The following is a 72089-nucleotide window of genomic DNA, read 5'->3' on the forward strand; positions in this document are numbered from 1 at the left end:
GAGGAACCACAGCACAAGAGAAAAATGTTAGCCAATTCTTAGGACAAACCTAATTACATTTTCACTCATATCCTGAAAAAAATATCTCCTGTCTTACACCGCACCATATAGCTGATTGGCAGAAAGAGTTTCCCTTCGGCTTATTTTAATATATCTTTATTACTTGGATTTCTGCAGTTTAGTGTTTAGATGCAGGGACACATGATCTTTCATTGTTGTGTCTTCTATTGTCTGGAGACCCATAAAACCAGAGGGTTGACAGGTTCAGCATTTTGTTCTTATTATCTGCTCAAGCCATTCGATAGTGTGATTGGTGCTGGTGCACTACAGACGTTCATAAAGGATAATGTCTTTAATCTTAGGATGCAGATTTTCAAATAAGAAGAATCTAAGTTTTTTGGATAAAAAAGGTCAACCACGGCAGACTCAATTTGAAATAAGCTGCAAAACAATATCGCTGTCAAAGTGGAGTGACTAGATTGGACATCTTTAATTTCAGCCTCTTTGACAATTTATGAAAATTAACATTAAAGTTTTTAAAACCAGATGGAGATTAGCCATTCATGTAGTAAGCATAATAATAAACATACTCTATTGGTATTCAGAGAACAAAAGATACATTCTAATTTAGAGGAAGAATATTGTTTTCCCCTTTTAATGTATCTGAAGTTCATATGATCTGGTATTTCTTTTTTTTTTTTTTAATTTTAACGTTTATTTATTTTTGAGAGACAGAGATAGAACACGAGTTGTGGGGGCGGTGGGGGGGTGGTTGCGCAGAGCAGAGAGAGAGGGAGACACAGAATCCGAAGCAGGCTCCAGGCTCCGAGCTGTCAGCACAGAGCCCAATGTGGGACTCGAACTCACGAACTGTGAGATCATGACCTGAGCCAAAGTCAGACGCATAACAGGCTGAGCCTCCCAGGAGCCCCCATCTGGTATTTCTTAAGTAGCAAAAATATACTGTCTTTTTAGGGGCTGACATCAAATAAAGGACAAGTCAAATATTTTTTGGTTTTACTCTAAATGGGTTGTATCAGACAGACTATAATTTCTTACTTTTCCCCCTTAGAATAATCCAGCGCAATTGTATTGAAGCCCTTGGGGCTTTCTGATAATTAGAGAGAAGAAAAGAGCTCCTAATTGGCATGGTGAGGTAAGGGACACTTTGAATAAATGATTTTGGTTTTCTTTTTTGTTAAACTTTGCTTTCATCTTAGTGCGAGTTGTCCCGCTCCTGGCTATTCCTGGTTTCTTTTTGTTTTGGCTATCTTGGAGGGTGACCAGCTTCCTGAAGCGGTAACTCTTTAGGATTTGGCAGGGATCGGCAGTGACTGACTGCCAGGGCCCCTCCGTCTGTTGTCGGCGGTGGATGAGTCTGCCTGACAGAAATCTGGTCACAACTGAACCCCCACAGGGTGACTGGGACGGCACTGGGAACAGAAGACCGAAGAATGAAGTGTTTTGAAAGAATTTGAGAGTTTGCCAGTGTGCATTTAATGAAAACATTTTCATCAAAAATGTTTAATTAAAAAAAAAACAATCAAGTAGACTTAACAATATGAATTCATTCTTCAAAGAGACGATGAATTAGAAAATTAGGAAAATGCATGGGGTGCCTGGGTGGCCCAGTCGGTTGAGCGTCTGACTTCGGCTCAGGTCATGATCTCGCGGCCCGTGAGTTCGAGCCCCGCGTCGGGCTCTGTGCTGACCGCTCAGAGCCTGGAGCCTGTTTCAGATTCTGTGCCTCCCTCTTTCTCTGACCCTCCCCCGTTCATGCTCTGTCTCTCTCTGTCTCAAACATAAATAAACGTTAAAAAAAAATTTTAAAAAAAGAAAATTAGGAAAATGCAAAGGAAACCACCCATCGGACTGCCCACATATCTAGGCAAAGAGGTGGGTGCATGTGAAGTTCTACCAAATGACACGGTTTAATAGGGTCCCAGATGCTGGTTAACCACAACAGTGTCCTTCTGGTGTGAACTTGACTCTGCTGAGGTTGTGGGCACTTGTACAGAAGCAGCAGCATTGCAAGATCAGTGAGCAGAATACCCGAGCTAGACAGAAACAGACATCGACTCTCTTTGATATGTGATCTTTCGTGTATTTGTGGAAAACCCACTTTGGCAGCTGAGGTCCTGAACATATCACTTAGATTTCATTGTAAAAAGGGAACTCGTTTCTTCTTTCTTACCTCCTCTTCTCAAATGCTTTAGAATTGCATCCACACCCTCCCTTCCTCCTTCTCTTCCTCTCTGTCACTCACACACATGCACACACACAGTCTTTTGATTTGTGTATTTATTTTGTTCCTTTTCGGCTTTCTGTCTGGGAGGGTCACATAATCACAGTGCCCTCCATCCACCAAGTGCGGCTGAGACCCCTTTCTTCCCGTAGAGCCTGTCTGTTGCCTCAGCCCTCACCCTGAAGGTATCCTGCAGCCCGGAGCAAGGTCCTCACAGCAGAAGAGTTTCTGAACAGTTCCTGCTGCACATGTCCTTCCTGTCCCACAGAGTTCTCAACAGCTGTCCAGAGTCTGGATGTGCAGGGAGGGTGTGCAGGAAGCTCAGGGGCTGCAGGGCTTGGAGGGGCCAGCCCTGCTTTGCAGGCGATGCAGTCTCTTTGCTTGTCCTCCTCTGGTGTCTCCCCTGGTTCTCTGGCATTTCACGTGTGTTTGGGGAGCCCTCTGGCACACAATCTGCCTGATAAGAACACGGGGATTAAGGCGACTGTAGTCCCCCCGCCCCAGGCACTACTGTCGATAGTAGAAATGTATTTATACGTGTCAAATAAGTTACGGTCTGGAAGGTGCATAATGAAAGGCTTCTGAGTGAGAACAGTCTCGAATGTAAGTGGAGACAACTATGGAGTCCATTGCTGATAAGGAAGCAACAGGTTTGGGCAGCCTGGAGGTGAACTGGTTTCACTGCGTGTGGGCTTCCTGGGGCCACTGTAATAAAGCACCTAAGACAACTGAAGCCTCTTGTCTTGCAGTTCTGGAGGCCAGACGTCCGAAACCCAAGCTGCAGTCTCGGCAGGGCTGTTTCTTTCTGGAGGCTCTGAGGGGGAGTCTGTCCCACGCCTCTCTCTAGCTTCTGCTGGCGGCCGGCAGTCCTTGGCTTGTGGACACATCACTCCCATTTCTTCTTTATTTTACTTTATTTGCTTACTTATTTTTTAAAGATTTTATTTTTAAGTAGTCCCCACACCCATCGTGGGCCTCAAACTCACAACCGCGAGATCAAGAGTTGTGTGCTCCGCTGACTGAGCCAGCCGAGCTGCCCAGCATCACCCCCGTCTCCACATCCCGTTGTCACACAGTGTTCTCTTCCTTCTGTGTCGGTGTCCAAATTTCCCTCTTCTTGTGAGGACACCAGGTATGGACACCTCTAGACTCCAGTACATCGTTGTAACTTGGTTATACCTGCGATGACCCTATTTCCAAATGAGGTCGCATTCAGTGGAGTTAGGACGTGAACATAACTTTTGGGGGCACAGTTCCACCCGGAGCATGGCATTCTCCACATTCTCCACCCCCGTCTGTATTTGCAGCTGCACTTGTCTTGCCCCTTCCTCAGCACCTGCACTCTTTGGAACTATCGACATTTTGCCCAGACGACTCTGTGGCGGACCGTCCCGGGCCTTGAGCGTGTTAGCAGCCTCCCCGGCCTCTACCCCCTGGTTCGCACCAGAGTAGCCTTCCTCAGCATAGCTGTCATGGCCCCAGATGTCTCCAGACATCACCATACGTCCCAGGGACAAAATCGCTCATGGTCGACAGCCACTGCTTCACGGTGATTTCCGTTTTATCACATTCCCTTGTCTATTTTAAGAGTTATTCTCATACGTATCTACTACTATGTTATTTTTATCAAAGTTTACTTATGTATTTTGAGAGAGACAGAGAGAGCACGAGCAAGGAGGGGCAGAGAGAGCAGGAGAGAAAGAATCCCAAGCAGGCTCTGCAGTGCCAGCACAGAGCCCGATGCGGGGCTCCCACTCACGAGACGGTGAGATCGCGACCTGGGCCAAAATCAAGAGCTGGCCGCCCAATCGACTGAGCCACCCAGGCACCCTGTACTACTACGTTATTTAGTACGTAGAGATCCATGACTACAATACCTTTTTCTACCATTGCCAAATTACCCTCTGACTTTTTAAAATTAAATTTCCTATAATCGTTTATTAGTATTGGTATTCCTGCATCTTTTGTTTTTAATTTCCTGACAAATGACTGTCCATCATTTCCTTTTCAACTCATTTATAGAGTGCCTGTTTCTTTTTTATTTATTTATTTTTTTTATTAAAAAATTTTTTTAACGTTTATTTATTTCTGAGACAGAGAGAGACAGAGCATGACCAGGGGAGGGGCAGAGAGAGAGGGAGACACAGAATCCAAAGCAGTTCCAGGCTCTGAGCTGTCAGCACCGAGCCCGATGTGGGGCTTGAGCCCGATGTGGGGCGTGACCTGAGCCGAAGTCGGCCGCTTAACCAACTGAGGCACCCAGGCGCCCCATATTTGTTATGTTTTTTTTTTAATGTTTATTTATTTTTAAGACAGAGAGAGACAGAGCAGGAACGGGGGAGGGTCAGAGAGAGAGGGAGACACAGAATCCGAAACAGGCTCCAGGCTCTGAGCTGTCACCACAGAGCCTGACGCGGGGCTCGAACTCACAAGCTGTGAGATCTTGACCTGAGCCAAAGTAGGTCGCTTAACCGACTGAGCCACCCAGGCACCCCTAGAGTGCCTGTTTCAACCACCACTCCCCCAGAGCGCTGCTCATCTAGTAAGCCTGGGTCTGCTCTGATCGCACGTCTCTCCAAAGCAAAGGGGGTGTTGTGCTGTCAGGAGAGACAGAAACTCTCTTAGCCTCACCTTGTCTGTGTACGAAGATTAAGCTGAGAATCCTGTATCCCACGATTTTCTGTGCTTAAGCGACACATCTGTTGGGCTGTACGAAGAAGTAAGTGTCATGTTCTTTCCATTTGAATCCTTTGCCAAGTTTGAGGTTGCCAAAGAGAAGGAAGATTCTTTCTTTCTAAGCCTGTGAGTTGGACACGGTTTCTGAGTCAGTGTGTGAGGGGGACCAGGGTGGGTACGGATGTGCTCCACCTTGGTACAGCCCACGCTGGTCCTCCTCGCTCCCGATTTTGTGATGATGCCGCAAAGCTTTGGAGCAGGAACATAGCCTCTAGAAATCTCTAGAAATGAGCACATTTTCCCGGTTCTGCAAGTACTTCTGAAAAGCTCCTTTTGCTTCTGGAAATGCACCAGATACAATGTCCTCTGCAAAGAAACCTTCAGAATGCTTGAGAAGAGAGCAGTAAGTTACACTTTAACATTTGCTATCTCTAACAGGAGGGGACAAATTCCTGAGGCTTGAAGTTTCAAGAGAATAGCAGATGTTTGGTTCACTTCATATCGGGTAATGAATTAGAGGTGCTTTCCTGGTCCCACCCAGAGGTCCACCCCCGCGGTGCGGACTTCTTGCCACCCACTCATCTGTCATCTTGCTCGACTGTCACCTACACAAAGCCTTTCTTTCCCCTCCCAGGCAGTGCTCATGGCTTCCTATTCTGGGTCCACCAGCCCTTTGTGTGTCCTATATTTAGAACTGAATGAATTGTTGGGTAATGATTTGTTTATGTGTCTGTCTCTCGCAGTGGGTGATGAGCTCCTTGCAGCCAGGAACGATGTCCTCTTCATTTCCATACACCCATCTCCTTTTGGTGAATGAACCTCTGATCTATTTTCGCATCTTCCTGGACACCTTTCTGATTCCTGTTGCCATCCGCATAAACTCCAGACTTGTGCCTCGAGTGCCTCAAGCCTGTCAGAGTGAAGAAACTCGGCCCTCCTGTGTGGGTTGGGCTCTCTCTCTCTCCGGGCATCCACCCTTCTGTTGGCAACGTATCTTCCCAAATACCAAACCACCCCTCCCTTGCTCTGGGTGAGCCCTTCCTCATTCTCAAGGTCGGTAGCAGCACCCCTGGGTGTTGCTGTAGCATTGTGTGCTTTACCTAACACATGATTTCACACACACTCTTGTGATGGCCTGCACGTCTGCTCTATCCCCTGGACTGAAAGACCCTGAGCCCCCTGTGTCAGTTTCCTGCCTCCTAGCAGGGAGCCTGGTGCTCAGTAAATATTGGTTGAATCACATCGCTCACAAAATCTGCGGGACGTATCACAAAAGTCTGTAGTAAAGTAGGGAGAGAATGTAATCAGAAGTTAGAAAACTTGAGCTCTTGTCCAGGTTACACACAAGGATGAAAATAAGACATAAAAGTTTGCCCAAGTGTAAGAGCACTTTAGGAAAGAGGGGACTTAGGCCAAGAGAAAGAGGTCCCCACCAGGAAGTGGGACCCAAAGTGCAAGGACAGTGAAAAACCAGACAAGTCAGCTTAGCAGGGACGGGGGTCCACAAGATCCAGTGGGAACACGGCCTCTTCATGTCACAGTGGCTCAACAGTGCAAGCACCAGGGCAGAACTACTCCCAGGCAGCTGGGCTGACACTAAGATTGCCCCAGGGAAGAAACCAACAACAGAAAGAATCATTGTTTGGTTTGGGATAAGGACAGGACATCACACCTGAAGTTGACTTATTTCTGCCTGTCTGCCATTTATTCCCCTGCTGACTCGACGGGAAGGAATCTGTGTCCACTGTGTGGCCTTGCGACATGGAAGGGACGGGGTGGAACTCAGGCTTTGGCAACCCTTGTGACGTGATTGGCATTTGATGGCTGCCCAGGTGGCTCACCTGGCTGTTGTCCACACTATCAACCGCGTGAAAGGAGGCAGGCCATTCTGTCTTTGAGTCTCAGCGTCCATCTCTAGAAAAATGAGGACACGTGTTTACATTACGAACCTTAGACAAAACAGCTTTGACGTTTTTATGACTATATGAACTTGTTTATGCCATCCATCCATAACCTTGAACATAGCTCTAGGAGGACGGGATTCATCTTGTGTCTTCTGTGCCACCGCTGAGCTGTCCAATTGGCTGTCGCACACAGTGGATATTTTAAAATGGAGTTTATTCTCTGACAAATGTTAAGCCATTTCTCTTTAAATCTCTCTCTCTCTCTCTCTCTCTCTCTCTGTCTTTCATTGGGTTAGATACCTCAAACCTGTATTTGTCTACCTTCCTTCCTTATCTGGGACCTTGGCTGGGCATTGGTTGGAAAACCTAGATGTGGCCTTTCCATATCGTCTGAGCTTCCTCATAGTGTGGGAGCTGGGTTCCCAGGGCGAGTGCTTCAAGAGAACAGAGTAAAAGAGCATGGCATTTTTTTTTCCTATGGCCTAACGATGGAGCTCATAGAGGCTTACTTTTGCCATACTTTATTGGTAAGGCAGACATAAAGGTCCACCCAGGCCCGAGGAGAAGAACACAGACTCTATCACTCAATGAGAGGAGAGTTAAGGTCACATCGTAGCATGCAGAATGGGATACAATTTGGTGGCCTTCTTTGGAAGATACAATCTACCGCAATGAGTAAATTTTCACCAATTCATGGTGGAATGAAAAAAAATGAAACCAAATTGTTTCGAGTTAGAGGACAGTCCTTGATTCTGAGCTGGAGTTTTCAGGTTGAAATGTCCTGCATTGAATGAAGTGACAATTATTGTACTTGGCAATTCTTTTTCTTAAGATACTTACTGTGCAAAATAAAAAGCTGGTGACTTTAGGCCAGGCTCCAAGGTTTTGTGAAATTCAGAATCTGGCAGTTTTATTGTATCTAGGTTTTCTGTTCAGTGTCACAAGGTCTTTTGCAGCATGCCCAATAAATGATCATTCATTCTTTGAACACTCCGGGTGACCTTGGGCTCTCCTCATGGAAAGTTTAGCTACTCTCATTGTGAACAGTCCTTATTGGTATAAGTTCTGAGTTACCTTCCTGCTGTAACTCGGACCCTTGATCTTGAATCTTCCTTCTATTCACTTGACAGCTTTTGTATTAGGTAATGACCTTGTTCACCACCGCACCATTATGTTTTCCTTTTTCTAGGATAGACAATCTTAATTGCTGTAAATGTTCTTTTTTTTTTTTAATGTTTATTTATTTTTGAGAGACAGAGACAGACAGTGTCAGTGGGGGAGGGACAGAGTAAGAGAGAAAGACACAGAATCTGAAGATGCTCCAGGCTCTGAGCTGTCAGCACAGAGCCCGACGCGGGGCTCGAACTCACAAACTGCGAGATCATGACCTGAGCCGAAGTTGGACACTCAACCGACTGAGCCACCCAGGCTCCCCACTTGCTGTAAGTGTTCTTAAAGTGATCTGTCCATAGATTGGGTTCTAGGTAAGCTTTAATAAAATGGTGGTATTATCTATCTTCTAGGATCCTGATACCCTCAATTTGTTCTTGTTGGGATTATGGCCATCAAGGTTCATGCTGGCTATACATTTCTGTATTCTACAATCCTGTTTATATACTTCTAGAATTATTACAGTTTGGCAATGTTCTTTTTCCAAAGGTGATTACAACAAGAAAATTGTTCTGAGCAGTACAGAAGACAATGAGACTACTAAAGCTCTTAGAACTTAAAAAAAAAACACAAAAAACAGGTACAGCACAGAGATGGTATATATGAAATATATAGTTAATTAAATTTTTTTAAAACATTTATTTATTTTTGGAGACAGAGCATGAGCAGGGGTGGGGCAGAGAGAGAGGGAGACAAAGAATCTGAAGCAGGCTCCAGGCTCTGAGCTGTCAGTGCAGAGCCCAACACAGGGCTCGAACCCACAAACAGTGAGATCATGACCTGAGCCGAAGTCGGATGCTCAACTGACTGAGCCACCCAGGCACCCCCTATAGTTAGTAGTAAATCCAAATTTAAGAAAGTATAAACTTCCAATTTTCTTCAAGTCCTATCCTTATGCAATTATTTTTACACTCAAATTGGCTCCTTAATTTTATTCCAGTATTTTATTATCAATATTTTACTATTGTTATTACTACTATTGCTGCTAAACACATTTCAACTGCTGGGTTTTGTCTCTCACTTTAGTCTCTCCAGAAGTTGTTTGTTCTGGTGCTTTCCTCTCTAATTGGTCTTTACAGTTTCTTTGCAAATTTGGTATAAACATCTTCTGAACCTTCATCTAAGTCATTAACTGAAACGGTGAACAGGATGGGCTGGAGTAGAGAACTCTGGATCACTTCTCCAGCTGATTGACCCTAAGTCTGGGTGACTCTGTCTACACACCTTACTGCACTACTGTGCAAAATGCCTTTCTGAAATTCACGCTTCTTAGGCTGGACATCCTTCTGCCTGTTTACCTTCTCAATCTCTGGGAGTAATTACATAAGAATGGGTAGATTTTTTTTTTTTTAATGAGTTTGGATAGGCTCCCCATGACCTCTGCTCTCCCTTTTGTCACAAAGCATCTGTTTTACAACCTGTTTTAGTATTTTTCTAGGAGTTCATTTCAAGCTTAGTCCTCTGTAGCTCCTGAGATCCATGTTTATTACTTAATCCAAATGGGACCAAAAGTTGTCATCAGTATCTTTTGGGCCCGTTTCCTTCCAGGTTCCAAATTTCTCTTAGGGTTCCAAACTGTGGTTTCAAGTTGCATCTTTTGGGTCCTGGGAATGAATTGTTCTGAACCTAGAAGCCAGGGTGATTAGTTTCTATGCGTCAAGCAGGAGTCAAACATTGCCCATCTAATTTTAGAGTCTGGACAGCTTGAAACTATCAACAAATATTTAGCAACAAAATTGACCAACCAAAATGAAACTGCGATCATAGATGTTTGAGTGTACAAGTGGAGTGCTCGCCTGAACGCCTTGAAGGGGCAAAGGGCCCGTTAATGTCAAGGGTGTTGGGATAGAATGAGGCGCCAAGTGGAATTTTATTATTCCTGTGACTCCATGAATGCCCAGGCTGATGTGGTCTGAGAAGACATACGTTAGACTTAAATAACTCTAGTTTAGATGATGATAAATACTCCCAGATGACTTAGTTTTCCATCACATTCATAGCTCCAACCAAGTCTGAGTCAGTCATAACTAATTCCACATTGATAATGGCTTTCCTGTGTTTTCAAACATTCAGTTGATGAATTATCCTCAAGGAGTTTCTTAAGGCATGTCAAGAATTTATCAGAGGTTTGCTCTGAGAAAAATGAGTTTGGACTCTGGTTAAATCCTTTTTTCCCATGGATTGTGACTTGGCACCTGAGCCAGTTTTATTATTTGTGGGAAAAATGTTGTCACGTATCCGTAACAATGGGCAGTCTGTCCTACATTGCTACCTCAGTACCACTCCTGTCTCTCTTTGGCCCGATTCTGCTGTGCCACATGAGTTTTGCATTCTCATGTTAGAATCCTATTTTCTATGTACTTTTTCTTTTTAATGTTCATTTAGTTTTGAGAGAGAGAGAGAGACACACACACACACACAGAGTGGGGAAGGGGCCGGGAGAGAGGAAGACATAGAATCTGAAGCAGGCTCCAGGCTCGGAGCTGTCAGCACAGAGCCCGATGCGGGGCTCGAACTCCCAGGCCGCGAGATCATGACCTGAGCCGAAGTCGGACGCTTAACCGACTGAGCCACCCAGGCGCCCCTCTGTGTACTTTCTTAACACACAGTGTTCTATCTAAATTTTTTCTTTACTTTTTTTTTTTTTTTTTAAGGCCTGTACTCTTGCAGTTTTCTATTCCAGACATAAGTAGCAGAGCAATCTTACATGACGGTACTCCTGGGGACCTCGCTGTCTTTTCCCTTGCAACTCTGACGTGGATCGGGGGGCCGTCCCCTCCTCCTCTGCCCCCACCTTCTTTGGCGCAGTCTTCCGTACGGACTCGCTGCCGTTGCGGTTCTATTGCTCCAGAAGATGGTCCTTCTGGAAGGATTTGAAGGCTCGGGTAGGCCCTTCTTCCATGTGACCCACATCTGGTCCATACAAGATGCTCATGTATCCTGTGCTTGGTCGTCTCTGTGAGGATAGACCACTTCCGTCACTGCTTTAGTCCATTTGGGCTGGGGCCCCTTTTTTGAAATTGTTCTGCACCCCCAGGCCCTTGTGCTCCAGGCCTGCAAGGGGAGGAGAAGCCCCAAGGATCCCCGGAATGTCTCAGGTATTCTCTGAGAAGACGGAGGCTTTCTCTGCAGCTCTCCTCGTTTCTGTCTGAGTCTCACCCAGAATCGCCCTCCACTGTCCGTTCATGGCAGTCCAGGCTTCTCCCGGCACGTGCCTTACGACTCCTCCAGCCTCTCCCCTCTGCCAAGTCTCACGGCGCTTCCACGGTTTTAAGTATTTGTTATAACCGCACCCCCACTTTTCGGTACCAGTTTCTGTCTTAGTCTGCCTGGGCTGTTACTATAAAAATTCCGTAAACCAGGTGGTTTATAAAGCACACTTATTCCTCCCAGTTCTGGAGGCTAGGAAGTTCAAGATCAAGGCACCAACAGATTCAGTGTCTAGTGAGGCTCTGCTTCCTCCTTGAAGGCTGTGTTCCTCCTGTAACGTCACAGGGCAGAAGGGACGAAAGAGCTCTCTGGGGTCTCTTGTATAAGGGCACTGATCCCATTTATGATTACCCTGCCCCATGGCTTAATCACCTCCCAAAGTCCCACCTCCTAATACCATCACCTTGGGGGTTAGATTTTAGCATAAGGATTTGGGGGAAGTATACACATTCAGTGTGTTACAATCCCCAAAGCAGCTTAGCTAGCCTGTTGGGTGTTCTGTACCTAACAGATTGGAGTTGACACTGTGCACTCGGACCCCTCTAGACGCGGGGTGTCGAGCTCTCCGGGCAGTCTTTTGGAGTTCCTTTTGCTAGTGAGGTCCTCGGATCTCTGCAGAGAAGCCTCTTGCAAACTCGTCCTCCAACCTCTACCCCTTTCACCCTTTCATACTCCTGAACTTTATTTTAACTGTCTTCCTTTGAAAAGTTGCAAGTCCTGCTAAGTGGTTTGTTCCACAACTTACTTTAACGTCTGATATGTAGAGGTACTATTTTCCTAAGGCCGCCTTAACCAAGTGCCATAACTTTGGTGGCTTAAGGCAGACATTTATTCTCTCACTGTTCTGGGGTCCAGAAATCTGAAACCAAGTTGTTAACAAACTCACGCTCCCTCCGAAGGCTCGAGGGAAGAATCCTTCCTGGCCTCGTCCGGCTTCTGGTGGCTCCTGTTCATCCTTGGAGTTCCTTGGCCTGTAATGACATCACCCGGATCTCTGCCCCCATCTTCACACCGACCTCTTCCCTGTGCCTCCTCTGGGTCTCTGTATCCAGATCTCCCTCCCCTTTCTCTTGTAATGACAACAGCCATTGGCTCTAAGACCCACCCTAATCAAGTATGACCTCATTCTTAACTTGATCACATCTGCAAAGACTCTATTTCCAAATAGGGTCACATTCACTGGTATCAGGGTTAGGATTTAGGCACAGCTTTTGAGGCGGGGCGCAGTTGAACCCACCACGCTAGGTTACTCGATGCCCTAGGTGAAACCTTCAAGAAAAATGTGTTTACATAAATTTTTAATGAGCTTAATGGGTCAAGCTTGATGATGGGACTATGTTAAAAAAACAAAAAATAAAAAACAAAACAAAATGAAAAAGCATTGTTTAGTTGGTCGTATCTCCATATGGAGTTGCCACTGCAATTAGGTCCTTAATTGTGTATCGTCTCACCATTCGGTTATATGGTGTATGGTTGTATGGGTTTTGAGAGTAGAGGCCCCATCTTTCACGTCCTTCCAAGGTTCGTAGCTCACTGCTTAGTACGGAGTAAGTGCTGAGGAAAACCAGATGATGACCATTCTCTTCACAGCAGCATGAAAGCTTCAGTTGTAGCGTGAGGGATTTCACTGCAACGTGACATGTTTCCTGATATTGAAAATAATTGACATTGGCATGTATTCCTGAGGAAGGGTGGGGAATTGCTGTCTCTGGGACTCACAGCCCGGTGCGGAGCTTAGGGAAGCCTGCTGTCCCAACGCGCTGACCCTAAGGAACCCCCATGCTAAGACACACCATTCATTCCTTTACGTATCACTGAGGGAGAAACAATGCTGCCGAATGTGATTGTAAGGCATTGCGAATATAAGCTGCATCGTAACCGCAGGCGGTAAAAGTGGAAGAAAAAGGGGTGAATCTTAGAATCGATGAAATACAGTACTGAAACAGAACACGGTGTCTTTTCATCTGTGCAAAGGAAAGAGTGAGCAGGCGTTGTGGGCGGGACGCTGGGCTTCCCCAGCCCGGAGCCCCCAGGGTGGTGGAATCTGGGATTTTATTTGCAAGAGTGTGGGTTTTGCAGTCTGACAGACAGGCAGTAGCATTTTACCTTTTCTTCTCGGAGTCTCGTTTCCTTATCTGTAAAGGTGCAATAGCAACAACATCCTTATAGGGCTTTTTGTGAGAATCCAGTGACATAAGTGAACACGCCCATCTCGGAGCCTGGCCCTTGGGAGTTTCTTCTTCCCTTTCCTGTGCTCCTCCCCTTTGCCTCCCTCGGATGCTCACAATGGAGAAGTAGAAAATAACTTAGACTATATCATGACCTCAGACAATTTAAATTCTGAACACTTGATTCGTTAGATTCCAAATAGAATGCTCATGTCTCATTATTACACTTGCATATTTTATTAGTTTCCGGCTGCAATAAGGTACCAATTTTGTGTGTTACTCCAGTGCGGATTTGTTCTCTTGTAGTTCTGGAGGACAGAAGTCTGATGCAGGGTCTCTGGGCCAACATCCCGACGTGGGCGTGTTTGTATCTGGGGGCCCTAACAGGGTCTGGCTCACACCCGTTCTGGTGCCTGCAGGCTGCCTGCCCTCCTTGGCGGCCCCTTGCCCCCCACCGCCAAAGGGGTGCCAAAGACAGCATCTATCTCCTTGTGCCTTTCTTCTGTGGTCACATCTCCTTTTGACCAACTCTCTGATCCCTTCTTCCATCTCCCACTTCCATTTTCAAGGGTTTTAGGATGATTACCTTGGGCCTGGCAGGATAATCCAGGATAGCCTCCCTGTTTTAAGGTCAGCGATGAACTTTTTTTTTTTTTTTAGTTTATTTATTTATACTGAGAGAGAGAGAGAGAGAGAGAGAGAGATTATGTGCGTGCATGTGTGAGTGCATGTGTGAGAGGGGCAGAGGAAGAGAGGGAGAGAGAATCCCAAACAGGCGCCTCCCTGTCAGGCAGAGACCGACGTGAGGTTCTATCTCATGAACCACGAGATCGTGATCGTGACCCGAGCCAAAATCGAGAGTCAGACGCTTAACCAGCTGAGCCACCCAGGCACCCTGGCCAATGAACATCTTTAATTCATCTGCTACTGTGGTTCCCCTTTGCCATATAATCTAACGTATCTGCAGGTTCTAGGTTAGGACGTAGATCTCTTTGGGGGCCACGATTCTGCCTACCATACATATTGTAAAATATCTATTCATCTCCCTTGTTTCTTAATTGATTATATCTGTGTGGCTTAAAAAAAATCTCATGTTTGAACACCTGCAATTCAATCGATACCTCTATGATGTCACTTGAGCATTATATCAAAATGATCTATTTGTATGTATCTGTCCACCGTACTAATACATATGCTTCTTGGGGATGCTTCTTATCCATCTTTGAATTCCCTGAACACAGGACAGTGATTAATGTAAAATAGATTCTTGATAAATGATTATGGAATGGAACAGGATGAACTTTATTTATTTTCGAAAAATGTCTAATAGTCTTTTTTTACACTCTTATAAATATCTTCCAAAACCCAAGTGCCTTTGGTTTCGAAACTTTTGTCTTTCTGTATAACAATTTTTCATCTCATATACTTTGAGAAATACATGATTTGTTTCATTCTATTAAGTGGAAATTCACATAGGAAATGTAGAAAAATGAAAATAATAATAAAAATTATTTTCAGGTTGTTTTAAAAGGAGAATGAAGGCCTGTGAAGTTTCCTAATATACACAACCAGGATTTCACTTCAAATGTGAAAGGAAATTGGACATTATTTTCCCGAGAGACTTTGGTTCTATTAACAAGGAACCATTTGTATTCTGCATGAACCGTGAAAGTCAATCATTTATCCTTAGTTATGTGACTTTCCAGTGTCTTACATCAATGTCTGCATCAGCAGGTATAATCCATCCAGTTTTGGTTGAAGCCAAACATATTTATTGCATTTTTCTGTGAATTTGACAGAATATGCAATATTCTGAATATACAAACGAGATTCTGGGGAAATCCCTGTTGCTGTTGTCATTGTTGTTGTTGTTGTTGTTGCTGTTGCTGTCTCCTTTGTCATTAATATCTCTTCGGTTTTCTCATCTGCGCACAAAAGAGTGAAATAAAATCAACCTTTGACTCATTCTCAGATCGTCCATTAAAACTGATCGGCTAACAAGATGATCCATTTACTATATACTTTTAGTCTTGATACTTTTCCCTAGTAACGTTTTCTTTAGTATATTCTCTTACCTCTCCTGTATTGTTCTTTTCATTGGTTTTTATGCTCCTAATAGGCAACATTCTTTACTTCCATAGTCCTTGCTAAAATAGCATTCCCTGTCTCTTAGGAAAAGCAGGCATAGACCTGCTTCTAAATCAAAGGCCTCCAGCACTGAAGGTAGCCTCATGGCTTTTCATGGGCCCAGTAAAAATACACAGTCATTACTGCAAATTGACTTCTGTTCCTCAGAAGAAAGATTTACCTGTTCCCTGGGCTCTGCTTCTAGTTCTGCCAGTCTGCATGCAGTGACTTTGTAGGAGTTAAAACTGGGCAATAGGGTCGGTGCTTAACATATGTGAGCTTCACAGGCCAAAAATAATTCTGTCATTTCTAGTGGTCCCACAATTTTGAGATATGGTTGGAGTAAGTATTAGGACTGTGGTTTCCTCTGATGTAAAAAAAGGGGATTTAAATATAACTATTTCTCCTTTTTAAAAGCATTATTTCAGGGGTGCCTGGGTGGCTTAATTGGTTGGGCCTCCAGCTTCAGCTCAGTTTCAGCTGAGATCCAGCTCAGATCTGGCAGTTCATGGGTTCGAGCCCCGCATCGGGCTCTGTGCTAACAGCTCAGAGCCTGGAGCCTGCTTCCAATTCTGTGTCTCCCTCTCTCTCTGCACCTCTCCCACTCACCACTCTGTCTCTCCCTCTCTCAAAAATAAATAAACATTAAAAAAAATTTTTTTAAAGCATTATTTCCTTCTCCATCATTTATTTCAAAAGAAATCCATGAAAATACAGATTTTAAAAAAGAAAAATTATCGGGGTGCCTGGGTGGCTCAGTCAGTAAAGCTTCTGATTTAGGTCATGATCTCACAGTTCGTGAGTTCGAGCCCCACGTTGGGCTCTGTGCTGACAGTTCAGAGCCTGGAACCTGCTTCAGATTCCATGTCTCCCTCTCTCCCTTCTCCTCCCCCACTCACGCTCTCTCTGTCTCAAAAATAAATAAACATTAAAAAAAATTTTAAACAGAAAAAAAAGAAAAATTATCTATAATCTCACCAATTGGGGTGACAGCATTTTAATGGTTCTTCTTTCCAATTTTTATATAAATTATAACTATGATATGACTGTGTGTATATATCATATATAAGCTTTTCTATGTGTATATCCTTTTATTTTAAAATAACAAAAACGGGGGCACCTGGGTGGCTCAGTTGGTTCAGTGTCTGACTCTTGATTTCAGCCCAGGTCATGATCTCAGGGTTGGTGGGTTCCGGCCATGAGTTGGGCTCTGACAACAAGGAGCCTGATTGGGATTCTCTGTCTCTCCCTCTCTCTCTGCCCCTCCCTCACTCACACATGCACACTCTCTGTCTCCCAAAGTAGATAAATAAACATTAGAAAAAAAAACAAAAATGTCATCATGTGCATGCTCTGCCCCCTCACCAGAATGAAATCTCCTTCAGGTGACTGTCTTCCTTATCTTATTATCTGTTCTAATTCCTAGAATAGCATCTGGCATACAGTAGGTCCTCAATAAGTAGACAGTTGTTGATTCACTGTTTTTATCACTGCACCCTGTGCTGTAAACCTTTCCCACAGTAATTAATACAGAAAATGAATTTAGCCGAATCTTACTGAGGAATGTTGAAAAATGTGACTTAACCGCTTTCAGTTATAAAATGAGGAAGTTTTGGGGATCTAATGGACAGCCTGGTGACTTTAGTTAATAGCACTGTATTGTATACTTGAAATTGGTTAAGGGAGTAGATCTTGAGTGTTCTTACCACACATGCACACAAACAGTGGTAACTGTGTGAGGTGATGGGTGTGTTAATGACCTTGACTGTGGTAATCCTTGCACTCTCAGTATGTATCTTAAACCATTATGTTGCACATCTTAAATATGTACAACTTCCATCTGTCAATTATACCCCAAGAATGCTGGGAAAAAAAGAGAGGTGTGATTTACCCTAGGAATTGTCAATAGACGTACTGCTGGGGCAACCACAGGAGGTAACGATAAAGAACAGAAGATCTTTGCCTGCTGAAAGCTCACAGCAGAGTCCTGGGATTGCCTTTCCTTAGCCAGACAGCCACCTAGCCCACAGGACACCTCCATCTGGGAACAGCCACACTCAGTGACTGGTAGATAAGGGGACACCAAGTCTCAGCCCCGTGTCTCAATTCAGTTCAATGCTGAAGGGCCATCCCTGCTGAGAACTCATGGTGTACTGGCTCATATTGGATATTCCCGGCCAGTGCAACACAACACAACCTCTCTTTTCACTCATCCTGCTCCCAGCATTTCTTCCCAGTTGCTCCTGAGAGCAGACCGCCGACAGCAGACCCCCAGTAACCACCCAAAAGCTCTGTCTCAGAGTCTCTTTCCCAGGAAACCCAATGCATTCAATGTTTGGGCTGTTTCCACATGTTTTGCAGCTATAAACATGGCTGCAATGGATAGCCTTGTTCAAATGTTCTTCTTCCCCACTTAGTGATTTAGGGTAAATTGCCAGAAGAAAAATTTTGTTGATTAGAAAGGATAAATGTTTTTAAGGCTTTTGCTACCAGATGGCAAACCGACTCTAGAAGGGTTGCAGAATTTACAGTTTTATTGACAATGTATGATGATACCCATCCCCCCACTTTCTTGTCACCACTGGGGCTTCCTTTGTGGGTTGGTTTGATTTTAATTTTGACGTGTTTAATGGGGAGAAAAAGCTTTGTCATTGCTTTGTATTTGCAGTGCATTGATAACTAGAAATGTTCAACATGTTTCCCTATATCTACAGAACGTTTGTGTTTCCTCTTTTGTTAATTTTCTGTTATGGTCCTATGCCAATTTTTCTTCTGAGGGTTATAAATGAATAAGAAGAAATCCTAATTGTATTTATACAGACTGTTTTCAATCTTCTATAACATAGTTATTCCTGATCTATATTTTTACTATGTTAATTTTTTTAAATGTAGAGAGACATTTATATTTTTGTAGTTAAATCTGTCAACTTTTTCAGTCCTTTTTCTGTATAAATTTTGCACTTGGTTATGCTTACAAAGTCTTTCTCTACCTCTTAAGTGTGCAAACATTTGCTTCAACACTTTTCTGATGCTTTTTTATTTTACAAATATTTTTAACTATCTAGAATTCATTTTGCCAGCAAACGGATAATATAAACTGGTGGCCGGGGCTGTATTGGGCTTGCTTGGGTCATGGGTTTATCATGTCCCCCCAAAGAATATGTTCAAGCCTTTAATCCCCGTATCTGTGCATATGAACTACTTTGGGGATAAGGTCTTTGCAGATGCAGTCAAGCTAAATGAAGTCCTACTGGGTGAGGGTAGACCCCAATCCAGTGATTAGTGTCCATATAGAACACGGGAAATTTGGAAACCACAGACAGGAGATGCAATGCAGGAACAGAGACTGGAGTGATGTGTCTATAATCCAAGGAATACCAGGTCCCTCTGGACCCAGAGGCCAGGAGAAAGGCAGCTAACAACACATTCTCCCTCAGAGCCTCCAGAAGGAGCCAACCCCGCTGACACCTTGATTTTGGACTCCTTGCCTGCAGAAGTGGGAGGGAGAAAGTTTCAGTGGTTCTAGCTACCCAGCTTGTGGTAGTTTGTTAAGGCAGCTCACTGTTTTAAAGATGTTTGAAATGGTTGCCATCAGTGAAAAATTGGGGCATTTTATCTAAAAATAGCAGGTGAACTCTGAGCCCTCATGGTAGTGTGGTCTTGGCCGGACCTCCTACTCTCTTTCTCTGAATGAGGAGGAGCTCATGGGTGGGGGAAGCTACCTTTCTCAGCTCTAACGATTTTTTCTTTTCCTTTCTTAATGCTAAACTTGTCCCAACATCATTTCCTAAGTAATGCAACAAACCATATGAAATGCTGCTTGCATCCTTGGCCATATGCTCATGTAGCATGTGAGTCTATTTGGGGGCTTTGTATTCCTTTATTTTTTTTTTAAGGTTTTTACATTGATTTTTATTTATTTATTTTAATATTTATTTATTTTTGAGAGAGACACAGAGTGCGAGCAGGGGAGGGGTAGAGAGAGAGGGAGACACAGAAACCGAAGCAGGCTCCAGGCTCCTAGCTGGCCTCAGCACACAGCCCCATGTGGGGCTGGAACTCACCAACTGTGAGATCATGACCTGAGCCAAAGTCGGATGCTTAACTGACTGAGCCACCCAAGCACCACAGGGTTTTTTCTTTCTGAGAGAGAGCATCAGCGAGAGAGGGGCAGAGAGACAGGGAGACAGAGGATCCCAACGGGCTCAGCACTGACAGCAGAGATCCCGATGCGGGGCTGGAACCCACAAACCGCAAGATCATGACCTCAGTCCAAGTCAGTTGCTTAACTGACTGAGCCATCCAGGTGCCCCTTGTGGGCGGTGGGTGGGAGGGGCTTTCTATTCTCATCCTCTAATGTGCCTAAATAGCCATTCAACTTCATTGCACAGTTGGGCTTATGACACTTTAAATATATCATGTTCAATCTCATTGGGCAAGCAGGGGACACTGCCTTCCTTCAGTACTACAATTCTATCCATTAAGATAAGTGAATTTAATAGAAATAAATGCAGATTCTGCCAAGTAGACTTAAGATGACTGCAGCCCCTTACACAGGTCTCCCCATTGGAAATGTAAGCCATTAGCTTCCTGGCTACGGGTTGGTTTCCCACTGCCAATTTCTTTTCTATGAAAAACAGTAATTTGAGTAAAGAGTCATCTCATTATCATTGCAGTTGTAAACATCATTTGTTGTCTGAAAAAATATGTGGCATTAGAATATGTAAGATATTTGTCAGTTTTGTAAACTTCATTAAAATGTATGCGAATGTCCTTTTTCCTGTAGCCAAGTGTCACCTTCTTGAATTTTGTATGCACAAAATTTGAATTAGTAGGAAAAGGATTACCTAAGGGAATTTTGTCTGTAGAATACTTAAAGGGGTGCTTGAAATGATTAGTTAGTGATCATGTTCAGAAGGTCCTTTTATTTAATTTTTAAAATTTTTATAACTTTTTAATTTGAAATAATTATAAATTCATAGGCAGTTGCAAAGAAATGTCTAGGGAGGTCCTGTGCACCTTCCCCTCATGTTAACATTTTATGGAACAATAGCATAATATCTACACTAAGACACTGCTGTGGGTACAACCCACAGACGTCTCCCAAGTTCACCATTTGTCATGTGTATCCCCATGCAGTGTGCCTTTACATAACCACCACCACGATCATGATACTAAACTGTGTGGTCACCGCAGGCTCGGTCGTGTTATCCCTTCATAGCCACACCATCCTCTCTCCCATCCTAACCCCTGGCAGCAACCAATCTGTTCTTCATTTCCACAATCCTGTAATTTCAAGAATGTTACATACACGGCATCATGGAATAAATAACCTTTTGGAATTGGCTCTTTCATCCAGCATAATTCCCTGGAGATCCATCGAGGGACCACTCGTGCCTTTTCATTCCTGAGTGGTTTTCTGTGGCATGGATGCTTCATCGGGTATAATCACTCACCCGATTGCAAGACATTTGGGTGGCCTCCAGTGTTGCCTATTATGAACGAAGCAGCTATGAACATTCCCATGCAAGTTCTCATGTGGAAATGTCTTCCTTTCTCTGGGTTCAATGTCTGAGATTGCGGTTGTGGGGTGGTGTGGTAAGACCACATTTACTTTGGGAAGAGCTGCGGGGCTACTCTCCAGAGGGGCTTACGGAAAAGCCATTTATTTAAAATAATCCTGTTCTTCTGTTTTCATCCCTTTAAAACATCTTTATTTGTTTCCTGCTTAAAAAATAATTCCTGTCTGAGAGGTATCATAAATACAACTTGGATGATATTCTGTTATTTGCAACTTTGCAATTCGGTCTTCATTTGTTATTGCTCTGTTTATAGTTTCTAGCATTCATTTTCCCAGTTGTTCACCTATTCGTTAGGTCTGTTCGTCACCTGGAAAACAAGGTGCCTTAGGACAGAACCCGACGTGGGTTCCCGTGTAAATGACGTTTAGGGCTTGGCGGGTACAAAGAGAGCTGCTCTGAGCATGTGCACACAGTCGTGGGATGGGCATCTGCTCTCCTCTCTCCTGGGCAAGTACCTGGAAGCAGGATTGCTGGGTCACGTGTTCAGTGGATGGTTAACTTTCTAAGAAATATGAAATAGCTTCCCAGAGTGGCTGCCCCATTTTGCCTTCTCGCCAGGGACCAGGAGCATCCGCACCGCTCTGCCTCCACACCTGCGCTGGGAACAATCAGCTTCCGCACCCCTCTGTTCCAATGGATATGTAGAGGCATCTCAGTGTGGGGGGGTTATTTTTAATATTTTTTAAGGTTTATTTTGTTTTTAAGAGAAAGAGAGACAGAGCGTGAGTGGGGGGAGGGACAGACAGGGGGGAGCCACAGAATCTGAAGCAGGCTCCAGGCTCTGAGCTGTCAGCACAGAGCCTGATGGGGGGCTCGAACTCAGGAACCGTGAGATCATGACCTGGGCTGAAGTGGATGAGTAACCGACTGGTGGTTACTGTGGTTTTAACTGGCATTTCTGTAATGGCTAATGACATGAGCACTTTTATTTTTTTAAGAGAGAGAGAGAGAGAGAGAGAGAGAGAGAGCGCACGTGCTTGCATGGAGGGGCAGAGAGATATTGAGAGAGCAAATCCCAGGCAGGCTCTATGCCCACAGCAGAGCCTGATTCTGGGCTGGATCTCAAGACTCTGAGATCATGATCTGAGCCAAAATCAACAGTTGGACGCTCAACTGACTGAGCCACCCAGGCGTCCAATGACGTGTGCATTAAAAAAATGTTTTTTCATTTATTCATTTTGAGAGAGACAGAGAGAGTGAATGGGGGAGGGGCAGAGAGACAGGGAGAGAGAGAACCCCAAGTAGGCTCTGCACTGTCCACACAGAGCCCCATGAGGGGCTCAAACTCATGAAACAAAAGGCGATACCATGACCTGAGCCAAACCGAGAGTCCCACACTTAACCAACTGAGCCCCTCAGGCGCCCCAACGTGTGCATTTTCAGATGTACTTACTATCATCTGCATAACCTCTTTGATGAAGTGTCTCAGTTTCTGCTTATTTCTGAGTTATATTTTTGCTATTGAGTTTTGGGGGTTCATTATGTATTTCTTTGCATACGTGATTTATAAACATTTTCTCCAAGTTTTGTGCCTTGTGTTTTCATTCTCTGGACAGTATTTTCATAGAGCAAGTTTGTAATTTTGATGAAGTCCAATTTATCAGTTGTTTTTTTTTTCTTTTCTGAATTGTGTTTTTTGGTGTCTTATCTAAGAACTCTTGGCTAACCCCAGTCACAAAGATTTTCTATGTTTTCTTCTGAAACTTTTATAGCTTTGTACTTTGAATTGAAATCTTTGTTTCAGTTTGCACCCTTCATACAAGACATAAGGTTGAGGTTGTGGTTTATTATTTTTTTTCTTTTTGGTATATGGAAGGCCAGTTGTACCATCATTAGTTCCAAAGACTTCCCTCAATCCATCGCATTGCCTTGTATCTTTACCACAAATTAATTGACTGTAACTATGTGGGTCTATTTCTGGACTCTTTATTCTGTTAATATTTTACAATGTAGCTACTGGAAAATTTTAAATGACATGTATGGCCCTCATTTTATCTCTATTGGACAGCATTGCTGGAAGCATGAGTGACAGCCAGAGGGCTGGCCTTCAGGATGTTCCAGCCAGTCCCTGGGGGAGGGCATGACCTCCTGGCCATTTCCGGGGGGGTGTGGTTCTCGATGTTCAGGGCCAGCCCACAGGCTAGTGAGGGGGAGGGGTATGAGCAGAGTCTACTCTGATCTTCCGGCCTTTACCCATTGTATCCCTTTTCTTCCTCTCTCCTTTCCTTTGTGGTGATGTGTTGCACTTCTTCCTTCCCATTCTATCTCCCTCTCTCTTTCTCTCTCTTCCCCTTCCTCACATTCAGTGTAAAGGTTTGTTGATGGTCCTAATTTGTTTTCTCTTCTTTATGCACCTTAAATTATTCCTTTCTCCTTCCTTTGCCCTTGTCACATTTTCCCCTTTATCTATCCATAACTTTTGCCCACTCAATTCTGCTCCTTTTAATACTTAATCCATATGTACATGTTCCATTTTTTATCTTCTTTTGACACATCTTCCATCAGAGATAGTCATCAAAATCCTATGACCATATATAAATACACAATAATAGCATGACCACAAATAGGTATAAGGGCCATGTCTATCCTAGCAAGCAGGGTTTCAACAGTGGTAGTATGACCATATTATTAAAACTCCCAGAATATTAATTTTGAGCAGCACTCAATATACAGTTACAGTATACATTGAAAATTATTTAAAAATTAGTTGGCAATTTACATTCTTCCTGCCATAAATTTACCTTCTTCCTCACATATGTTCAGGACAACTAGCTCCTCCCCTAATCAGTTCAGTGGACAATAGTGAAGTAAGCATTTCTTTAATGTCCTTGTCTACCTCCTGCTGTACAATTTGATAATCATGATAGTAAAGTTATGCATTTGATGTAATTGGTGTACCTAGTGAAATCCGGGTTAGTTCAATTTGCCTGACTTCATTTGTAAACAAAGGATGGTGGCCTGAGGGAAAATTCTGTTTGGAAGAAAAATTGAAAGAATGAGTAATTAGTTCTGATTTTTATTCCTCAACCAAAGGTATATGGAAAACCTAAGCATCCTACTGGCATCCCCTGGTGAACAGCCGTGTGGTCTTAAGACGTCTTCTTAGCAGCTATGTAGAATTAAAGTTCATTACCTGGCCACACCTACAGAGTTACATATAAAGAGGAGACAGTGTTTTATTACATAAAACTACATGCAATTTCAGGACTAACTTCGTTCGTGAAGATTATTTGACTGTATCCAATATGTAAAGTGTGCCTTTATCTTTTGAAGCATGTTGTGATTAACTGCTTGTTGCCTATCAAAATATTCCTTCACAGTCTTGAGGGTACTTTTTTCAGCGATACTTCTAGAAAATCATTTTGCTTTCCTTACTTTATTGCTGCCTTAGTGTGCAGAAGTGTGGCCTTACAGGAGCCGGCCAGAAAATGCACGTGCTATGCCTGCAGAGTCTAAGGAGAGCCCGGGTCTTCAAGAGCGTTCCCATGTTATGGGGAAAAGTCTTTTTAGGACCTGGCTCTCTCCACTTTCTGTCCCAGAGATTTCTCTTGTTCTCTTAGTCTTTCTCACCTTTCCCATTTACTTTTCAGAAAGCTTAGAGGTGAGTTGTGATGTACAACTACTCCAGAGAACTTAACACTGTGGGGTCTTTGGTGGGGGTGGGGTGGGGATAAAGAGAAGCTTGGCTGAACTCGGGTCAAAGGTTCACTTGGCCTGGGTCTGGAACAAAAGATTCCTTATGGGGTAATTCATGGGTGGTTTGGTAAAATCTAGGAGACTGTTGAACTCACTGAATGCTTCCTGAGGGCTGACACTGTTGATGATGATTCTGTTTGAGATGAAAGGCTAGTGTTCTCCAGCATTTAAGTTAGCATTAAATTAGGTTCACGGTGGGCTTGAGGCATTTATGAAACCATGTCCACATACGGTTTGCAAAATATGCGTTTTTCTGAAGTAAGGGGTATAGGACTCCTAAGGGAATAATAAATAACTCTGCTCCTCAAATTGGCATCCACAGGCATGTTTTTAAGGATGTGCAATGTATGTGAACAAATTTAAAAATTGTATATATGGACAATTGGATATGCAATTATTATCCAAATACTTGGATAATTTGTATGGCTAATAATTTTTAAAAACCCATAAATTTATTTCTTATTATCTGAATGACCTCATCATGTCCCAGGGCTACTGTTCAATCCCAGTGTCTGTGTTGTGTCTTTGTTTTTTGTTTGTTTCTTATTTATTTATTTTTGTTGTGTTTTTAATTGAATCAATATTCACTGACCATCTAAAGTGACCTTTCTCAAACTGGGCGCAGAGGCAGTATTCTAGACTGACCTGTGAATTCTCAGGGTTTGAGAAACACTGCCTTTGAGGTTGACTGATTAGTTCAGCCATTGCTTTAAGAGTGTGTGATGTCACTCAAATGGTTTCTGTTTGGTTTTGTTCTGGTGAAGGCAGAAGGAAGAGAAACGAATGTTTACAATGTTTCGAGGTTATATCAGGGTGTCAGGGAAACCCTGAAAAGGATCACAAAAGAGGAGAGCCTGCTTGGTTTAGGGGGACAGAGAAGAAGTCTAAGGGGAGTCTGGGGGGGCATTACTAACATGAGCTGAGAAGGGTGGAGAGGTGAGCAGACCAGCGCAGACATCGGGCATTCCCGGCAGAGAAGAGACAGTGTGTGAAGCCACAGGGGCAGGACAGCCAGGTGCGCTGGGAGAACCGTCTGGGATTCTGTAATTGGTTGGTGGGGTGGTTGTGGGTACATTGGGAGGGAAGCGGAAGACAGAGCCAGGGGCCAGTGATGAAGGATTTGAGGGGTTTGTAAGTGGTGTAATACTGACTCTTAAACACAAGACTGGCAGAATCGTGTTTGTTATCTAGGGAGCCAGTGCGGAGCCTGGATGGTGGGTTCTTAGGTCACACTGGGGTCATGAAGAAAGGGGTTAGTAAAACCTTGGTTTGCGAGCATAATTCATTCCGGAAACATGCTTGTAATCCAAAGCACTTGTATATCAAAGCGAATTTCCCCATAAGAAATAATGGAAACTCAGATGATTCGTTCCACAACCCCAAGATATTAATATAAAAATGATTACAATATACTGTAATATAATACAAAATAATAAAGAAAATACAAATATAAAGAAAAATAAGCAAATTAACTTGAACTTACCTTTGAGGTAAGACAAAGAGGGTGGATGAGAGAGGAGACAAGAGAGAGGAGAGTTATTGTGTAAGAAGACTTTCTCTGTCACTAACAGAATCACTGCTATCTATTGGTTCAATAGAATCTTTTTCTTTTCATGAAAGTTTAACAAGGAATCTATCCAATGATGCTTGATTTTGCCTCCTTTTGAGGATTTCATGGAAATGTGACACTGCATTGTTGTTAAACAGATTCGTGGCTCGCACTGCTATGGCCTTATTTGGGTGGTAGTTTTTGTTGAAAACTACAAAATTTTGCACTGTTTCCCACATTTTACACATCTCCCTAATCTCATTGGAAGTGAGGGATTCCTCTGCCTTTTTCTCCTCCTCTGCAGGTGGTATCTCCTCCATAAGTTCTTGCTGTTCCTCATGATGGCAACCGTTGGATGCCAGTTGTGGGCACCTTCCAATGTTCTGAAAAATCACTGATTTCTGACAAACACCATGGCCTGAGACTGAGATCCGGGCATGGGAGATGATCACCCACAATCGAGAGAGAGCGAGAAAGAGACAGGAGAGAAGAACCATTGGCTCAGTTGTGATCATGTGATGTTCAGTGTCACATACTACTCGTATTGCAAGACATCGCTTGTTTATCAAGTTAAAATTTATTAGAAATGCTTGCTCGTCTTGGAGAACATTTGAAGAACAAGTTACTTACAATCCAAGGTTTTACTGTATTTGCAAACATAAAAACACAATAAAACAGACATAAATATTCCTGTGGGGAACTGGGAGATGAGGAAAGGGAGGCTGGTAATTGATGTGAAATCAACAAACATAGAAAGGAGTTCTGTAGGAAGAGATGTGCTTCATCTGTCTTGCTTCCCAGTCTTCTTTTTGGTCCAGCTGTGACTGATTGCAAACAGAAAACCACAGTTTCTTGAATGAGAACCCTTGCTCATGAACACAGATGGGTTTGTCCAGGCCTCTGTCATTGGAGACCCGGCCTCCTGCTTTGTCACTTTCCTGTCCTCAGCATGGCCTCTGTCTCATGGACAGGATGGCTGCTCCAGCCCCCCCCCCCCCCCCCCCCCCCGCTGCACCTGCTTGGGAGGACAGAGGGAGCCAGACAGGCTGTGTCCTCTCTAGGGACCTCCTCACCCCAAATTAGCCCCACGTACATTTACCCACATGGACTTCGCCTAGCCAAATGGTCATACTTACTGCAGGCAAGGTTGCAAAATGGCTTTGTTCTGGATGATCGTGGGTTCAGCTAAAATCTGAGGAGAAAGTGGGGAATGGGACAAATAGCCTTCATCACAGTCCCTTGGTAACATTTGCCTGAAACACAACTAGACTGCCTAGACACCTTGGTATGCTCATCACTAGGGATTTCATCATTTTTGTTGGAATCACAGAATTGGGTCCCCCTTCCATCACATTTTCTAACTTGATGTTCTTTACTTATTTGGTAATCAGCTTTTGTTTACTAATTCTATGTATTTTCTTATTGCTTCTAAAATTTTTTAGTCCATTCCTTTGGGTTTTCTCTGTCTACAAGTCTGTCATCAGAAATTAATTCCATCGGGCACCTCTTGAGTTCGCCTCTTGTGAGTTCGAGTCCCATGTTGGGTGTAGAGGTTACTTAAAAATAAAATCTTTAAAAAAGAAAGAAAGAAAGTAATCCAAATATATGTTATTTTAATTTTTTTATATTTTGTATTCCTTTATTAGCCTACTTTCATTGGCTGATAATACAGAACAATTTTAATAATGATTGTGCTACTGATATCTTTTTCATTTTAATAGGAATGCATCTAATATTTCTTCACTAAGCATAATGTATTTGTGCACTGACATGTGTTTAGTTTTGTATTTAAGACTTACATATTGAGATTTTTTAAATTTAAGAAAGTTGAATTTTATTAAATGTCATTAGCATCTATAGAGATAATTATAGGATTTTTCTCTTAACACAGTAAGTTGCATTAATATCCGAATAATAAACCATTTATTCATTTTAGCTATGAAATTTACTTGATCAAAATTGTATTTTTTTTAAGTTTATTTATTTTGAGAGAGAGAGATAGAGAGTGCACATATGGGGGGGAGGGGCAGAAAAACAGGGCCAGAGAGAATCCCAGGCAGGCTCTGCACTGTCAGCATAGAGCCTGATGTGGAACTTGAACTCATGAATCCTGAGATCATGACCTGAGCTGAAATCAAGACTCAGATGCTTACCCAGCTGAGCCACCCAGGTGCCCCACCCCCTGTTATTCTTTTAATATGTTGCTATATTCTGTCTGATAATGATATCAGCTTCATTATTATAATGAATCACATACTGATCTGTATGTGAATCTTAATTTTACTTTTGTTTCTGGTGATCTACATTTACATTTCCTTTTTCCTGGATGACTGCATCCCTTAAATGTTTATATCTACTACAGATGCCTACCATACTTAGTTAATGTTTACCTAATTTAAACCTATTTAATTCTTTAATCTAATTTAGCCTTTGGTCTTGGTTATGTAATCATTTTGATATTTCTCTTTATTTTTTCTGGACTTTTAGTCACTGGAGAAAATTGTAGTTAAAAAATAGTTTTCTCTTGGGGCGCCTGGGTGGCTCAGTCAGTTGGGCATCCGACTTTGGCTCAGGTCATGATCTCACGGTTTGTGAGTTCGAGCCCCACGTCAGGCTCTGTGCTGACAGCTTGGAGCCTGGATCCTGCTTCGGATTCTGTGTCTCCCTCTCTCTCTGACCCTCCCTGGCTCGTGCTCTGTCTCTCTCTTTCTCTCTCAAAAATAAATAAACATTAAAAAAATTTTTTTTTTTTTTAAATTTTTTTTCAACGTTTTTTATTTATTTTTGGGACAGAGAGAGACAGAGCATGAACGGGGGAGGGGCAGAGAGAGAGGGAGACACAGAATCGGAAACAGGCTCCAGGCTCCGAGCCATCAGCCCAGAGCCTGACGCGGGGCTCGAACTCACGGACCGCGAGATCGTGACCTGGCTGAAGTCGGACGCTTAACCGACTGCGCCACCCAGGCGCCCCTAAAAAAATTTTTTTTAAATAGTTTTTTCTAAAAGTAATAAAAGCTATTAGTGAAAAACTACTGGTAGATTTAGCTGCCAAGTCCCTGTGAGAGAAGGGTCCCAACCCAGGCTCTGAAAGGTCCCCATTTCTTAGGAAAAGATGGAAAGTCTGGATGAGGAAGTAACCCAAAGCAACTTACTCAATGTCATTGAATTCCATAAAAATTAACAGAACAGATTAGGTCTATTGATCATTTAAAATGTACTTAAAATGTAATTAATTATGCTTTATACCATCAGTCTCTGGAGAGAAATACCTGAAACATCCCTGTTGATTAACTGTGCACGAGGATGCTTTCAAAGGTTAGCGGAGTAGCAAGGCTCTGATAGGACTTGTGCAGGGCAGGCATCTGTGTAGGCAAAGGACACCCCAGACTTCCAGAACTTTCCTTGTCTCCTGACCTGTTTAGAAACAGAATACCTCTGGTTGGGTTGGGCCTGGGAATAATTTTCTTATAACATTAGAAAGTTATCATGAGATGGATCCTGCTGCTGAAATACTATGCAGAAGTGTAAATATTAAACAAATCATACCAATGTAATTAAATAATCTTTAAAATGTTGAACCAATGTCCATGTGGTAACATTCTAAATTGCCCCATCATGTGTGGTTGTTAGGCATACACCAGAAGGACTCCTCTTAGTGACGGCAGGGGTCTGGATGTGGTCAGAGAAGCCATTGAACTGACCTGTGCTCCTTCATATTTAAGTTCTTAGGATGTGCCAGGATCTGACCTATGCCTTGGGGATAACGGAGATTAAAAATGACCAGTTACAGCATAATATAGTATCAATGGTCTGGAGTATCTACTTCGTAAGAAGGCGTTAGTTGATTTTAAGTTCAGAGGAAGAATGTACTAGATAACTAGACACAAAAGTACATGAGGACAGGGGCATATATTAACTCATTTAATCCTTAGAAACTGTCAAGGACACTGAGGTGCAGAGAGGTTAAGAATTTTCAAGGTCACAGAGCTAGTGAGGGGGAGCTAAGACCTGAATGCACGCTCCTAACTGCATTAATTCGAACTCCCCTTGCCTTGTTACAAAGATGAAGATTGTAAAGACATATGGTAAATATTAATTTTAACCACCATTATTATAATCTTGATCTTAAGAAGTGTCTCTTGATGGGCCATAGACCACCCTCATACAATGGAATCGAGCCAATTAGGAATGGACAACCCAGCACCTAGAGCTATCCAGCCAATAAGGCTGGAATAAGGGGGACGAGGAGGGCGGGGGGTGGTGGTGACCAGAACCTTAAAAAACAAAGACCCTTGCCTATGGTCATGGGCATTCACTTTTGAATGTCCCCTCCCTGTAAGGAGAGCCTCTGACCAGGATTACTGTCGTGGCCCCTGACTCTTCCTGCTTCCAACCTTGCCCCTTCCCATCCCTTTTCCATGGGGCAGCTGGTCATCTTGCTAAAATGCCAACTTTATTTCATCTGTCAAACTCATCAAGCACCAACAGGCAACCAGTCAATAATTATGGGCTGAATGGATGAGTGAATTAGATATGAGACCTCATTGGCCATAGTCCCCTCTCTTACACAGTGCTTAGATGAAGCCTACCCCAGCTTCTTTTGCTAACACTTCCTCTTCCAAGCAACTAATTCTTTCAATAGTTCGTTCCATTCATCAAGTGACGTTGTGGGATATAAAGAGTAAAATGAGGGGCACTTAGGTGGCTCTGTTGGTTAAGCCGACTTAACCAGATCAGCTCAGGTCATGATCTCACGGTTTGTGAGTTCGAGTCCTGTGTCGGGCTCTATGCTGACAGCGCAGAGCCTGCTTGGTATTCTCTGTCTCCCTCTCTCTCTGCCCTTCCCCTGCGTGTGCAAGCTCTCCCTCCCTCTCTCTCTCTCTCTCTCTGTCTCTCAAAATATATTAATAGACTTCAAATTGCTCACAAATTTTAAGTAAAGTATTACAATTAATACTGGTCTTAGTCTCATATACCTCGATCAAAGCTATATTTTCTCTTAGTTTTGCTTCTCGTCTAATATCTGTAAACTTTTACCATATAGCCATTGCTCTCCTTGTCACCCTTATCAAGCAGCTGTTACGTATTAAAGGCAAAGGTTTTTTGACTTTTGAATTCTTGCAACTTTACCAGTTCACTCACTGTGATGGACTGAATTGTGTTCCCCATGCCCCCCCCCCCCATCTAAATTGATATGTTGAAGCCCTAACCCCCCATATGACTCTGTTTGGAGCCTTTAAGGGAGGGTAAACAAGGTCATAGGGAGGGGCCCTTATCTGATAGGACTGGTGTCCTCATAAGGAGAAGAGGCCACACAGGGCTCTCTCTCCATGGGAGCACAGAGGAAAGGCCATGCGAGGACATGGAGAAGGGGCCATCTAGCAGCCGGGAAGAGAGCCCTCGTCCGAGGCAATCCCGCACCTTGATCTGGGACTTCTAGCCCCAGAACTGTGAAAACGATGTCTGTGTTTAAGCCACCCAGTCTGTAATGCTAGGGCAGCCTAAGCAGACTAAGACCCTCCCACTGGTGGGAGGATCGGGAACGTAGCTCTTCCTCTTCTCTCAGTCCTAGAACCCCAGGTCAGGGCTGTGTTCTACCTGGAGCCCGGGTCTCATCACCGGGCTTGAAGGGAGCTGGCGAGAGGGGCTGACAATGCAGGACAGGAGACAATGGCGCTTGGGTTTCTGGTGCCTGGAAGACTTGGGAGTTCCAAGAGTGAAGAGGGAATGAACATACATTAGTGCACGAATGTGAAGGAAGTAAGAAAATAGTTGTTTAGTCCAGACACCTGGGCAAGGTGTCCCCCATCCACAGACATTCCGCTCTGACACGGATTTCCCCAGACAGTGGGCTCCAGCATCCCGTGGTTGGGGGCAGTTCTCATGAGTAAAGCACTCATCTTCTTTCTGGATATTTCCTTGGATTACCTTAAAGCACACATGGATTTACCTTTGGAACCAGACTTCCACATTTTGTTTTAAAAAATTAAGTTTATTTATTTTGAGAGAGACAGAGATAGCATGAGTGGGGAAGAGAGAGAGAGAGAGAGAGAGAGAGAGAGAGAGAGAGTCCCAAGCAGGCTCTGCACTGTCAATGCAGCACCTGATGCAGGGCTCAAACTCACGAACCATGAGATCATGACCTGAGCCGAAATTAGGAGTTGGAGGCTTAACCGACTGAGCCACCCAGGTGCCCCCCTTTTGATTTTTAAATTAATTTATTTTTTTAATTTATATCCGAGTTAGTTAGCATATAGGGCAACAATGATTTCAGGAGTAGATTCCTTAATGCCCCTTACCCATTTAGCCCACCCCCCTCCCCACAACCCCTCCAGCAACCCTCTGTTTGATCTCCATATTTAAAAGTCTCTTTTCTTGCCAATAATTGCCTTATAATATTACAACTCGAGGCAACAGGAAAGTTTATTTCCTACAAAAACGTTTCTTTCAAGAATATAAACTATATCTGTTCCTATGTAGGGAGGGACTGGGGACACAGGAAGTCTGTGGTGAGGTGGGAGTTGATGCAGTAAAATGGAAATAGGAATGGAAAGTGAAGGCCAGCGGGGGGAGATGAGGAGGGTCAGGGTGCACACTTTTCTGCTTAGACTCTGTCCCAGCCTGTGCACTTAAACTCACGGCAACGCAAACAAACAAAAATGGCGTAATAAGTATTTCCTATCCTTCTCGGTCACCCACGAACCTTAGCAAGTGCTATAGTAACGCGGTGGGAGAGAAAAAAAGAAATGGACACATTTCATTCATCCTGCACATTCTCCCTGATTTGGTCAGTGGTTTCCTCAGACCTGCACCCCCAGGACCTCGACACAAGACTGTCAGACGTCCGAGACCATCTACCGACCAGGGGCGCCGTCTGGTTGGAACAGCTTGGGTGCCGATTCAGGGCTGTCCTCACTACCACCCTCAGTCCCCTGTAAGCTCCCTCGACCTTAGGTGGCCTGTGAGCTCAGACTGAAAAACCTTAAACCGCCATCTGCAAAGATACAGACATGGTCCAAGTCCTAAATACGTGGTTTAAGATAAAGGCAGGCGGTGAGATCTTGTCATTGAAAGGCTGGGTAAGGAGGACCTGTGGATACTGTGAAAGTTCACTGCTAAAGAATTCATTATACCTCTTTCTCCAGATCTCTGGGCACTTAGGGTTTGTTTCTGTGGTTTCATACCCAAACTCACCACGGGCTCCCGTTGTCCTGGATTGGGCCGCAGATTGACTCAGTGATGTGGGAGCCAAGGAACATTCTGGAGCTGCCTGATGGTGATGTGAGTCGTCCCCCGCCCTCTGCTTTGGATCCTCTGCAGCGTGCCGAGGCTAAGCCCCCAGCACGGGGGCAGCACGGAGCGCACGCATCCCGTGGCTGACTTTTCCCACAAACGTACCAAAATAGGCTCCACTGATGGAACTGTTCGGTGGTGCCCTCCCGGACCACAGCCGGGCTGCAACAGCTCTTTATCTCAGAGCCACCAGAAAGCCAATTCAGCATTTCTTCCCTTGACATAATCTCCCGATCGGGTTTAGCTGAGTTTTGAGCCCAAGTCTTGAATAAAAACAGCTAGTACTCAGCCGGCTCTTTATGAAGCCATCAGGCTTAGGAGGCGAGACTTCGAGGCCGGCGACTGTCTGGCAGAGCACGTGCGCCTAGGGCCCTGTCGCCCCAGGAGGCGGGGCGTGGCTGCCCTTCCCTGTGTGGCTGCTACACAGGGCAGCACCCAGGGGGATGATCCTGGTTTACCGTCAGGATTGTTGGGGCACCGAACACCACCCTGGAGGGGATCAGGACGGGGCGGCCAGCGTGCTGCAGCAGAGGCAGGCAGGAGGGCGGGGGTTCGGACCAAAGTCCAATAGGCACAACCAATAGGCAATTGTAGGCACAACCTTCCAGTATTACTCAGCGTTCGGTGAGTGCGTGAAGGGCAGCGGCTCAGCACACACCTCTGGGTTCCCATTCTGCTCTTTCTCTCCCTCGTTTCCCGCTCACTGTAGACAGAATTCAGCAACACGACAATGACGAGACGCTGATGGGCAGGCTCCTTCTCTACGTGTTCCTGTGCTGAGAGACGAATGTTGCTTACTTCTTGACTATTTTATTTATGAACATTTTTTTTTAATGTTTAATTATTTATTTTGAGAGAGAGAGAGCAGGGGAGGGGCAGAGAGAGGGAGACAGAGAATCCCACGCAGGCTCCACGGGGTCAGCAGAAAGCCCAACGCGGGGCTCGAACCCACAAATCATGAGGTCATGACCTGAGCCGAAATCAAAAGTTGGTTGCTTAACCTACTGAACCACCCAGGTGCCCCTTATTTAATGAATATTTTATGGGCATCTTTTAGGGCATAGCATCACGATGTAAGACTGCAAAAATTACATGCAGTACCCACGTGCTGAGAGATATTAAAAAAGCACGTGGCACAGAACAAGTTAGGAAGTTCCCAACCTGTGAAGATGACTGTTTCTGAATGCAAAAAGTATATACGTATCCTATGAAAAATGTATTCACTCTGTAAGAAATTCAAACGACTCAAAATGTTGAAAATAAAAAAGTTGAAGTACCCCATAATCCCTCCAGAGATGGCCACAGTTTACAGAGTATATCTTTAGAAACCTGTCTAATATGCTTTGGAACAACCATTTGGGAGTTTTTGAAAACAGAAAGCATTAAACATTCAGAGGACATGAACGTATTGCCTTTCCAGGTCAAGAAAATAATCTCAAAAACCTTCCCAGATTTCATTTTAATATTTCACTGGAAATGATTTTATTTTACTAGAAAGATGTTATTGGCTCATTCACATGTGAGATTTGTATCAAGAGCAGCTCCCCAGGGGCGCCTGCGTGGCTCAGTTGGTTAAGCATCCGACTTCGGCTCCGGTCAGGAGCTCACGGTTTGTGAGTTCGAGCCCTGCGTCTGGCTCCGTGCTGACAGGTCAGAGCTGACAGCTTTGGATTCAGTGTCTCCCTCTCTCTCTGACCCTCCCCCTGCTCACATTCTCTCTCTCTCTCTCTCTCTCTCTTTCTCTCTCAAAAATAAAACAAACATTTAAAAAAAAAAAAAGAGCAGCTCCCCAGAGGCCGGGCATCTTGCCTGCAGTCCTGTGGGGGTGGAGTTTGCTCGCCTGAGCGGAGTCCCCGAAGCGGTGTCTGAATCATTCCCCCTTGTGATTGCTCATTCAGGTAACGCCACACGCTGCCTATGTCTTCCACACCAGAACTCTGCCCGGGACCCTCAAGCTTGAAATTGAAGAGCTAATTTCCCTTGACCAATAAAGCAAACACTTGATGTGATGGCGTCTAGTTTCCTGAAGGCCTGAGAGATGGCTGGGGAGACTGGAATCTAAGTGGTGATTTATCCCCACATTTATCTCAAGATGCAGTAGGTTCCCTCAGCCACGGAGCCAGCTAGGAAGGACGTACCGATGTGCCGAGTGTGTTCAGGGACGGCCCACACTGAAGACACCACCTTAATAATTATGAGCAGGACATTTAAGTGGAGATCATACTGGGGTAGTTTTGTAAACCATTTTAAGGAATGCCTTTACCCTCTCCGTTCCATCTTTCCAGAATGCTTTTCTCCTCAGTTTCCTCTATCAAAACTGTATCCATTCTTTAAAGCTGAGCTTCAGTCTCCTCTTCGGCATAAAGTCGTGGGTAAGAATATTTTTTTCCCTTGTTCTTTTTGTTTACACTTCTCAGCAGCACTGTAATGACAGTGAGTTGTCGTTACCCATTTCCTCACTTAAGAGCAAGAATTATTTATCTCTATAGATAACTAAGTGGTTATGAGTTCAGTTACAAATAGGAAGATGTTCAGTAAATACATATTGAATGAACACATATAGCAGTTTCTACAGGACAGTAAGAATAATTACGTTGATTGCAATAGTTGGATGCTTCCATAGAGATAATTTTTCTAGCACTAGTGTCCAGAAAGTAGGAAATCCATGGTCCACATCTCCTAGTGTCCCTGCTGTCATTTATACCTGCTTCTCCACACTGCTGACTAATGGAGCAAATCTTTTCTACTTTATTACGGCTTTTGCCTTTCTTTCTCATGACTAACCACTGGCCAAGCGGAATGTCGAATGTGTTTTCGTTTGCTGTTTTCTTTCTTCTTCCGATTGTGCCATCATGCACTCAGATTTTGGCCTGCTTACCCAAGATGAAAGCTCCCCACTGGTTATAGAGTCTTTTCTCTCCTTTGCACACAGACTTTTTTTGAGCAAGGATCCTGCTCCTTTAGTGGCTGTGTTTCAATCCAGTAACACCTGGGTATCTCTTTTCCTTATTGGGAAAACAGGGTGGCCAACGGATTCAGCACCGACCTCCGTGTTTACTGACTCAAAGAGATACTCACGTGCAACATCACCTGTTTCAGACCTGACGTTTTACATACAAGGAATCTGAGATCCCGCCAGAGAAGAAACGATGGGCGGTCCAGGAAAACAGCTTCCATAAAGTTGCAAAGTTCTCCCTTCAGAAGATATCAGGCTAATGTACTTCTGTCTTCCACTCTTTACTCCAATTTGCTTATCAGGCAACCATCAGTTTTATCATTGTTCCTTCATTTGGAGACACAACTAGTAAGTTCTGGTCAAGCCCTATGATTCATTTCCTCACTTTCAAGGCAAGGTCATTGCTGTTCTTATTCAGAGCTCCGCCAAGGGCTGCCCCTGGTGGGGGAGGGGATGTAGCCAGTGTCCTCTCAACCTAAAAGAGTTCTGCTGGGGCAGTGAGTCATGAATTCCCGAATGCCTTTTCCAAGTGCAGATAAAGCTCACAGTTGGTTAAGTGATGGGACGAGGTGTGGAATGAAGGTTGGCACCAGTCTGGGGGGAAAAAGTACATTTCCCTTTCCAAAGTAAAATATTTATTTTAATTGGCTCACAATAAAGAGTAGGGTGATTGTAACTAACAAAAGAGAAGTGCACTTTGGAGAGCAGGCATTGTACAGAAGAGAAAAAAAAAGTACACAGAGATGGAAAAACTTTGCGTCAATCTTCTTTATGACTTTGAGCAATTTTATAGGATTATAAAATTTGCTGGAATTAGTAGCTCTGCAGAGTGATTTGGAATTTAGAGTTTAGAGTTTCAGAGCCAGAAGATATTTTGCAAGATAACTGATTCAACACCACCCCCCCACCCCGCTTATATTGTAGATGGAAAAAAAAATGAGGTCAAAGTGTTTAGAGACTGGATCAGTTTCTCAAGGGCTTTTGTGTGTCCCCAATGGAGAAGTTCAGGTGAATCACAAATCTTGGTGCCATAGACCTCTAGTGTTAGCTACATGCTGAGACAAAGCCGCTCACTGTCCATCACCTTTCCAACCACGGCTGGCTTCTGCCCGCACTCCCAGGGTCACCAGACTGGTTAAGGGACGGCTCTCCTCGAGATCCACTGCGCTCCCAGAGATGCATCAAGTTGTCGAGACTCCTAGATAGGTGGCAGTTTGGGCTGTCCCAACCCTGCTGTGTCTCTCAAACGTTCAGGTAGGTTTTGAGCTTCCCAGGGCTCTGGGGATGCTCTGGAGATTTGGAATGTGGTGCAGAGGTAGAGAGCGGTGACACTTAAGGTGAATACTTCCAAAACGTAATTAGGTGACTCTTCTTCCCCTTGAAAGTCTTGGAAAGCCCTTCATTGCCAACACCGACGTTTTAAAATGTAGGTTTTATGATTATTTGGTGATGGTGAGGCCAACAGATCAGCGGTTGCTATTGAGAAGATAATTTGTTACTCACAGTTCTTAAGAGGAGGGGCGCGCCACACCACTCCCACGTCGGGAAGCAGCAAGATGAGTCCGAAGCCCGTGGGAGCAATGGCAGAGTGTAGGCAGCAGCCTTTATGGTGGTTTCCTCAGGAGAAGCAAGAGGAGGCAGGGTGAGCAGGCTTCGAGTTGGCTTGCTTGAATCAGTTCAGTGGGCTCCGGGGTGCAGAGGCTGTCTAGTTGTCTGGTACCTGAGCCTTGGATGATCGGGGCAGAGGAAGGTGTCCTCCTGGGTGGTAAGAGCCACATACAGGAGGTGGCAGGTGTGTGCACTCTGGGTGGCTGGTCCGCGTCAGTCAGCAGGACCCTTAGATGCCGGAGCATCAAGACGCCAGAACACACGGTTCACGCAGCTGGCGTTTGCGGACAAGAGCACCTCTGACCCGTTCTCCTGGGAGGTGCTCTGGAGCAAGAGGACCCGTTGCCCATTTGGGAGCTGCTGCATGTAGATTAGTAGCATTGATCTACTGATTAGGGGGATCCTGCTTTAAAGAAACCTGTTAGTCCTCATTGGAACAGTTTGTAAGCTTGTTGAGCCATAAAATTCTTTTGAAAAACATACAGTTTTAAAGGGATCTTGAATATGGTATCATAGACTTAGAATCTGGACTTTGCTTTGACCACAATCTGGCCTCATTTTCCCTCATGGGGTTTCCAGTAAGAACCATCCAGGCTGGTTTAACTAGGGTCAACAAAACAAGCTTCCCTCTTTCCTGCCTCTAAGCTCTGCTCAAAACCGGTTTCTACCTTATTCAGGACCATACCGCAGGCTCGGCCCCTAATGCTAGTCTTTCTAGCACCAGCTTCTCTGTGAAGTCCTTGCCAGCTTCCCAAACCCACAAATAAATGCTGCTCAGCATGTGCTGGGCACTCTTCTAAGACCTTCAAAATAGTAACTCACTTAATCATCATAATAGTCCTATGAGGCACGCACTATTTATATCCCTATTTTTATGGCTGAGGAACTTGAGATACAGAGATGTTGAGAGACTTGTCCAAGGTCACAAAGCTAAAGATGTTCAATGTCATCGGCATTCCATTAATACTATTTGAATATTCTGTGCCATGAATTAATTAATGTTATTTGACATTTCTGTGGGAGTTAGGTAGGTACCCTCTCATAGAATTGTGTATGTTAATGTGTACTTTAAATCAGAGGGAAGGAGTCTCCTCTTTTAACATTCTGGAACTTTATTAAGACTATTCATTCAGAATTTGTTCAGAATAATTCAAATGGAATTTTACTTTAAAGTTTACTTTGGCTTAGCAAGGTGATTTTCTGAGTCCTTTCTCTGAGAGAGTAGAAGTCCATCAGTAAACAAGAATGCAGGGAAAAATTTAAAACCCCTTAAAAACACACTTTGTATATCAGCTTTTGTATACAGTATCTTTCTACTAACTCATTCTCATATATTAATTATGGTGAACATTTTCAGAACTGACTCAGTAAGGGTTCAACCAAGAAAGCAGAACCAGGAGGAGATAGATAGTAAGAGATTTATTGCAAGGAATTGGATTATGCTCTTGTGGCGCTGGCTGGTCACATTTGAAATTCACAGGGCAGGCTGGGAATTCTGGAACATTCTGAAGCTACTGTCCCGGGCCAGAATGTCTTCTTTAGGGAAATCTCAGTTCTGTTCTTAAGGTCTTTCAACCAACTGAATCAGGCTCATCTCGATTACCTGGGAGAACCTCCCTGCACTATAGTCAACTGATTATGGATTTGATTCGCATCTACAAAACACCTTCACAGCAACACCTGGACGGCTGTTTGATTGAGTAACTGGAACTATACCTTTGCCAGGTTCACACATCAAAGGACTGTCTGTCACAAGAAACTTTAGTGACCATTGTGTTACTGGTCTTTTGTTTCTGTTTGTACTTGAGAAGAAAAAGCAGTTTATTTAGAAATATCCTATAGCATGAATGAGATGTTTTAATCATATAAATGGGCTTCCCATCAATTGGTCTGAAGCATGTGACACTATGTGTTGGTGCTTCCTTACTTCTCTGCCATCGTCTGATCCCCATATGCTCAGGCCTCTCTCTCTTCATGGTTCTGACATAAGTATCTGTACTTTCTATTAACTCTGAGCCTCAGTGACCTTATATGGAAAAGGGAATAATTATAGCACCGGCCTCCCCACGCTAACTGGAGGAATGACTGAATTAGAGGAGTCACCTAGCACGCGTGATGTCCGGCACATGGTGAGCCATATGCTCTTGTAGTCGTTATTTGTTTTTAATATTTGTTTATTTTCAGGAGAGCGCAAGCGGGGCAGGGGGAGAGAGGAGAGGGGACAGAGGATTCAAAGCGGGCTCTGTGCCGACAACGGTGAGCCCGATGTGGGGCTTGAACTCGCGAAATGCGCGATCATGACCTGAGCGGACACGGGACGCTCAACCAACTGACCCACCCAGGCGCCCCTGTTGTAGTTGTCATCATTTCCTCTGGTTAATTTCTTCTGCTCTTAAGTGACAGAGGTTTTCTGCAGGAGACATCCAGAGGCTCCGATGCTGCATTCATAAAAATAAAAAGATTGGCATTTATCAATTCCTGTTTATTGCAAAACGTACACATTTTCAAAGATTTGTTTTCTGTCATTATCTTTCCGAGGCTCTAGATGCCCCTGGCAGTGTGGTCTGTCCAACTGGTTTTTGAGAATTCCCTGCAACTTTGCTGCACAGCAGGGTGGGTGGCCTGTCAGAGGGAAGAGGCTTGACCCAGACATGACCGGTTACACTGCTCATAAGCACTGAGTGTGTTCAAAGACCGGTCTAGGCATTAAGCCAGTTTTTTTTAAAATATTTTTTTGATGTTTATTTATTTTTGAGAAAGAGAGAGACAGACAGACAGACAGAGCACGAGTGGAGGAGGGGCAGAAAGGGAGACACAGAATCCAAAGCGGGCTTCAGGCTCTGAGCAAGCTGTCAGCATAGAGCCCGGCGTGGGGCTAGAGCTCATGAACCCTGAAGTAATGATCTGAGCTGAAGTCAGACACTCAATTGACTAAGCCACCCAGGAACCCCAAGACAGTTTTTCTAAGTAGCTTCCTTTTGACGTAAGTTTTATTATAACCTTATTCTGGAGGAAGATACTAGATGCAGAGAAACAGTGCCTTTTCTGGCTTTGGCTCCAGAATTAATGATGAGATATTCCAGACGCTGAGGCCCTCACCTGCCTGGATCTGGATAGAACTGGCTGTTGCTGGACACTAAACTCACTCTTCTTTCTCAGGAGGCACCAAAAACCATACCTAGCTGTGCAGGTCAGGCAAAACTCTCATTTTCTTCCCATATTGTCTTCCCCAGGCACGCTTGGCAATGGCAGGAAAACAAAATTCATTTGCCAGCATGACATTTTCCTCATTTTCTTTTAAAAGAGTACAGGGGCACTTGGGTGGCTCAGTCGGTTAAGCATCTGACTTCAGCTCAGGTCATGATCTCGCGATTCATGAGTTCGAGCCCCGCTTCTGGCGAGCCCCGCTTCTCTCTCTCTTCCTCTCTCCCTCTCTCTCTCTCTCTCTCTGCCCCTTGCTCACTTGTGCCCCCTCTAAATAAATAAATAAGTAAGTAAAATAGAAGAGAACAGCAACGTTTCTTCTGAGGAACAAAGTGGCAGTTGCTGTCGTGTAAACAGAAGGCAAGGGCCTGCTGCGTGAGCAGAGTGACCTCTTTGCAGAAATGCTCTGAGCTGGTAGGAGGCACACAGGGGTGGGTGGGTGTGTGACGAGCGATAAGGAGGGTCACTTCCATAAACTGTCCATGGCCATCTGGGAGAGACTGTCTATGCAAAGAGAGCAAGATCATGTCTTACGTGACGAAGTCTTGGAGAAGATCTCCCACCTCAGAGCTGCTGACTATGTACACGGAGCCTGAACAGTCGGTCCCCTTCCGTTACAGGTGCCCTTCTGGACTCACATTTCTGTGTCACCTAGGAGACCGTGAAGCCCTCAGGCGTGACCGCTAGGTCTGCTCCTTTGGCATCTCCGCACTCCCTAGAGGAGGCTCCAAGACCTGGCAGGCCCTTAGCAAACGCTGGTTGCGTAAGTCAATTCACGGATCTAGGTTTGGATGGTATGGCTTGAGAAGTTAACTTCTTAGTACTTAAAGCTACTAGAAACAAGGATTCAGAAATGGTTGTCCGGGATGAAGGGCCCAATAATGGAAGGGTGTTTCTGACTCATATGAGAACTTTCAGATGTGGACCAAGATCCTAGAAATGACACCCATTTTAGAAGAGAAGGCCATTTCTCTTTTGGATTTTTGGTACCATTACAACTGAATAATTTAAGTATTGAGATCATGAAAATATATAATCCCTCTTCTCATTTACAGACTGTTACTTAGCGGGGGGCACCTGGGTGGCTCACCTGGTTAAGCGTCTGACTCTCGATTTTGACTCGGGTCATGATCTCCGGGTTCCTGAGATGGAGTCCTGGGTTGGGCTCTGCAATGAGCGTGGAGCCTGCTTGGGATTCTAATTCAGAACCGTGTACATATTTATGGCCAGAGGTAGGTAGACGGAGGAGATGTTGAACCTTCTTTAGAGCCTTTCTCTTGTCTGTGGATAATGTCTGAAAGTCAAAGTGAAACCCTCCTGCCTGTGGCCACTTAGTTCCTAAATTGTAAGAGAAGCTGCTGATTTTCACTGCTGCTTTTTTTTTTTTAACTGACAGATGAAATACTCAACATGTATTAACTTATTTAATTCTGGAAACAGATGGCGGGGAAGTCACCGCCATTCTCTAATTTTAAGATCAGGAAGCAAAAGTGCAGGGGCATGATCACATTGCTACCACGTGGCAGCCAGCGTTTCCCAGCCGTTTGGACTCCGTGTCCACACTCAGCCGCTGAGTTCTGCCGTGTAGGGTCCCTGGTTAGAGCTCACATCTGGCCTATTAAAATATGTGCTTTCAGGGAAATTGTGAAAATCAGCGTTAGGGGACATTCCATCACTGATAGGGTATCATCCGTAAACGCAAAATTGGGGCAAGCTGGGCTTACTTGTTTTTTGAAATCTACCTATAGGAGTGGTCAAAATGCAAGGTAGCTTCGGAAACCAAACATCTAAACCCAGAGAGACAGGACAGACAAACCTTGATGACGTGGAGAATTGGGGACCCAGACTGTCCCTGGTCCCTGGCTGCAGCCTGATTTCCTCCCCCCCGCCCCCGACTTACAGTGGAAAATTGCCCCTAGTTGGGATGTACGCATTTTTGACTCTTTTGATATTTGTTCACGCTCAGTCAGGCGTTATTGACATTTTCCTGGAAATTGCACAATATTTCATTTGTTCTAACCCTGGGATGTGTTTCCTATGGGTGTGTGTTTTTGAAAATTTCTGTATCTCCTCCCCCTCTCCAATTTTGGATGAATAAATGTGAAGAGAAAGAGATAAGAGAATATAAATTCTAGAAAAACGAATGGATGTATTGATCATGCCTAAATGAAGTAACGGAGTATCTTAAAGACTCTGTCTTTGTGTCCGTTATACGGGTCTATGTCATATTCATGCAGTGCAGCTCGCTGCATGGGAATTGTTTATTTTTCTGGAATGCATGTAAGAACAATAAACAGAGGATGCTAAAGCATAACAATTTCTATAAATGTGAGAACAGGTTCTAAAATAAGGGTCGGTGATGATATGCTGGACGACAGTTCCAGCAAATGTAGACACCAGGCAGCAGGAATTCCCTATCAGTTTAGAAACACAGTCCTAACTGTTCATTGCGTCAAGGAGGGTCACCCAGAAGCACACCAGTGAAAGATCTAAGGAGGCAGAGTCCACTTGAGGAAGGAGGAAGGGTCATCTTGAGAGGTTTTGCGTTCCACATGGGCTGGATTGGAGCCCAGGCACAGGGACAGCCATCTTGCCAGCTGGTATTAAATGATTCACTCCATCAGTGACAGAGGGCATGGACATCGTGTCATACCCAGAGAGTGCAGGTGGCTCTTTCTCAGGATGCAGCAATGCGGGAGCAGTGTGGGGGTTTAATAATATCATGAGCAGAGAGTTTCAGTAAGAGCGAATGTACCTCCCACAGAGTCTTGTCAAGGCTGCCGACATGATTAGACACTTAACGAGAGTTCACTAGTCATTGATATATGCTGCACAAATGAAGGACCTTGGGTGGCTGACAGAAGTGTGAAAAAATATTCGATCTCAATAGAATCCCCAAAACAGCAAATAAAAGTGGGAAGTAATTTTCCGTCTGGCAGAGACTGAAAAGGAAAGATAACGGTCAGTGTCTATGAGGGCATCAGGAAATATCGACTCGCACCTGCATGGTGGGAGGTTTGTAATACGTGCACTGGAGGATGAGTTAAAACACACACACACACACACACACACACACACACACACACAGACACGTGCGTGGCAGAACAGACTGAAATGTTACACAAAAGAGCTAAATGAATTCCTGGTTCTATCCCAGATGTGGTAATGTTAGCACTGATATATTATTTTTGTATATTTTATTATCTATATTTTCTGCACGATAAATGTATTAGTTTATAATGGGAAAAAAACGTTATTCTAAAATGTTGTAGAGATCATTCAGTCATGATGCTGCAAACCCTATTGTAAATTTGCAGTATGAATCCTTTACTGAAAAGCTTCCATTTGTCATTCATTTTAATATGGAGGTGGTGTTTTGGGGCATTTTTATTGTAGGATAATATTTTCCCCAAATCATAGACGACTGGTCATAGATGGTTATGTAGATGCCCACATAAATATTTTTCACTAAAGGGTAAGCACGTCAGATTTTTCAGTACATTTCAGGGAAATACTTTTTACTATTCCAAGTATAACCCATATCCTGATAATGTTCCAATCCAGTCTTTAAGTGTTTATTGAATTTTTCTTGTATACTGAGCACAGAGTCCACATGTTAAAATATTACACAACCGCATGACAGTGGTGATTATAACAACTTTGTAGGAGCATTGAAAACAATGATTATCCTTGGGGCGCCTGGGTGGCTCAGTCGGTGGATCGTCTGACTTCGGGTCAGGTCATGATCTCGTGGTTTGTGAGTTCGAGCCCCGCATTGGGCTCTGTGCTGACAGCTCAGAGCCTGGAGCCTGCTTTGGATTCTGTGTCTTCCTCGCTCTCTGCCCCTCTCCCACTCGTGCTCTGTCTCTCAAAAAATAAACATTAATTTTTTTAAAAAAACCCATTGATTATCCTTTGCTCCATGAAAAAGCAGAACATAAAAGTCCATGTACCTCTAATTACAACTTTATAAAAAGAAACATGATGAGATTCTCTTTATTTTGTTTACACCTGTAAGTATAATTTCCATGCAATGCAGGCCACAGCACAGGGACCATGGTTTTCTCTGGAGGGCCAATGAAAACAAAAAACATGCATAAGAATAATACCAGTGGTTGACGTTGAGGGTCGATGCTAGTATTAGCTAAGATATATTGAATGATTATTTATTACTTTTAAGACCTATATTAAATTCATGGTAGGTGCTATTATTACTCCAACATTAAATTTTTTTTTAATGTTTATTTTTGAGAGAGGCAGAGCACAAGTGGGGGAGGGTCAGAGAGAGAGGGAGACACAGAATCTGAAGCAGGCTCCAGGCTCCGAGCTGTCAGCACAGAGCCTGACGCAGACCTCGAACCCACGGATCGTGAGATCATGACCTGAGCTGAGGTTGGAGACTTAACTGACTGAGCCCTCAGGCGCCCCTATTCCAACATTTTAACCTGCGGCCTGTGGAAGTAACTTGTCCAATATCACACAGTTGATCACTGGGGATGCAACTTAAATCAAATTAAAATCTTCTGATTCTAAAGCCTATCCTGTTGGGGCACTGGGTGGCTCAGTCAGTTAAGTGACTGACTCTTGATTTCAGCTCAGGTCATGATCTCATGGTTGTGAGATTGAGCCCTGCATCAGGCTGGGCGTGGAGGCCACTTGGGATTCTCTGTCTCCCTCTCCCTTGCCCCTCACCTGCTTGCATGTGTGTGGCCATACTCTCTCTCTCTCTCTCTCCCCCCTAAATAAATAAATAAATAAATAAAGTTAATCATGATTATTCTCGAAGATTATTTTCATTTTTAAATGATTATGTTATTTTTATAATTGAACCACATAAGTAACCCTACAACTCTATGCAAGGAGATCTTATAGTAAAATGGTTTTGGGTACCTACTGAACTGGGGTTCTCAGGCTACCTAGGTAACATAGCACATGACTTTTAAATGCTCATTAGTCACCCGTTCATCATTTTATCAAGTTAATAAGTGAGCACTCTTCCCAGAAAAAATGGTAGACAGTGCTCATGAACTTGGAGGGAGGGAAGTGAAAAGTAGATGTCAACCCAACCAGATGGCTTCCCTGGTGACCGTGTGTCCGTTGCTTGACCAATGGGCAGGAGGCCGGCAAGTTATGACTCTTTGCTTCTGTCTACACTTAACAAACCAGCCCCCTGAAGAAATATTTGATTTTTAAAAGGCCTCCCAGTACTATCTTATACTCTTTATCTTAAATGGCTGAGTCTTCCTTTTAAAAAAAGAAATCAGAAAGAGCTTCATTGTGGAGCTCCATGGTGAAAAGAAAGCCCCCCAGCCACTGTTCCCAGGGGAGAAGCTGTTTCCTGTCTAATGGTATGAACTGCCTGTTCCAGCTTTCTGATGTTGCTGTAGGGCCCTTGGGCAGACTCAGATGCTTAAGAAACTCTTCCCCCTGTTCTGTCATGGGAACCGAATTTGGCTGTTTTGCTGGGTCAAAGTGTAGGACCCTGCAGCCACTGGCTTTCCCTCTGTCTAGATTGTTTTCATCTTTGCTCTCAAAGTCCTATCCGTTCTTCATCCTGTGCTCAAATATAAGACTTCTTGCCGTCTAGTAACTCATTCTCTCCTTCCTTCTCTCTCTCCCTCCCTGTGGCTCCACATGATCTGTTTCTGCCTCTTACTTTCCTGGAAGCACATAGACTTTGGAGGCAGGTTCAGATTACGGGTTCTGAGCCTCACTGAGTGGAGAAGCTGGGCAGATTTCTTTATTTTATGAGCCTCGAGTTCCTTATCTTTGAAACAGGAGAAATAATGCCAATCTCACCACATGTGTGTAAAAATTAAAGGCGATATGTATATAAATCATTTGATATGGCATCCACCAAATAGTAGGGACTCAATAATGTATCATATCTCTCCCTTTTAACTTCCTTTTTACTATTTTAATTTAGCTACTGTTTATTTGTTTTTTAAAGTTTATTTATTTCGAGAGAGAGAGCAAGGGAGGGGCAGCGAGAGGGAGAGAGAGAATCCCAAGCAGGCTGCATGCTGTCAGCATACGGACCTAACCCGGGGCTCAATCCCCCGAATTGTGAGATCATGACCTGAGCCGAAATCAAGAGTCAGACACTTAACTGACTGAGCCACCCAGGCGCCTCTAGCTACTGTTTATTTAATAACATGTTGATTCACAGAGGTGTTGGGACTGCTTTTTATTTAACCTTGTATCTTCCTGAACCAAAGATAGTGCCCTGGGTGTACCAGGCATCTGTAAGGCGTTGTTGAGTTCAATTAAGTTGGTCAAAAGAGAAACAGATAAGAAATAAAAGGCATATCATCAACATTCTCTGTGTCCATTTCTCATTCTGCCATTAAGAATGTTGATTCAGCAGGTGTCAAGGCCTAAATACCAAGAGATGTTTTACACCAGGACTATGGTGTACTGAGCCCTTAACAATTCTTAATGCTACCCTGTTACCGGAAAGAGTTTCAGACCCATTGGGATCCTACCCCAAAAGCCTTAAAATACTGTTTAGTTTTCTTTTTGTATGTAGGACATCAGTGTGACAATTGGCAAAACTATTATAAGATCCCTAGGATAGATAATAGTACCATATCCATGCTACTCCCCTACTTTTGATAATTGTCGTGTGGTTAGTAAGACCGAAGTATTTAGCAGTAGGGGGTCATTATGTCTGCCTCTTACTTTCCAACTGTTCAGAAAAAATGTACTATACATATCAGGACTGAGAGAATGATGGGGCAAATGTGACAAAATGTCACTATTTGGGAATCTACTTGAAGGCTATATAGGTATTTTTTGTACTATTATTGCAACTTTTCTGTAAGTCTGAAATTATTTCAAAAGAAAGATTTTTTTTAAAGCTGTTTAAGATCACATGTTTCATCTTACTTGACTTACAGCCAAATGAGGGAGTTACCAGACCAAAATATCGTTCTCTTTCTCCTAAATGAAATCGTATGCTTGTATGAATTTCACTGCCTGGTAAATGATGCTAATTATGTCATCGGGTAAGCCTGATTCAGAACTACTGACACAGTCAGATCGGCAAGGTAAGAGGCATTTCTGATGCTTATCTGTAAGTGGAGCCCCTCCCTCCCCCATTCTGCATTAATGGATGCCATCTGGGAGTTTGCTATTCTACATAAATCAGGGATAAGCACCGAGGCTTTGCCTGACCGGCCATGTCTGACGTGAGTGCATTCACAGAGTCAGGAGACACAGTCACCTTGGGAAGGACCAGCGATGACAAAGAAGGCCTTAATGACATGCTTGCTTAATGGACCAGCATGGGGCTGGGTCATTTTCCAGAGCAGTGGTCAGGATTTTTGACTCTGTAACAAAGTTTTCTTGGATAGAGGAAGGAAGGTAAGGAAGATGGACCACACTTTCATGGAGAATAGAAGTTAAACATTGGAACAGCTCTTTGTAAATGTGTTCTAAATTTTATGTTTAATTGTAAATAAAGGTAGCTTTTCCATGGATTTCCTTGTGATAGATACTGCTGGTCTGTCAGATTTTCCTCCCACAGCAAACCAAGGACTCTGGGAATGACACTAAGAGCTCACAGCCTAGACCCAAGTTGTAGTCAAGCTAAAAGTCAAGCATTTCTGCCAGACCCCTTGGAGCAGCCTTTTCTAATGAGTGGCTCCAGAAAATAAGAGAGAAGAGAGTTGGGCCAAACTGGGCGTGATAGAAACACCCTAGATTGTCAATTTGTAGAGAGAGAATCTTGACTTGAGCCGCTGGCTGTCACCCTCCAGCTCAGCCCTCATTGTGTTACTCTCAGATGCCCCCCTGCCTCTCCAGACACACCTTCCAGGTGAGGGGCTCAAGTCTGGGGACTAAAAACAGAAACCACTAATTTTACAAATCTGGGAGTGACATTGGGAACAAAAGGAAGCAATTTTGTGGAACCATCACAGAAGCGTGAACGAGAAGGGGGTGTGTGTGTGTGTGTGTGTGTATGTGTGTGTGTGGTATGGTGTGTGTGTGTGTATGGGGTGTGTGGGGTTGTGTGTAGGTATGTGTGTGTGTGGTGTGTGTGTGTGTGTGTGTGTGTGTGCGCGCTCACCACATCATTGGGTAGCCCAGCATATCCCAGGGTATGTGCCCTGAACGCGTGACTGGCCAGCGGAGGAGCAAGCCCCTGGGGCGCTGGCCTTCTGGGATCTCGGCTGGCCTCGCTGGAGAGGGAACCGATGACAGCAGGAGTTTTCATGCAGCTTCTGAGCCTTAGAAAGCAGCCAGAGATGCGGACGGCTCAGGGATATGTCCTGGATTACCTGTGAGACAGATGCCTTCTGGAGATTTCCAGGTGTTTTTTTTTAATGCTTATTTATTTTTGAGAGAGACAGAGAGAGAGAGAGAGAGAGAGAAGGGGCAAGAGGGAGGGAGACAGAATTTGAAGCAGGCTCCAGGCTCCGAGCCCGACACGGGGCTCGAACCCATGAACCATGCATGACCTGAGCCGAAGTCGGATGCTCAACCAACTGAGCCACCCAGGCGCCCCTTGAGGACTAACAGTAAATGATGTATACTATTATATAATATAAAATTTATAATTATAATTGTATGATATTTGTGCTTTACATATGGTCTATAGTTATAATAAAATGTAACAGATGAGTCATAAAACAAAATCATAACATTATAATAGTCTTGCATTTGCATTGCACATTCTAATCTTTCAAAGCCCTTTACAACCATTATCCTGATTTGTTCCTACAACAATCACCAATGAGAAGAGTCAGGATCTTTGGGCTGTTCCTTATTTTTTTTTTTTTAATTTAATGTTTATTTATTTTTGAGGGAGAGAGAGAGAAAGGCAGAGAGAGAGGGAAACACAGAATCAGACGCAGGCTCCAGGCTCCAAGCTGTCAGTCCAGAGCCCACTGCGGGGCTCAAACCCACAGCCCGGGAGATCATGACCTGAGCCGAAGTTGGATGCTTAACTGACTGAGCCACCCAGGTGCCCCGGGCTGCTCCTTAAAATAGAGACGTCATGGGGATAAGATGTAGCTTTATGCAAGGTACCGGCAGAGGGACAGTCTGATGGGAACAGATCCAGGTAAACACCATGTGCTGCCCTTAAAGGTTGTGTGGTTCTAAACATCCCTCTGGCTTTTAGTAGCGACTGCCTATTTTTTAGGTAGTTATAGGAAAGTTATAGCCATTCTAGTTAACTGCCTTTTCCTCACTGTGTTCTATAACTTAAAAATATTTCCCAGCCCCCAGGATCTGTAGTCTCCTATAGTCTCAACCTGGCACCTAACACCTTGTGAAATCAAGTTGCTTAAGATTCTGCCCACAAGAGTTGATACTCCGGTTTTGCCAGATGGAAACCAGCTTGCCCAGGTAACCTCCATTTTCATTAGAAAGTCCAGGGCTAATTTAGGATAGCAGCTCTGCCCATTTAGTCTTTTCGTCCTTGTATTTTCAATAAGACTTAGAAGTGTCCGCAGATCCATCGTTTCTCCTGTGAGTTGCCTGGCTGAGGCAGATAGTCTTATCATAGTGCTTGCATGTTGTTGAAAATGCTCCCACAGCATGGAAATGAAATTGGACTATAATTTATAGATTTGGAGATGAATATTTTTGGATTCAATTTGTTCATTTCCCACGAATATTCTCAAGAGAAAAATCAACAGAGACTTTGAACAATGGATATACAATCAGAATTGCTAGGAAATAACCATCTCTTAATATTCTCTTTATTAAATTTTAAAAGCATTTGGCTGAATATAGTTTTTTGCTTCCATTATCAGTAAAGTCGGGACACTGAGTTGGTGCTATTTTATGTACATAAATCAACACAATCAATGATCTATTACTTGATGCTTCTCTGTATAACCAGTCAAAATTTAGTAATTCTACTTTTAAGAGGAAAGGTTAGTATTTTGGTGCAGAAACAATACAATTAAGTTTCAGCAGGAGAGGCATAAGCACAGATGTGTGCTACCTAGAGGCACACACGCACGTGTTTACTGCCTCCGCCCCTCCCCCTCTTCCGGATCCTCCAGTGAGACTGGCCAATTCCACCTCTAACTGTCCTGTTTACCTGTCCCTCTTCTCAGGGGCATCTGTCTGGGGCAACATACCCTTCCTAACCTACTTCTATTCTTGCGGAGTCCCCAGCTCAGTCATTTTCACAGCAGCCAAAATAGTCTTTTTTCCTTTTAAATGCAAATCGGATCATGATTCCCTCCATTCTTTGGTTTCCCGCTGCCCTTGGGATAACATCTGACCTTCTTCAGACCCCCGATTTTCTTTCCTTCCCATTCACTGTGCACCATCCGTGACCTGAAATAGCGACGCACAGCTCTTGGTCTGGACGGTCCTGAAGTCTCCACTTGAATGTCACTTCCTCTGAGAGGTCTTGTCTGGTCACTCTGCTCTTTTCTTTCGGAGCCTTTATCACAATGTGTGATTGTGCATTCCTGAATCTGGTTACTCGTTGAACACAGCTGCACAGGGGCCGGGATGCCTCTGTTTTGTCCCTCTTCATCCAAAGCAACGAACGAATGAGTATCCACATGTTTCAGATAAGAGAGGGACTGGGGCAATGTGGCGGAATCAAAATAACACAACACATCCCCAAACTGGCCCCCATCGTTCTATGGGATTTTCTCAACAGGTTAGTTGTAATTTTCGCCCTGTGTTCGAGTTGATCTAGCTTTGCTTCCCTCGACCACTCCTCTGCCCCTCAATTCTATTCTTAGAATGAAGATTCTGCCAATACTAACCTCTGCCTTCACTGCCTACAATAAAGCTTTTCTTTCATTATTTTTTTTCTTTTTTGTGTGTTTTTATTGAAATTCCAGTTAGTTAACAGTGTAATATTAGTTTCAGGTATACAAAATATAGTGATTTAGCGCTCGTGTACATCAACCAGTGCCCTCCTTAATCCCCATCACCTTATTTAACCCCCTCCCCCCATGACCATCAGTTTGTTCTCTGTAGTTGAGAGTTGGCTTCGAGGTATGCCTGTATTTTTTTTTAACCTTTGCTCTTTGTTTCTTAAATTACACATATGAGTGAAATCATTTGGTATTTGTCTTTCTGTGACTGGCTTGTTTCACTTAGTATAATAGGCTCTAGTTCCATCCATGTTGCTGCAAATGGCCAGATTCCATTACTTGAGTAATACTCCATTGCACATATACATTAAATCTTCTCTTTTTCTCTCATATGTAGGGTCAATAGAGCTTTTATTTTTTCTTTTTGTATCTTTACCAAGAGGTAAATGTGGTAATGAGTGGCAGGAGAAGCAGGGAAATAATGTGTTGTTTTAAAAAAATAATCTATTGTTTTTAAAAAATCCACATAAAAGTTGGCTTCATTGGCTAATTATTTGCATCTTTTACCTCGTTAATTTACAAGGATTGCTATATTTTTATTTATTTTTATTTTTAAATGGTTTAACATTTATTTATTATTTTGAGAGACAGAGACAGAGGGTAAGCTGGGGAGGGGCAGAGAGAGAGGGAGACACAGAATCTGAAACGGGCTCCAGGCTCTGAGCTGTCAGCATGGAGCCCCAACACGGGGCTCGAATCCATCAACGGTGAGATCATGACCTGAGCCAAAGTTGGACACTTAACCGACTGAGCCACCCATGTGCCCCAGGATGGTTGTATTTTTAAAATCTCAATTTAAATATGTACATGAGCATATGTCTGACCTCTTCAGCTAAAGAGTAAAGACACGGTTTATTTCTCCTTGGCACTGAGCTCTGAGTTAAATTGAACACTCATATTGAACACATATATATATCAAAGAGAATGCATGTGTTTTTTTACATATATATATATGTATATATATATTTCTCCCCTCTCTTAATTTCTCTTATTGCTTTTGAACGGTGAGGATCCAAGTTCATTGTGCATGAAATATATATTTTTTAACAAGTTTATTTTTTTAACAAGTTGAAATTTTTTACCATGCTGTAACCATCTGTCACTCAGTAAGCCTAAAAATCAGATGTATCAAAACATGTTTTTTGGTTTTTGTTTTTTTTTTAGGAGAAAATGTAATAATTTCTTTAAGACCTTTAGACCCCCAAAAGGACTTGGGGTCATTTTGCTTCGAAGCAACACTGACCCCCTGTGGCCAGGAGAATCTTAGAAAAAAAATCTTTTTTTCTTTTTACTAAGTTTTCCTTCTAGTAATTTCTCTCTCATGGCAACATTTGTTTTCAGTCCACGTGATTTAATTTAACTTAACAGTGTTGAAATCGTCAGTCTGTAATTCTGGCTCAGCAAGGCAACATTTAAGAAAGGACCCTCATGGGCATTGTCACTGCGGGGGACCCTTCCTAGGCGATTTGACAGAGAGCCTCAAGGAGCAGGAAGGACAAGTTGGAGTGTGTGGTCACTCTGAGTTTGTGATTCTTTCCAACATTTACTTCGCTTTTCTCCGGTTCCTTCCATGTCTATAAGCGCGTCAGTTTTATTCACTTCAGGAAGGCCCTGCAGTCAGCTCTTCCTTACTTTCCTTACAGCTCAGTGCTCTCACTCTCCACCAACTTACTTTTCAAAATACCGGTGTCTGATTCTCCTCATTTCTGATTCCTTCAGCTTCCCTAAATATCACAGCAGCCCCGATTTTGCTCCTTTTTAAAAACTTTCTTTAAAGTTTTTATTTTGCGAGAGAGAGAAAGCGAGCGAATGCACGAGCAGCATGGGGCAGAGAGAGAAGGAGAGAGAGAACCCCAAGCAGGCTCCACGCTGTCAGCTCAGAGCCCGACTGGGGGCTCCATGTCATGAATCGTGAGATCCTGACCTGAGCCGAAATCAAGAGTCAGAGGCTTAATCCGCTGAGCCACCCAGGAGCCCCCCCCCCCCACTTTTAAATTAAGGTCTGACAAATGTACAACATTATATTAGTTTCCAGCATACCACATCCTCGATATTTGTACGTACTGTGAAATGATGACCACAATAAGCCTAGTTAACATCCACCACCTGCCGTCCTTACAGAACATTTTTCCCCTTGCGGTAAGAATTTTTAAAATTTTTTCTATCTTTACTTATTTTTGAGAGAGAGAGAGAGAGAGAGAGAGAGAGAGAGAGAGAGATTGAGCAGGGGAGGAACAGAGAGAGGGAGACACAGAATCTGAAGCTGTCAACACAGAGCCCTACACGGGGCTCAAACCCATGAACCGTGAGATCGTGATCTGAGCCGAAGTCCGACGCTTAACCGACTGAGCCACCCGGGCGCCCCTGCGATAAGAATTTTTTAAATTTATTTGTTTATTTTTAAAAAGATAACTTATTGTCAAATTGGCTAACATACAGTGGGTAAAGTGTGCTCTTGGTTGTTGGGGTAGGTTCCTGTGGTTCAAACATACAGTACAGTATTATTAAGTGTAGTTAATGGCTTATTTCTTTCATATCTGCAAATCAGGGGATTTGACCCCCTTCGTGCCTCCCCCTCGCCCCCCACCCGCTGGTCTGTTGTCTGTTACCCTCTTTTGCTCTCCTTTCGACACATGGTCCAGTCCTCAGAGACCCGGCTCTGGCTGTTTGGAGGCCCAGCTGTTCCCTATGGGTCTGCGATAAGGTAAGTCAGACCCTGAGAGGAGTTTAGAAGTGTTTATGACAAGGTGACACGGTAATGTGACGCACATTTGCATGCGCTAATAAACAAATGCCGGCCAGAGTGCAAGTGCCCAGCCCTTCGCCGCAGCCCGTGTGAGGAGCTCAGCTCTGCTCTTTCCCACCGGACTCTCTTTCTTACGCATTCTTTTTTTGGGTGTCATTTCCTTATTCAAAGACTTCAATGTCTTTTTGCTTCATGGTGTATCACATCCGAACCGCCCGTGGGATTTCTACTGGATTTTAAGTTCGGTCTAGCCGTCCAGCCCTCTCAGGTCCCTCTTACCCACCGGTTCTCCAGACCCTTGTCACATTCCTTCAACTCCATTCTTCCTTTGCTCATTATGTTCCTGAGCCCATCCCACCTCCTGAAATGCCCTTTCCTTCTCTGTGACCCATCCAAATGGGACCGTTGCTTCAGGGTACACGTCACATTTACTCTCCAGAGTTGTCTGGACCCCCCAAACATTACTGGTCTCCCTCCTACTCAGTTCCCCTGCCAGTCGCCGCCACGGCGGGTCAGGCATCTGCGGCTCCCGCTTGCCGAGGGCTTTGTCTATGCAGGCATGGCTCCCTGCACCTGCGATTTCCGTGTACGGTGTCCCCAAGTTCTTGCCCCAGCCTTACCAGGTTACGTTACTGTTTCCATCCCCATTTCATGGATGAGGAAGCCGAGACAACGCGTTAAGTCTCGTACGCATGGTCCCATAGGTTGGAGACTGGATGATAAGCAGTCTGAGTTGTTTTTTGACTTTTCTGTGAGATGCGTGTTATGACTCTAGATGGAGACACCGATTTCGGTGTCCTAGGCCACAGAGCTGGTGGGGAAACTGATTTGAAACTGTGTAGTTGTATCAGCTTCCTTGGGCTTCTGTAAGCAATTATTACAACCTGGCTGGCTTACAACAGACTTATTGGGGCACCTGGGTGGGCCTGTCAGTCCAACTTTGGCTCAGGTCATGATCTAGTGATTTGTGAGTTCAAGCCCCACATCAGGCTCACTGTTGTCAGTGCAGAGCCTGCTTCAGATCCTCTGTCCCCCTCTCTCTGACCCTTTCCCGCTTGGGCTCTCTCAAAAAACACCACACACACACACACACACACACACACAGCAGATTTATCTCACAGTGTTGGAGACGACGAGTCTGAAATCAAGGTGTTCACAGGCATGGCTGTTTCTGGAGAGCAAAGGGGAGTCTATTCTCTTCTCTGTCCTCCAGCTTCTGGTTGCGCCTGGTGCTCCCTGGCTTGTAGCTGTGTCACTCTCCTATCTGCCTCCGTGCACACACGGCCTTCTCTTTTCTGTGTCTGTCTGCATCAACTTTCCCTTCCTTTTCTCTCATAAGGACACCAGTCATGGGACGTAGGGCCCACACTAAATCCGGGAAGACCTCCTCTCAGGATGTTTAATGAATGACACCTGCAAAGAAACTATTTCCGAATAAGGTTACATTTACAGGTACCCGGGGTTAGGCGGCGAACATATCTTTTGGGAGGACACTGTTGAACCCACTAAGGGGCTCGTCTCCACAGTCCGCATTCTTTTCATGCCCTGCTGCCTCATGCCAACCACTTTGTGTCGTGCAACTCAGCATTCGATGACAGACCCACCGGACTCCTAGCTCAGTGTTTCAAAAGGCTGTTGGATCCAGCTGTTGGTACCAACGGGCCGTGCTTTCCACATGCCTACAGCCCCTCGGTGCCTCTTACAGGGCAGTGCCTACAGGAGACTGCTCACGAGGCAATGGCAGGTGTCAGTACGCTGAGGCCTCCTTGGATGGGAGACCCTGGCTTAGGATTCAAGGGCACAGCTTGTGGAAAATTCGCTGACAGCTGTGCATACAGCTGCCTTTGGGTGGAAGCAAAGGGGATGGTCTTCTCACACACAAAAACCAACTGGAAGCACTGGGTAAGGAACGGATGATCATCAAGCTCCTACCATGTGCTTGGTTCTGCCACTCATACTGCTGTATTATTATTTAGCTCATGCTTTGCTAAAATTCAGAGCAATGGGGGCAGGGTGGGGAGAGAATCTAGAAGAGCTAAATTGTAGTTGATTTGGGGATAGTGGGTTCGGCTAACAAGGTCGAGGAAGAGCAAAGAAAAGCACTTTTGTGATTCATTTTGAAAACGGTTCGTGAAAAATAATCGAACCTCGAGGTATCACAGATTTTATCAATCAAATAAATGCTTCTATGAAAAAGATGACAACCCGGCACTGTGCGAGGAGCTCCGTTTTTGTATTGTCACTCAGGGGAAAGCTTTGAAAGCTGAATAATGGAACGGCTTATAGCTTTTCATCTTCAAGTTTCAGCGATACTTTCTTCAGCGACTTCACTTCTGGGAAGTTAAAAATAGTGGAATTAATTCTGTGCACAACAAAGCCTGACTCAGAATTTCAGAACTCGATTTGCATTTTAAACCTTCAGGAGTGAGGGTTTTTGTTTGTTTGCTTTTGTGCTTTACTTAGCCCTTGAGAATGTCACGGTACAAGACAGGGCTTTGAGCTGAACTAGCATGTGGTGTAATTAGAGGCTGGCTGGTGGGGGGGGGGGGGTCCACCTGGAAGGCTCCCTCCTGGGAAACTCAGCCTTTGACCTACTTTTTTTTTTTTAAGTGGATTGTTCCCTAAAGACAAAGAGTAAATATATCTCAAGTTTAGTGCTCTGTTGAAAAGAGGCACAGACTGCTTTTCTAAAATGACTCAGTCTCCGATTAGAAAATAGGGTAAGGGAAAGTAATTCTTCTGTTTGTCTTTTGATACCTGTTTTCATGTGTGATGCTCTGTTTCTAGATATATGTTCTGGATATATTCCTATTGAAAAATCCCTCTTCTCCTTTTGTGCACGGTCTGTGTTTCTCTCCATATTCCGTGAGGGTGGAAATTGGAAGATTGTTTCCCTGTTATCCACGTGGCCAAGAAAGGGCTCTTGTTGGTTTATCCACAGCACCCCCTTGTGGCGTTTCTATGCATTTCATTTCATAATTCTCAATAGTTTAAAATTTTCCAGGGCAAGCAGGCTAAATTCGATTTAGATATATTTTTTCAAGTTAATATAATTACTTCTGTCTGTTGCTGCATCTGTTAGTTCAGCTTAAAAGGAATTCTTAGGGCATGGAGAACCATTATTAAATTTATGGATGAAGCCTCTGGCTTGGAATGACTGAGCCCAAGGTTCACATAAGATTTGAAGACGTTTTAGCAGCAACGAAACTAAATCAGTGCCAAAAATCTATGCCTAATCCTTGCAAATGATTTGTTTTAAACTCTTGAATATTTTAATTCTAATCCATATTTCTCAAGACTAAAGTATTTTTAATTGGTTATTGTTATTTCATGGTATACTATTCCCTTTTTCTTTATTTGAATTCAGGATGTATATTCTCAAGAATTTTTCATTAAGTGATAAAATGTATATCTTGTGTAACACCTTATAAGCTTATACTCAGCTTAAATTTGTGTGAAATTATTTGGAAATTAAGTTGTTTGAATGAAAATTTTGTATGTGAGAGGTATAGCAGACTTGGGGCCAATTAGAGCCACCACAGGATTACGTTTCTAAAACAAAACAAAACAAAACAAAACAAACAAACAAAAAACCCCAACCCCCTCCATCTTTCCAATCAGAGAATTAACACTCAGAATTCATGCATTTCAGATGAGCAGAATATCTGGGTTTGAGTTTTGCTCTGACTCTCGGTATTTTGGTATGCTAATGAAACTCATGTCAAAAATGCCTGACAGCTTCTTCCTGCGCTCACTGTAGTTCTCTGTCGCTATATTCATTTTTCAATCTATTCTTCAAGTGTTATTTTGTTTGAACAATTTAGATTAGGAGGTCATTCAGAGCCCATCTAAAATACAGGCTTGCTCAGATTGTATTACAGATTATGTTTGAGGGTACTAACTAAATACTTAGTTGTAGAAATAATCAGATCTAGGACAATTAGTGTAGAGACTCAGGCCTCATTTGTGTGTGTGTGTGTGACAGAGAGAGAGTGTGTGTGTGTGTTAATAAGCATGTTTATGCATATTTAAAAGTCATATTGGCTTTACATGTGTTTTGCATGTATACTCTGGGGAGAAATAGAATTCCTTCTAGAAGCAGTTGGTGTCAGGTTCCTGTACTTACACGTCTGTATTCAGCTTCTGAGGGACACTTCACCTTGGATTATCTAACTAGTTATTCTAAGTAGTGCTTTGTTTGCATTTGCGCATGAAATTTGTTTTGGCATAATTAACTGTAACTCCTACAGTAACCTGTATTTCCAATAGAACATTTAATATGCTATCTGTGAGCTGCTGACTTGAACTACAAGATTATGCCCCCTGATTTGTCATCAGTGCTATCTTTTATGAAGAAAAAATGTTTAACAGGAGATTTCTAGAACTTTATAAAAACTTTTGGGTCTCCTAGTGAAGGTTTCCTTTGCTTGCTGGCATGCTTATGTATTTACTTGTTTCTTTAAACTGGGGTAAAACTCTTATAATACAAAACTTACCTCCTAAGCCATTTTTAAGTATAAAGTTCAGTGGTGTTAACTATCTTCACATTTTTATCCAACGGATGGCCAGGACTTTTTCATCTTGCAAAACTGAAACTGTATGCCCATTGGACAGCTCCCCTTTCCTTTTGCTCCACTGGGGCCTTGTTCTTTATGAACCTCAAATACCGTAGGGCCAGAGATGGAGGGGTAGGGGAGCAGCTGCTGGGAGGAAGGGGTTCAGGGAGGAAGCTGCCGGGAGGAAGGGGTTCACAGCAGTTCTGGGGCTGCTAAAAAAAACAATGACTTGATTTACATTATCAGCCGATTGAACCAACTCTTCTCTATGCAAAGCAAATTAATCTCATTTCCCTCATTAATATATCAACTATTTTTATGAACTCTCTCTCCTTTTCTTTTTTTTCCCCCTCCAGGCCAGTTTTATTGATTTTTAAAAATCCAATTTCATATATGGGGGAAGGATCCATAGTATGACTTGTGCTAGACAGCTTTGATTTTTTTTTAAACTTAAATGCTATATTTAAAAGGTCTACTAAGAAGTGTTAAAAAATATGAAATCCTGGTATCTGATGAAATGAAGCTAGATATTTTTAATTCCATGGACAAGAATGGCGTCAGAGAACCTGTCTCTGTTTACCCATGTCAAATTGTGAAGGGGGGAGGCTACTGTTTTGTGAGTATGATCACTCTGGAGGTCAGAGTCGTGACCGCAAGTGTAATATGCCATCCTTTCTCTCCAGAGTCCTACCTTGTCTTGATCTGGGGACTTGGTGTAGGCAGCAGAGGGACCCATTGAAGATGATGAAACTCTGCAATTCCATATGCATCCTAACAGCCCTTTCTCCATATTGATTTGTTTCTTTAAGTTTGTTTATTCATTTTGAAAGAGAGAGAGAGAGGGTACGTGCAGGCAGAGACGGAGGGAGAGAGAGAGAGGGAGAGAGATCCATGCTGTCAGCGCAGAGCCTGATGCGGGGATCAAACCCATGAACGTGAGATCATGAGGTGAACTGAAATCAAGAGTCAGATGCTTAACCGACTAAGCCACCCAGGTGCCCTTCCATATCGTTCTTTTCAAGTAGGCTCTGGCAACAACATGTCTGGATTTTAACTCCCTCTCTGTTGTATTAGTTACATTGCCGTGTGACAACCCTCAAACTTGGCAGCTAAAAACAATATTCATTTATTATCTCACAACTGCTGGGGGTCAGGAATCCAGGCCGTTTAGTTGGGTCCTTAGGCTCAGGTTGTGTCTTAGATGCCTGCAATTGAAGAGTCAGCATGGGCTGTGGTCTTATCTGAAGGCTCAGCTGGGGAGAATCCACTTCTGCAGTCGGCAGGCCTCAGGTCCTTGATGGTTATTGGCCAGAGACATCAGTTCCTTGCCACGCAGAGCTTCCCAGTGGGCAGCTCAAAACGCAGTAGCTGGCTTTCTCCATCCTAGTAGAAAAAGATAGTGAGAAAGGACAAGAGAGGGCTAGTAGGGTGGAATCTGGAGTCTTTCTTTGAATTTTATTACAATTTTTTTTAAAGCTTATTTATTCTGAGAGATACAGAGCACATGAGCAGGGGAGGGGCAGAGAGAGAGGGAGACAGAATCCCAAGCAGGTTTTGCACACTCAGCACAGAGCCCAACGTGGGGCTTGAACTCACAAACTGTGAGATCGTGACCTGAGCCAAAGTCAAGAGCTGGACGTTTAACTGACTGAGCCACCCGGGCGCCCCTGGACTTTTTGCCTTTTTAATCTATACTCCTTCTTGCTGCTGTCAGCCAGTTTCATGGCTTTAAATATCCTGTTTGTGGAAATGACTACCAGCCATCATCCAGCTCTATCTCCTGATTTCCAGCTGTGTACTGGCGTCTCTGTGTAGGTGGCCTCTGCTTGTCTAACATATCTAAATCTTGTGTTCAAACAGAACTCCTGATCTTCCTTCTAGAAGCTTTCAGTTCATTACAAGTCCAGACTCCTTTTTTTCTTCATAGCTCTTGGCACCTTCTCGTATAACACACATTTTACTTATTTTCCCTTATTTCTATATTTTTTGATTGTCTGTGTCTGCCTTCTAGAATATAAGCCCATGAGGGCAGACTTTTTTTTTTCTTCCTGCTTTGAGCAATATGGAATCTTATCAAGGTACTTGAATATGGGTGAACATAGAGTGGCACCCAATAAATATTTGTTAAGTGATGGAAATAAATGAATTGAAAGGATGAGCGATACAACATTAGGGAAGTCCTATGGAGAAAGAAACGCAGTCTCGTTCTAGCTTTTGGTGCATAATTGGTACAGCAACTCCACGTCTTGTCCATCACCCCACTCTCAAACGGCAACTCAAAACATGCTAATGGGCCAGTGCAGACACGACATTAGGTGGGGGAGGAAGGGAGTGTAGACTGCATCTGGAGAGGAGCATCTCTGAGATCTGGGTGGCAGGAAGAGTGAGGGGAGGGAAGGCAAGTCACACTGGTAACTTCCATGAACAGCAGGGGCGGGGGGGAGGGGTTTGGGATTGGAGCAAGAGGTGATAAGAAAGTGAGAAACAGATTGGTTTTTATTGATCTGAGAACTAGAATTATTGAATAAATGCACAGAACGACATGAAAAACAGGCTGCTTGGTATTGCTAATTTAAAAAGAAGAGTAAATTACTTCATTCAAAAAAAATGCTTTAAATGTCGAAAAAAATTCCAGCAAATTGAATAGAGCTTTTTTTCTTATTATTGTGAAAGGTCACAGCAGTTCTAATTCCAATGTCCAATTACCAGCCACCATCAGCAAGCAAAGTAGAATCAACTCAATTTCAATCTAAGGCATTTGCCTCACCTCTAACGAGCTTTGGTATGACCCACTGCAATTTTCTCATCAAAAAGCTAATTTTAGGAGCGAAATGTCAAGAAAAGATGAGAAAGAAGAGCCTGGTTTCACGGGGGCTGGGAGGTTTTTGAATTTGGGCCGCACTTGTAAGCTACCTGTCAAATCAGTCACCCGCGGAAGCCTCTCTGATGTGGTCACCGTGCTCCGAGGGAACATAAAACAAGACAGAAGGACGAGCATGTCTGTCCCTTTCTCTAATCTCAAAGGTACGATGACATTCTGTTCTAGCTGGTCCCTAACTTTTGACTTGACCTGATCACACACTTTTTTTTTTTTTTAAATTTTCATTTGTCTGGGTGGACTTGACCTTGTGAACATGGTTTGTGGGCTCCCCGAATGGCTATAACTGTCTCATAAGAAATACTCTTGGTAAGTGAAACCTATACAAGGGGGGGAAAAACAGATTATCATTCTCTAGGCTGGTATTCTGGCCTTGCACTACAAAAGAAGAAACATTTGTTTAAATCTCTGAGTGATAATAATGAAGCCATCAACAAATTCTGTGAGGGGTCCCTACACAGGCCTGCAGGGCAGGGCGATCTCCCGCAGGCACTTTGCATAAGCATTCTGGTGTCCCAGAACACACTCTGTGGGTAAAATTTCAATCCCTCCTGCTGCCGTTCTGGGAAAGCTTATCTTGTTGAATCAACAAAAAAAATTACAGAATAGTTATTCAATTACCTTCCGTGTTCTTGAAAAGTCAGACTCCATCTAGAAGCCATAGGTCTTGCTCTGTTGGTCTTTGTTGATAGCTTCAGGCTTTTTTTTTTTTTTTAATTAATGTTCACTTATTTATTTAGAGATAGAAAGCAGAGAAGGGGCAGAGAGAGAGAGGGATAGAGAGAAATCCCAGGCAGGCTCTGTGCTACCAGCACAGAGCCAGACGTGGGGCCCGAACCCATGAAATGTGAGATCGTGACCTGAGCGGAAACCAAGAGTCAGATGCTTACCTGACTGAGGCATCCAAGCGACCTGTCTTCAGGCCTTTGCCTATGTTTGCTCTCTTGTTTGATCCTATGTTTAAGGGCTGTGTGCAAAGATATAAGCTGGTATCACAGTTATCTTTTTTGCCATATAATTGCAAGAAATTTTATTTACTATTAGTCTGTGGAGGTACCAAAGAATGGCAATTAAAAAAATCTAGAAGTTTGATTCCCCCCCGCCCGCCCTGCCCAGTGTACAATCAAAACAGTAACAAATCCAGAGCTAAGGAAAAGGAGACTCCCCTGTCCTAAGTAAGGGCCCTGCAACCAGGCCATTTGGGCGAGAACACCTGACCTTGGCCACTTTGGGCCCAGCACCCTCTGAAGAACGAGCTCCCAGGCCCTTCAGGACATGAGAGAAGGGAGCAGCACCCTGGAAGGGATGTGGGCTGTGATTCACCTCGGGCTACTTGGTTCCCGCCTGCCTGCACACCTCCACAGCTCAGGGTGGGGGTATCAGGGGCCTGGGCTAAGCCTGTACCTCCCCAAACCCGGGTATCTACTTCATGCCTCAGTTTCACTCCTAGCAGTGATTAGCCAGGTTGGACCACCAGGCCCCGTTAGTGACCCGGCCTGACCCAAAGCGAGCAGTGCCCACCACAGACTATATTTTAGCCGTCGTGGGGGCTGCAGGCCCTCAGAACCTGCTGGGATCACTGTGGCTGGCTCTAGCCAAAAGAAGCAGAACAAACCAAAACCAAACCCAAACCCTTTCTAGGTCTCGAAATCAACCCAAGCCCGTGGGCATTGATGTTAGCACCCCAAACATGCTTTGTCTCCTGAAGGTAATCGTCCACCATGACAACAGCCTCGGTACCCCTCATCATGGGGGGCAATAACAGACTGGTCCACCTACGAAGACCCATAGCGCGGCCTTGAACCCACGTGGCCTGACTGGGCGGTGGTGGTGGTGGAGCGTGGTCGGGTCTGCTCAGTCGAGGGCCTAACCCTGCAGCACTGCCTGTCTCCGGTCACGTCCTCCACACCCTCCTGGAGGCCCCGTCCCATCCCATCCCCGGAGGCCCATTCCCCTCTGGCCGGGGGCGCAGTCAGTTACCCGGCAGCCAGGCGGGAGAGGAGGCCCCGGGCTCGGGCCCGTGCAGGCTGCTCCGGGCCTGGCAGTAACCGGCAGTAGCGAGCGCGACCCCGTCGGGGCCTGCGAGGGCACAGGCCTAGCGGCAGCGGCAGCTGCCTCCTGCTCGGCAGGTGCAGCGCGGGGCGGGGCTCCGGGCTCGGGGTTGAGGCGCGAGGTGCCCCTCCCCCGAGTCTCCCCGCCTCCCTCCCCCCGCCCCCCCCCCCCCCCCCCCCCCGCAGGCGCCCGGGGCAGCCCCGCGCCTGCTCCGTCCTCGGGAGGCGCGCAGGAAGCGCAGCGCCGCCGCGGCGTGGGGCTGGGCCGCGGCAACTGGCGCCCCGCACCCGCAGCCCCCACCCGGAGCCGGCCGTGCGGAGGGGCCGCCGCCGCCGTTCCCCTCCCGGCACGCGGTGCCGCAGGTGCTGCAGGGCCCCCGCGAAGTCCCGGTCAGGCTGTCGCCTGGGCCGCCGGGCGCGAGGCCTCAGGCTCGGCGCGGATGAGCGCGGGAGCCCACGCTCAGCCCCGGTCCACACCCTTGAGCTCCGCTCGTTGCCACTCTGCGTGCACGCACGGTGACACGAGGCCCCGGCGGCCGTGTCCCTGCGCCGTCACGGCGTCTGCACGGTGGCTTCCCTGAGCGACAGTGGCGGGGGCCCGGCGTGGTCACACTGGCGCCGGCACCACCTCCCAGGTCAGCGGGAAGGAGCCTCGCCGCGCAGGTCCACGCGAGGTCTGGTGGTGCTTTGTTTTCGTTTCTGTGTTTTAAATGGGCCGTCAGCACAGAGCCCGAAGCGGGGCTCCAACTCACAAACCAGGAGATCGGGACCCGAGATCACACGGCGTTAACCGAAGCCACCCAGCTGCCCCACCACGCCTGGTTTAAAAAGCATCTGAGACATTTTTAAATTCGTGTGACTGGTTTGGCCAAGTCTTCCCTTTGTGACGGTCATCTCCAGCGCAGGACGTGGCCGGTGGAACTCCTACTGATCCCCCTTCCTGGAAAGCCCATGTTCTTGTCTAAGGTAGGACAGCACGCGTGCTGGCGGGCAGGTGGGCGGGGCGTGGGAAGGAGAAAGCCAAGGGCATCGTCCTTTCCTGAGTTCCTCCGGAGTGCGTGCATTCCCTGCGCACAGCTCCTGACTCTTCCCGTTCAGAGTCAACATACAAATTTAAATGTGTGGGTTTTTTTTTTTTTTTTTAAACTTTTGAGTGAGTGAGAGAGAGAGAGAGAGAGAGAGAGACAGACAGACAGGGCATGAACAGGGGAGGAGTAGAGAGAGAGAGGGAGACATAGAATCCGAAGCAGGTTTCAGGCTCTGAGCTGTCAGCACAGAGCCTGTCGCGGGCCTTGAACTCAGGAACCACGAGATCATGACCTGAGCCGAAGTCGGATGCTCCACCCACTGAGCCACCCAGGTGCCCCTGTAAACATACAAATGTAAAGGTCGTGAACTTTTTTACTCATTTGTGGAAAAGGGAAGAAGCACTCTTACAAAACACATGGCTATTATTCTGTAAATATTTTAGGCCATGCAAAAAAGCTAAAAAGAAAAGAATATAGCCTGTTGTGAAGAGGTCAAATTTATAGCCTCCTCTCCCCTTGCTTTTTATTTTTTTATTTTAAAATTGACAGCTTCCTATCGTGATTGCTCATTTTCTTAAAGGGTTTGGGCTGTTTCATTTTGAAATGGAAGTTACATTACTCAGCCCATTATTTTCCGAAGTCTTCATTGTAAGGTACTATTTATGACATGGGTGAGAAACGAATGCCATGGGTCCTGTTTCAAGGAGTTTTGGATAAAGGAGTTCAGGATAAACTGTCAAGAACAGACCTATTCCTTGTGGAATAGAATTAAGCAATTTTGTTAATTCCTCTTCCTGAATTCATTTGGTTTTCATAAAGTCAAGGATTAATCTGAGTTGGAAATAAAATAAAAATGTGAGTGATAAACCACATGAATTAAAAATCAAACAAAAAATTGGGAAGGTATTTGACCCAATTTAGTCAAGTGTGGATATTGTGGAAGAACTCACAGATATTGGCTGAAATACTGCTTTCCTCACTTTTAGTTCTTTGTGAAATAATAAGTCACATAATTGCACCCAGTCGCCCCATTGCTTCCCTCCAGAATTAGATATTTTCGTAGATAAGTAAGCTCGGATAAACTAAGACCTGGAGAGCTTTATTTACCATCACCAGATTAGTTAGTGGCGTTTTAGAGTGAGCTCAGGCATGTGGCTACAAGGCGTCATCGCTATGGGGACATTGGACCTCTCCTTGCAACCGACTGTCATGGTGAACTTGGTGTGTCCACTGGACGGGGCTAAGGGATGCCCAGATAGCTGGTGAAACGTTATTTCTGAGTGTTCTTGTGCAGATGTCTCGTAATGCAGACGCATATCGTTTAATTGTTGAGTGCCCGAGCGGCAGGGTAAATTCACTCTGTTAAGCTGGGACATACATCTTCTCCTGCCCTTGGACATCAGCCCTCAGCCCTCTTGGTTCTCAGGCCCTTGGACTCGTATTGGAATTTATACCATCATCTCCCCGCTTCTCTGGCCTTCGGACTCAGATGAATTATACCACTGGTTCTTCTAGGTCTCCAGCTGGCACACAGCAGATTGTGGGGCGTCTCACCTTCCTTAACCCTGTGACTAACTTCTGTAATAACTCTCCTTTGTAAATAGATCTGTATAGATCTATTGGTTCTGTTTCTCTGGAGAACCCTGACTAATGCACTGAGGGTCTTCTGCTTATGATGGGAGTGTTCCTGTCATCATTCCTCGTGCTAATTAGGGCCCTCACTTTGCCTCTTCTTTTAAAATACAGCAACTGGGGGAGTGGCGCCTGGGTGGCTCAGTCGGTTAAATGTCCGACTCTTGATTTCGGCTCAGGTCATGATCTCGTGGTTCGTGAGATCGAGCCCCGTGTCAGGCTCTGCACTGACAGCATAGAGCCTGCTTGGGATTCTCTCTCTGCCCCTCCCCCACTTGCAATGATTCTCTCTCTCTCTCTCCCCAAAATAAATACATAAACTTGAAAAAAAATTAAAAAAAAATGCAGCAACTGGGATGCCCAACAGCATTTTCAGGGGGTTTGTGGGAATGGGTTTATGAGACCAAGGTGGTCAGAAAGTGCCGATCGTGGGGAGTGGCTTAATATGAAAAAGGGGAGGACAATTTAAAAAACTGAGAATACACAAAATAAATGCTATGATTGATAGTTTTGACCGGACATAGGCCTCGCACTATTGATTTATGTGATAGGTCATGTTTAAAGTGTCAAAATTTCTCATGATGGAAAAAGCTAGAGATAATTAAATTTTTTTTGTTCTCAGAAAAGTTAAGAATGTGGCTGAATGAGGCAGATTGATGTCAATTCTTTTCAATCTACTCTTAATGTAAAATGACAACTCCTTGTTAAGGTAGTGCAGGATATCCACTTAATAAATTGAAGGATTAGGGCAACTTGTTTTTAGTATATTATTCCTAGTTAACAAATTAGGAGATCCTGAACATATTAACCCTTGAACTTTATCCTAATGAATTTTCAGATAGTTGCTCAATGGTACTAAGAACTTACAAATGAGTAAAGAATTCTCAGCTTGTTGTCTTGGAAATTTTTACTTTAGTGAATAGACACAGCTCAGAATGTCTATTATTAGCATACGAACACTGCCAGGCTCTTTTTTGAAAATGCCATCATTTGTGAAAGTTTAATGTTTCAGTATGAAAATTCCAGGTTCAGTCTTCATCAGCAGTAATGAATCACCAGGTACATTAGTACTGGGGAAGGTATGAAGCAACGCAGGCAGTAAGAGCTGTGAGAGTTCTCTTCCGTTCATCCTTTTGGAAAACTCATGAAAAAATATATTCAACATAAAATGTAATACATCTGTGTGGCACTTTTTAGTAACCCAGTATTTGTATTGTATTTCATCACTTCATCCTTATGACAACACCGTATGCTTTGGAGGAAGAGAGTTTATAACCTTTTTCAGATGAAGAAAGGTGGGTTCGGTAGCTTAGCGACTGGATCCATATCACGCGGCCAGCGGGTGAAAATTCAGGGTTTGCATCAAGGTTTTTATGGAGCCTCGTTTAGCATCCTCTCTAGAACATTGTGGTGATGCTTTTCCGCTCTTAATTATAAACTTTTTCTATTTTGTTCGTTATTTTTACAAAACACTCATAGTGTGGGCGTGCCCATCGCTGCTGGGGGTACGTGTCACCACTGCTTCGTGGACTGTGACTCGGTGAAGTGATAAGCAGTAAGGTCACCGGCACTGTTCCCTTGTCCTTCTCTCTGTGCCCGGGCAGCGGAAAGCCACCGTGGGTTAGTGGGAATGCTCCTCTACCTGGGACGCTGCTGTAGTTCTGTGGGTCTGTGAGGAAAGCCGGATGGTCAAAGCACTGTTACAGGCCGCTAAGGATTCGTTTCGTCCACACGGCTGCCGCAGAAATGCAAACCCTGTGCTCTGTTTTCCGGTCCTCCCCTTCCCCGGGGACGAGCGATTGTTGTGCCTGCGGTTTCTGTGGAGGTGACTATTTCCCTTTGGAAACAGCACTATCTGTTTATTCTAGCACTGGAGTTGGGGACTGGCCTTCACTTCTTTTGGTAGAAGCTTGCCAAGACCAAAGGCAGACAAAGTTGTCCAGGTGGAGGGGCTCTTGTGGGTCTGGCTGAGCCTCGCGTGGGGCAGGGTCCGTTTACCTTCCATTCACACCTCCGTTCACACCGCAGACCAAAGTAACATCAGCCAGAGAAACAACGTTCTCCCACGGCATTAAAATTGTCACTCGCTTTGACACGCAGCCAGCGTCTTTGACATTCCTCTCTGGTGGCGATTTGTTCAGCTGATGGAGTCAGTGGTCTGAGGGGTGCGCGTGTACTGTGTGCCTTGGCCCCGGGCAGGCAGGATGGGACGGTGAAGAGTGACCGTGGCAAAGAGATCTTGCCTGTGCACGAGTGAGCAGCCTGGGAGCCGCGGGAGGACGCGGCTGTCTCTGGTTTTCTGCTCTGGCTCACGTGGGGAAGGAAGCACTTCCCTCTCCCCTCCTAGGTTTGGTAGCTGGGGCTGTGAAATAAGCTAAGAGCAGACAAATTCACATGAGAAAGGGTATATGAATCTATTAATCAATTTTTAATATTAATTTTTTTATGTTTGTTTTTGAGAGAGAGCATGAGCACAAAAGGGGCAGAGAGAGAGAGAGAGAGAGAGAGGGAGAGAGAGAGAGAGAGACAGAGACAGAGAGAATCCCAAGCAGGCTCCATGCCCGGCGAGGCTGGGGCTCAAACTCACGAACTGTGAGATCATGACCTGAGCTGAAATCAAGAGTCCAACGCTGAACCAACAACCACCCAGGTGCCCCAGGGAGGGGAGTTTTGATCACTGGGTTCCTTTCGGGGATCTGTCTTTAGGCAGAGAAGGACAGTTCCAAGAAAGTCTCTCCTTGCATCTTCTATTTCTTATGTACCTTCAGCTCAAAATAATCGCTGTCCCAACATGGCGTGTCGTGAGGAGGCGTGTCCTCACATGAGAGATTAGCACACTCTTTTCGCTCCATTTGGCCTCCCTCCAAGCCAGGAAGGTCTCAGGATTCGGCGGCTCAGGCCCAAGGCCCTGCAGTGGGAGGGGGAAGAGGTGGGGATGGGGGGGGGTGGTGAGGACTGCGCAGGGGCAGCAGTGGTGAGCCTCAGTGTCTGTCCCCTGTCAGCCCCCAGCAGCCAGGTGGCCTCCTGATTCCCTTCTCTCAGTAGCCGGGTGCACTGCTGTTAACCAGAGGCTCTCTTTGTAGGGGTGGCCCCGGGAGAGCAGCAAAGTTCCTCTTTGCTTCTGTGATAAAATCCAGAGGGATCTGTGTGGAAGTGACCAATGGGATGAACCCCCAAGAGCAGGGGACATGGGCGGGATCCTGTGGCAAGAGCAGAATCATGAGAGGCATGAAGAGGGCAGGCCGGGATGGGTGATGGTCCGTCCATGCTGCACTCAGAGAGGTCGTTTTGTAGCAAGGGTGAGAGGCACTCTTGGCAAGGCAATTCTTTTTTATTTATTTTATTTTATTTTTTTATTTTTGAGAGAGAGAGAGAGAGAGAGCGAGAGAGAGAGAGAGAGAGAGCAGAGGAGGGGCAGAGAGAGAGAGGGAGACACAGAATCCGAAGCAGGCTCCAGGCTCTGAGGTGTCAGCACAGAGGCCGACGTGGGGCTCGAACTCGTGAACTGTGAGATCATGACCTGAGCCGAAGTCAGACGCTCAACCAACTGAGCCACCCAGGCGCCCCATGGCAAGTAGATTCTTAATACATTTTTAGGAACTGGTATTATACCAACATGTAGGACTGATTACTAAAATCAGTGTTATGACATATTAGAACCTATTTTAGAAGGAGTTGTCACATTCCTATTTCTTGGTACTACCTTTAGTGGGCGTCATATTTTCCTTAAAAAGAACCTTCTGTTTTTCTGATTATAAAAGGAGTATATGCTTTATATAGAATACTTCAAAAACACAGATAATGAGGAGAGTAATAATCACCCATAATCCCACAAAAAGAGGTAATCACTGGTAATATTTTGGAAATATTGTCTTTTATTAGTTTTGAAACTCATAGTCGCATGTAATATTTGTGACATGCCACATATAGAGATTTTAGATTGTGTTTTATATTAAACAGTTTCGCTGAGATATTACTTATATACCATAATATTCACCCATTATAAACATATAATTCAATAATTGTTAGTAAATGTAAATCTTACGTATCTTCTGTTGTGAAATGTCTGTTCAGATCTTTTGCCCGTTTAAAAAGTTGAATTATCTTCTTAGTATTGACTTATGAGTTTTCTATTTTGGATGTAATTCTTTTGCCAGATGATTTGCGAGTATTTTTCCCGTTTGTGGCTTGCCTTTCATTTTCTTAGCAGTATCTTTTCCAAGTGCAAGAGTTTTTAACTTTGATAAAGCACAGTTGGTTAATTTATTCTTTTATGAATCGTGCTTCTGGTGTTGTATTTGAAAACTTTTTACTCAAACTCTTATGTTGCCTCATTGAAGGTTTTATGGTTTTTTCTCTCATAGCTAGACGTATCTATTCTGAATTAATTTTTGTGTATGGTGAGTGGTGAAGGTGTCAGGTTTTGTTTGTGTGTTCACACATGGCTAATCATTGGTCCCAGCACCAACGGACTGCTAACGTAGAGTTTCATTCTGGATTTCTTGGTTTTCCTCCGCTGGTCTATGGGCCTGTCCTTTATGCTGGTACCACCTGTTACGTTTACTATGACTTCGTGGTCGTTGTGGAATTGGGTCGTGTGAGTCTCCCCCAAGTGTGTTCCTCTTTGTCAGAATTGTTTTGGCTGTGTTAGGTCCTTTGCATTATAAAAACATACATTTTAGGATCAGCTTGGGAGTTTTTACGAAAAAGCATGTTCTCATTTCTCTAGGAGTTTCAGCGAATGTCCTAGTTGATCTTATCAGAGCATCTCCCCATGCGTTTATTATTCTGCTACTTTTAACTGGGAGAGTTTTGGTGGCACTTCTGGAAAGGAGGGAATTGGGCTAGATCACCTTTCGGCTTCCCTTTTCGTCTTGGGACCTACTCAGCATTTGCCCCATGCTCGTATGTCTGCGAAGGCCTTCACGCTAGAGACACTGGTGGCGATCGGGTG

General features: G+C 44.4%; 1 long non-coding RNA gene across 1 annotated transcript; it reads right to left on the minus strand.

Annotated features, from left to right (window-relative positions):
• Positions 1 to 26909: 26909 nt before the first annotated feature.
• Positions 26910 to 33841, minus strand: LOC107179887. The gene is made up of 4 exons (XR_001510609.2): positions 33522 to 33841; positions 29597 to 29741; positions 27464 to 27519; positions 26910 to 27151 (listed from the first exon to the last, which is right to left on the minus strand). It is a non-coding gene; the product is annotated as an uncharacterized LOC107179887 (long non-coding RNA).
• Between the last annotated feature and the right edge of the window lie 38248 nt (positions 33842 to 72089).

The sequence above is a fragment of the Panthera tigris genome, chromosome D3 (assembly GCF_018350195.1).
Source record: "Panthera tigris isolate Pti1 chromosome D3, P.tigris_Pti1_mat1.1, whole genome shotgun sequence".
NCBI classification, from domain to species: domain Eukaryota; kingdom Metazoa; phylum Chordata; class Mammalia; order Carnivora; family Felidae; genus Panthera; species Panthera tigris.